This window comes from Salmo salar, chromosome 07 (assembly GCF_965601325.2).
Source record: "Salmo salar chromosome 07, fSalSal1, whole genome shotgun sequence".
Classification (NCBI taxonomy): Eukaryota; Metazoa; Chordata; class Actinopteri; order Salmoniformes; family Salmonidae; genus Salmo; species Salmo salar.
In genome coordinates, this window is record NC_138297.1 from 6,716,201 (window position 1) to 6,780,246 (window position 64,046).

General features: G+C 43.4%; 3 protein-coding genes across 5 annotated transcripts in view; all 3 read right to left on the reverse strand.

Annotated features, from left to right (window-relative positions):
- The window catches only part of LOC106608448 (transmembrane protein 151A), a 41,492-nt gene extending 29,147 nt beyond the window's left edge, over positions 1 to 12,345 (reverse strand). The window contains exon 1 of the mRNA XM_082977273.1: positions 10,721 to 12,345. Within this exon, the coding sequence (XP_082833399.1) occupies positions 10,721 to 11,068 (348 nt within the window). The 5' untranslated portion in view covers positions 11,069 to 12,345. The remainder of the gene's footprint in view (positions 1 to 10,720) is intronic.
- An 8,093-nt stretch (positions 12,346 to 20,438) lies between these two features.
- Positions 20,439 to 23,052, reverse strand: LOC106608481 (structure-specific endonuclease subunit MUS81). 3 transcript variants are annotated; one of them, XM_045721454.2, is made up of 5 exons: positions 22,802 to 23,052; positions 22,112 to 22,175; positions 21,773 to 21,964; positions 21,175 to 21,362; positions 20,439 to 20,884 (listed from the first exon to the last, which is right to left on the reverse strand). In XM_045721454.2, exons 3-5 carry the CDS (start codon positions 21,791 to 21,793, stop codon positions 20,806 to 20,808), a joined length of 288 nt encoding a protein of 95 aa, XP_045577410.1. In that variant the 5' UTR covers positions 21,794 to 21,964; positions 22,112 to 22,175; positions 22,802 to 23,052; the 3' UTR covers positions 20,439 to 20,805. The 3 variants fall into 3 exon arrangements, with proteins under 3 accessions (XP_045577410.1, XP_082833459.1, XP_082833460.1); XM_082977333.1 differs by having other exon boundaries at positions 21,773 to 22,175; XM_082977334.1 differs by lacking the exon at positions 22,802 to 23,052 and having other exon boundaries at positions 22,112 to 22,762.
- A 2,345-nt stretch (positions 23,053 to 25,397) lies between these two features.
- LOC106608479 (putative transcription factor Ovo-like 1) lies at positions 25,398 to 41,110 on the reverse strand. The gene is made up of 5 exons (XM_014206408.3): positions 40,527 to 41,110; positions 34,875 to 35,152; positions 34,462 to 34,620; positions 32,900 to 33,044; positions 25,398 to 27,803 (listed from the first exon to the last, which is right to left on the reverse strand). The coding sequence occupies exons 1-5, from the start codon at positions 40,624 to 40,626 to the stop codon at positions 27,475 to 27,477; spliced, it is 1,011 nt and encodes a 336-aa protein (XP_014061883.1). The 5' UTR covers positions 40,627 to 41,110; the 3' UTR covers positions 25,398 to 27,474.
- Between the last annotated feature and the right edge of the window lie 22,936 nt (positions 41,111 to 64,046).

Consider the following 64,046-nt stretch of genomic DNA (forward strand, 5'->3'; position numbering starts at 1 on the left):
CTACATGGACAAGTTCTGGCCTGGTTTAGATCTTATCTGTCGGAAAGATATCAGTTTGTCTCTGTGAATGGTTTGTCCTCTGACAAATCAATTGTAAATTTCGGTGTTCCTCAAGGTTCCGTTTTAGGACCACTATTGTTTTCACTATATATTTTACCTCTTGGGGATGTTATTCGAAAACATAATGTTAAATTTCACTGCTATGCGGACGACACACAGCTGTACATTTCAATGAAACATGGTGAAGCCCCAAAATTTCCCTCGCTAGAAGCCTGTGTTTCAGACATAAAGAAGTGGATGGCTGCAAACTTTCTACTTTTAAACTCGGACAAAACAGAGATGCTTGTTCTAGGTCCCAAGAAACAAAGAGATCTTCATTTGAATCTGACAATTAATCTGGATGGTTGTACAGTTGTCTCAAATAAAACTGTGAAGGACCTCGGCGTTACTCTGGACCCTGATCTCTCTTTTGAAGAACATATCAAGACTGTTTCAAGGACAGCTTTTTTCCATCTACGTAACATTGCAAAAATCAGAAATTTTCTGTCCAAAAATGACGCAGAAAAATGAATCCATGCTTTTGTTACTTCTAGGCTGGACTACTGCAATGCTCTACTTTCCGGCTACCCGGATAAAGCACTAAATAAACTTCAGTTAGTGCTAAATACGGCTGCTAGAATCCTGACTAGAACCAAAAAATTTGATCATATTACTCCAGTGCTAGCCTCCCTACACTGGCTTCCTGTTAAGGCAAGGGCTGATTTCAAGGTTTTACTGCTAACCTACAAAGCATTACATGGGCTTGCTCCTACCTATCTTTCCGATTTGGTCCTGCCGTACATACCTACACGTACGCTACGGTCACAAGACGCAGGCCTCCTAATTGTCCCTAGAATTTCTAAGCAAACGGCTGGAGGTAGGGCTTTCTCCTATAGAGCTCCATTTTTATGGAATGGTCTGCCTACCAATGTGAGAGACGCAGACTCAGTCTCAACCTTTAAGTCTTTACTGAAGACTTATCTCTTCAGTAGGTCCTATGATTAAGTATAGTCTGGCCCAGGAGTGTGAAGGTGAACGGAAAGGCTGGAGCAACGAACCGCCCTTGCTGTCTCTGCCTTGCCGGTTCCCCTCTTTCCACTGGGATTCTCTGCCTCTAACCCTTTTACAGGGGCTGAGTCACTGGCCTACTGGTGTTCTTCCATGCCGTCCATGGGAGGGGTGCGTCACTTGAGTGGGTTGAGTCACTGACGTGGTCTTCCTGTCTGGGTTGGCGCCCCCCCCTTGGGTTGTGCCATGGCGGAGATCGTTGTGGGCTATACTCGGCCTTGTCTTAGGACGGTAAGTTGGTGGTTGGAGACATCCCTCTAGTGGTGTGGGGGCTGTGCTTTGGCAAAGTGGGTGGGGTTATATCCTGCCTGTTTGGCCCTGTCCGGGGGTATCATCGGATGGGGCCACAGTGTCTTCTGATCCCTCCTGTCTCAGCCTCCAGTATTTATGCTGCAGTAGTTTATGTGTCGGGGGGCTAGGGTCAGTCTGTTACATCTGGAGTATTTCTCTTGTCTTATCCGGTGTCCTGTGTGTATTTAAACATGCTCTCTCTAATTCTCTCTTTCCCTCTTTCTGTCTTTCTCTCGGAGGACCTGAGCCCTAGGACCATGCCTCAGGACTACCTGGTATGATGACTCCTTGCTGTCCCCAGTCCACCTGGCCGTGCTGCTGCTCCAGTTTCAACTGTTCTGCCTGCGGCTATGGAACCCTGACCTGTTCACCGGACGTGCTTGTTGCACCCTCGACAACTACTATGATTATTATTATTTGACCATGCTGGTCATTTATGAACATTTTAACATTTTAACATCTTGACCATGTTCTGTTATAATATCCACCCTGCACAGCCAGAAGAGGACTGGCCACCCCTCATAGCCTGGTTCCTCTCTAGGTTTCTTCCTAGGTTTTTGGCCTTTCTAGGGAGTTTTTCCTAGGGAGTTTTTCCTAGCCACCGTGCTTCTTTCACATGCTTTGCTTGCTGTTTGGGGTTTTAGGCTGGGTTTCTGTACAGCACTTTGAGAATATCAGCTGATGTACGAAGGGCTATATAAATAAATTTGATTTGATTTTGATTTGTTGAATACAGTATAGTATCCTTCATTGCCTTATCTATCCATCATGAGCTAAGTGCACTAGCACAGACATGCACAAACACACACTCTCTAAGTGCTTGTTATAAAAACCCACTTTCCCACAGCAGAGATGTCATGTGTTCATGCTGCTACGAGCATAGTGAATTATTTAAACACACACACACACACACGCTCTCCCAGACCTATCCCAATCTGACTGACATCTAGCAGTGAGATACACTGTACTGGAATGTACTGTGTTGTGTAATACTGAAGACAATGGGTGGTCTCTCTTACTGCAGAGACGACAGAGAGAGAGACAGACAGACAGACAGACAGACAGACAGACAGACAGACAGACAGACAGACAGACAGACAGACAGACAGACAGACAGACAGACAGACAGACAGACAGACAGACAGAGGGAGAGACAGACAGACAGAGGGAGAGAGACAGACAGAGGGAGAGACAGAGAGAGGGAGAGACAGAGAGAGACAGAGAGGCTTCGACATCGAAGTGTGTTTGTGTTGTCTTGGTTATGTTGTTGTCTGGTTATGTTGTTGTCTCGGTTATGTTGTTGTCTGGTTATGTTGTTGTCTTGGTTATGTTGTTGTCTGGTTATGTTGTTATGTTGTTGTCTGGTTATGTTGTTGTCTCGGTTATGTTGTTGTCTCGGTTATGTTGTTGTCTTGGTTATGTTGTTGTCTGGTTATGTTGTTGTCTGGTTATGTTGTTGTCTTGGTTATGTTGTTGTCTGGTTATGTTGTTGTCTGGTTATGTTGTTGTCTTGGTTATGTTGTTATGTTGTTGTCTCGGTTATGTTGTCGTCTCGGTTATGTTGTTGTCTTGGTTATGGATGGAGGGAGGCAAGGAAACGACAGAACAGATGAAGAAAGAGAGGATGACACTAGTCCCCTTGCCAGATGTCCAGTCAGCACAACTATCCTTGCCTTTCTATCTTGCTCTCTTCTTCTCTCTCTCTCTCCATCCTTCGCTCCAACCCTGCACTATGCAGACCTAGCTGCAACAGCTCTGATAACTTGGCTCTACACACTGTTTAACTGTTTTACTGCTGACTGGCATGAGCTTTCTGTGAGAGGTGCCGAAAATGAAGGGCATACTATACCTCTCTATCCATCTCCCCTCTCTCCCCTCTCTCTCCATCTCCCCTCTCTCTCATCCCCCTCTCTCTCCAATCTCCCCTCTCTCTCATCCCCCTATCTCTCTCATCCCCATCTCCCCTCTCTCTTCATCCCCCTCTCTCCACCCCCTGTACCTCTCTCCAACCCCCTCTCTCTCCATCCCCCCTCTTTCCATATCTCCACTCCACCCCCCTCTCTCTCCTTCCCTCTCTCTCTACCCCCCCTTTCTCTCAATCCCCCCTCTCTCTCTCTACCCCCCCTCTCCATCCCTCTTTCTCCATATCCCCCTCTCTCTCCACCCCCCTTCGCTCTCCATCTCCCCTCTCCACCCCCCCTCTCTCCATCCCTCTCTCTCTACACCCCCCCTCTCTCTCCATCCCCCTCTCTCTCCATCCCCCCTCTCTCATCCCCTTTCTCTCCATCCCCCTCTCTCTCCACCCCCCTCTCTCTCCATCCCCCTTTCTTTCCACCCCCCTCTCTCTCCATCCCCCCTCTCTCATCCCCTTTCTCTCCTTTGATCTCTCTCTCCATCTCCCCCTCCATTTCCATCCCCCTCTCTCTCCATCCCCCTTCTCTCTCCATCTCCCCTCTCTCTCCATCCCCCTTTCTCTCCTTTATTCTCTCTCCATCCCCCTTTCTCTCCACCCCACATCTCTCTCATCCCCCTTTCTCTCCTTTATTCTCTCTCCATCCCCCTTTCTCCCCACCCCCTCTCTCTCCATCTCCCCCTCCATCCCCCTCTCTCTCCATCCCCCCTCTCTCCATCTCCCCTCTCTCTATCTCCCCTCTCCACCCCCTCTCTCTCCATCCCCTCTCTCTCCATCCCCCCTCTCTCTCCATCTCCCTCTCTCTCCATCTCCCCCTCTCTCCATCCCCTCTCTCTCTCCATCCCTCCTCTCTCCATCTCCCCCTCTCGCTCCATTCCCCTCTCTCTCCATCCCCTCTCTCCATCCCCCTCTCCCCATCCCCCTCTCTCTCTCTCCATTCTCTCTGGCTCTCTTTCTATTGATCAGTCTATAAAAGGAACCAGAGTTAACTCAGAAAGCTGAAAGTGACAAGAGAGAAGAGAGAGTAGGATAGTAAAGAGAGAGAGAGAGAGAGACCAGAACAGAGAGTAGGATAGTAGAGAGAGAGACCAGAAGAGAGAGTAGGATAGTAGAGAGACCAGAAGAGAGAGTAGGATAGTAGAGAGAGAGAGAGACCAGAAGAGAGAGTAGGATAGTAGAGAGAGAGAGAGACCAGAAGAGAGAGTAGGATAGTAGAGAGAGAGACTAGAAGAGAGTAGGATAGTAGAGAGAGAGACCAGAAGAGAGAGTAGGATAGTAGAGAGAGAGAGAGAGAGAGAGAGAGAGAGACCAGAAGAGAGAGTAGGATAGTAGAGAGAGAGAGACCAGAAGAGAGAGTAGGATAGTAGCGAGACCAGAAGAGAGAGTAGGATAGTAGAGAGAGAGACCAGAAGAGAGAGTAGGATAGTAGAGAGAGAGACCAGAAGAGAGAGTAGGATAGTAGAGAGAGAGAGAGACCAGAAGAGAGAGTAGGATAGTAGAGAGAGAGACTAGAAGAGAGTAGGATAGTAGAGAGAGAGACCAGAAGAGAGAGTAGGATAGTAGAGAGAGAGACCAGAAGAGTAGGATAGTAGAGAGAGAGACCAGAAGAGAGAGTAGGATAGTAGAGAGAGAAAGACCAGAAGAGAGAGTAGGATAGTAGAGAGAGAGAGACCAGAAGAGGGAGTAGGATAGTAGAGAGAGAGAGAGACCAGAAGAGAGAGTAGGATAGTAGAGAGAGACCAGAAGAGAGAGTAGGATAGTAGAGAGAGAGAGAGAGAGACCAGAAGAGAGAGTAGGATAGAAGAGAGAGTAGGATAGTAGAGAGAGAGAGAGAGACCAGAAGAGAGAGTAGGATAGAAGAGAGAGTAGGATAGTAGAGAGAGAGAGAGACCAGAAGAGAGAGTAGGATAGTAGAGAGAGAGACCAGAAGTGAGAGTAGGATAGTAGAGAGAGAGAGAGAGTAGGATAGTAGAGAGAGAGAGTAGGATAGTAGAGAGAGAGAGAGACGAGAAGAGAGAGTAGGATAGTAGAGAGAGAGACCAGAAGAGAGTAGGATAGTAGAGAGAGAGAGAGACCAGAAGAGAGAGTAGGATAGTAGAGAGAGAGACCAGAAGAGAGAGTAGGATAGTAGAGCGAGAGAGAGAGACCAGAAGAGAGAGTAGCATAGTAGAGAGAAGAGAGAGAGAGACCAGAAGAGAGAGTAGGATAGTAGAGAGAGAGAGAGACCAGAAGTGAGAGTAGGATAGTAGAGAGAGAGAGAGAGAGTAGGATAGTGGAGAGAGAGAGTAGGATAGTAGAGAGAGAGACCAGAAGAGAGAGTAGGATAGTAGAGAGAGAGAGAGAGACCAGAAGTGAGAGTAGAATAGTAGAGAGAGAGAGTAGGATAGTAGAGAGAGAGAGTAGGATAGTAGAGAGAGAGAGAGACCAGAAGTGAGAGTAGGATAGTAGAGAGAGAGAGAATAGGATAGTAGAGAGAGAGACCAGAAGAGAGAGTAGGATAGTAGAGAGAGAGAGAGAGAGAGCAGAAGAGAGAGTAGGATAGTAGAGAGAGACCAGAAGAGAGAGTAGGATAGTAGAGAGAGAGAGAGACCAGAAGAGAGAGTAAGATAGTAGAGAGAGTAAGATAGTAGAGAGAGAGAAAGACCAGAAGAGAGAGTAGGATAGTAGAGAGAGAGACCAGAAGTGAGAGTAGGATAGTAGAGAGAGAGAGACCAGAAGTGAGAGTAGGATAGTAGAGAGAGAGAGTAGGATAGTAGAGAGAGAGAGTAGGATAGTAGAGAAAGAGACCAGAAGAGAGAGTAGGATAGTAGAGAGAGAGAGTAGGATAGTAGAGAGAGAGAGTAGGATAGTAGAGAGAGAGACCAGAAGAGAGAGTAGGATAGTAGAGAGAGAGAGAGACCAGAAGAGAGAGTAGGATTGTAGAGAGAGAGAGACCAGAAGTGAGAGTAGGATAGTAGAGAGAGAGAGTAGGATAGTAGAGAGAGAGACCAGAAGAGAGAGTAGGATAGTAGAGAGAGAGAGAGACCAGAAGAGAGAGTAGGATGGTAGAGAGGAGAGAGACCAGAAGTGAGAGTAGGATAGTAGAGTGAGAGAGAGAGACCAGAAGAGAGAGTAATATAGTAGAGAGAGAGAGTAGGATAGTAGAGAGAGAGAGAGAGAGACCAGAAGTGAGAGTAGGATAGTAGAGAGAGAGAGTAGGATAGTAGAGAGAGAGAGTAGGATAGTAGAGAGAGAGAGAGACCAGAAGTGAGAGTAGGATAGTAGAAAGAGAGAGAGTAGGATAGTAGAGAGAGAGAAACCAGAAGAGTAGGATAGTAGAGAGTGTGACCAGAAGAGAGGGTAGGATAGTAGAGAGACATACAGGATCTTTTTATAGATTACTGGCATACTAGTCCCTTATCTGACCGTACTGTGTGTGTGTCTCTGTGTGTGTGTGTCTCTGTGTGTGTGTGTCTCTGTGTGTGTGTGTCTGTGTGTGTGTGTGTGTGTGTGTGTGTGTGTGTGTGTGTGTGTGTGTGTGTGTGTGTGTGTGTGTGTGTGTGTGTGTGTGTGTGTGTGTGTGTGTGTGTCTGTGTGTGTGTGTCTCTGTGTGTGTGTCTGTGTGTGAGTCTCTGAGTGTGAGTCTCTGAGTGTGAGTCTCTGTGTGTGTGTGTGAGTCTCTGAGTGTGAGTCTCTCTGTGTGTGTGTGTGTGTGTGTGTGTGTGTCTCTGTGTGTGTGTGTGTGTCTCTGTGTGTGTGTGTGTCTCTCTGTGTGTGTGTGTGTGTGTGTGTGTGTGTGTGTGTGTGTGTGTGTGTGTGTGTGTGTGTGTGTGTGTCTCTGTGTGTGTGTTAAACGCTGCACCACATTGATAGGATGTTTACATGAACTGTTTGTCCCAAATGGCACCATATTCCCTATACAGTGTCCTATTCCACCCATAAAGCCCTGGTCAAAAGAAGTATACAGGGACTTATAGGGAATAAGATGGTGGTTAGAACGCCACCTAACTCTCTGTTATCGGGACAAGGCCACTGTACCCAGGGCCCAGTTTTTCAAAAGATATCTGATCTGATTTCTGCAATCGTATAGGATTAAATGCATAGAAATATAATGAATAGAATGGGCGTCCGCCATTCAAGTCAATTATACACCCTTTCTATGAAGTATATTTCTATGTATTTAATCCTATGCGTTTGCAGAAATCTGATCGGATAACTTTTGAAAAACAGGGTGCCACGAATGGATGGATGAACAACAAAAGATGCATTTTTTTTGTCTTTCAGATGATAAGTGTGAAGAGTTGCAAAGAGAGGGGCCCTGGAGACAACGAGACAGAGACTGAGAGGCTGCCAAAAGAGATGACTGTGAAACAACAGATTGTACCTCCCCAGGGAAACATAGTGCCTCCTCCTTTTTCTCCTCTCTCTCCATCCCGCTCTCCCTCTCTTATGATTTGACACTGCACCAAGTAGTCTACTGCATGTTTAATGTGTCATCTCCAAACATTCAAATCTAGGTTACTTGTGATCCACTAGGCTAGATGATGTCACGGTTGTGACCACTGATATGTAGCCTACCACGTGTTTCTAGCCTTTCTAAATGATGGTGAACATGGCTAAATGTTAAACCGAGGTATTTACAAACCACTGTCAGTAAAAACCGAGGTATTTACAAACCACTGTCGGTAAAACCGAGGTATTTACAAACCACTGTCAGTAAAACCGAGGTATTTACAAACCACTGTCAGTAAAAACCGAGGTATTTACAAACCACTGTCAGTAAAACCAAGGTATTTACAAACCACTGTCAGTAAAACCGAGGTATTTACAAACCACTGTCAGTAAGACCAAGGTATTTACAAACCACTGTCAGTAAAAACCGAGGTATTTACAAACCACTGTCAGTAAGACCAAGGTATTTACAAACCACCGTCAGTAAAAACCGAGGTATTTACAAACCACTGTCGGTAAAACCGAGGTATTTACAAACCACTGTCGGTAAAACCGAGGTATTTACAAACCACTGTCAGTAAAAACCGAGGTATTTACAAACCACTGTCAGTAAAACCGAGGTATTTACAAACCACTGTCAGTAAAACCAAGGTATTTACAAACCACTGTCAGTAAGACCGAGGTATTTACAAACCACTGTCAGTAAAAACCGAGGTATTTACAAACCACTGTCAGTAAGACCAAGGTATTTACAAACCACTGTCAGTAAAAACCGAGGTATTTACAAACCACTGTCAGTAAAACCAAGGTATTTACAAACCACTGTCAGTAAAACCAAGGTATTTACAAACCACTGTCAGTAAAAACCGAGGTATTTACAAACCACTGTCAGTAAAACCGATGTATTTACAAACCACTGTCAGTAAAAACCGAGGTATTTACAAACCACTGTCAGTAAAACCGAGGTATTTACAAACCACTGTCAGTAAAATGGAGGTATTTACAAACCACTGTCGGTAAAACCGAGGTATTTACAAACCACTGTCAGTAAAAACCGAGGTATTTACAAACCACTGTCAGTAAAACCGAGGTATTTACAAACCACTGTCAGTAAAACCAAGGTATTTACAAACCACTGTCAGTAAGACCAAGGTATTTACAAACCACTGTCAGTAAAAACCGAGGTATTTACAAACCACTGTCAGTAAAACCAAGGTATTTACAAACCACTGTCAGTAAAATGGAGGTATTTACAAACCACTGTCAGTAAAACCAAGGTATTTACAAACCACTGTCAGTAAAAACCGAGGTATTTACAAACCACTGTCAGTAAAATGGAGGTATTTACAAACCACTGTCGGTAAAACCGAGGTATTTACAAACCACTGTCAGTAAAACCAAGGTATTTACAAACCACTGTCAGTAAAAACCGAGGTATTTACAAACCACTGTCGGTAAAACCGAGGTATTTACAAACCACTGTCGGTAAAAACCGAGGTATTTACAAACCACTGTCGGTAAAACCAAGGTATTTACAAACCACTGTCGGTAAAACCGAGGTATTTACAAACCACTGTCAGTAAAATGGAGGTATTTACAAACCACTGTCAGTAAAAACCGAGGTATTTACAAACCACTGTCAGTAAAACCAAGTTACTGACTGAATAATTGATAGATGTCTTTATCTATTTCCCCCCCCTAATTGGAAAATTTAAATCCTCTGGATTCTGATTGGATTGCTGAGCGCGAAGAGGCGGGAAACAAGAGGCGGGAAAACGCCGATGTCTCGCGCATGTAATTTTGTGGGGAAAAAAAACCCGTTAACGACAAAACTGACAGTTGACAACATCTACGTAATATCTTTCTAAAACGCCCGTTTGCCTCTCTCTTCTCAGTCAGAAATAACTAGTTTACTACTACATATCTAACTTAGGACTCTCTTCAAACGTGACTAGCCCTCCACACCTCTTATAATTGATCATTTCAACTGAAGGGGAGAAGCAGAGACAAGGTCCGGACTTGAGGGATGGAGGAATGACAAGATGCGATTTGGGTGAGAGAAAACGAGATGAGGACAGAGACTGAGAGAGATGGAGGGTGAGAGACGGTAGGCTCTATGGTTAAAGGAATGGATGAGGTGAGAGAGAGAAAGAGAGAGAAAGAGAAAGAGAGAGATATGAGGCAGGGAACAGTCCTCTGCGGTTGGGCAGGGGCTCTCCCTTCAGACTGCAATGCAGACATGGAGGCAAAAACTGCAAGGGAAAGATGGATGGAGAGATTGAACGCGAAGGGATGCAGCTAAGGATCAGGATAGAGATGAGAATAGTAGCCTACCAGCTAATAGTGGCAGGTTTATATATTGTGTTTGTCTTGAGCAACCTAGGGCTAATTCTATATCCTGTCGAATAGGCTAACGGACAGCTGTCTATTCATAACGCGTCTCAGAGGCAGGGTGCAGCCTGAAATATAAGGTGCTTAAAATAGGGCACCTTGCTTTTTTAATGCACTTGTACAATTCCAGCCCCATGGTACAGTAATATCGTATTTGCCTCTTTTGGACGTGACATGTTTTTTTTTTCTTCTTCTCCCTTTGACAAAATACATCTTGTTGGAAGTGTGAAAATGCTATAGATATGTTCTGTGCTAAAGCCCCATAGGCATACCATCCCTATAAGTTGGCCATTAATTTCTAGGTTAAATGTGTTGTGTCCGCCTAGGCATGCATATTTAGTCCCTTTCAACTATGTAGCATCACACATAAATCAACAAGGCCACAAGAAGAAATGGGCTCGGTTTCCTTTGAGTGGCAAGGAAATAAAACAAGAGTGTCAAATCTATATAAAGACGGATAAACAAAAACAAAAAATGAGCATCTGATCGTGCCTATTGGTGGACCTTAAAAACAATAAAGCTAAGCACACGTGTCCCCCATTGCCCCTAACCTATTCACACACAGTCACATTGTTTCCCTTAGCATACCTCCTCTCTCCCATTCCCGTCTGCTATGGTCTCCTCTCTCCCATTCCCGTCTGCTATGGTCTCCTCTCTCCCATTCCCGTCTGCTATGGTCTCCTCTCTCCCTTCTCCGTCTGCTATGGTCTCCTCTCTCCCTTCTCCGTCTGCTACGGTCTCCTCTCTCCTTTCTCCGTCTGCTATGGTCTCCTCTCTCCCTTCTCCGTCTGCTACGGTCTCCTCTCTCCTTTCTCCGTCTGCTATGGTCTCCTCTCTCCCTTCTCCGTCTGCTACGGTCTCCTCTCTCCCATTCCCGTCTGCTATGGTCTCCTCTCCTGTCTCCGGCGGTAGGGCTACTGGCACCTCCGTCTGCATTTTCTCTCTCTTCTTCCCCCTGGCACACGCCCTCCCGTTAGCCCTACGGGCCGGAGGCTGGGAGCGGCGGCCCGGGCCGGAGGCTGGGACCACCTCCTCGGCGCGGCGGGAGTCAACCCATCCGTCGCCGGTCGAGATCCGGTTACACTGTAGCGATGACAGTAGAGCCTGCAGCAAATGCGCATTATCCACGCTGACTGAACGTCGCTTCTGTCGGGATCCAAGGAGTTAAATCACCCGGTGCTTCTCGGTTCTTCTTCACGTCTTCCATGGTTTGATTCATTCACCTCATAGCATAGATTAGACAAAGCCCAGATGTCTTCCGTTAACAATTACATTAACGTCGGTTAGTGTTACTCTGTGCTTCTGTGCGGTGATAACAGCGAGTCCCTTCTAGGCTTCGTCCTATGCGCAGGTGGGGCTCGCGGATATGAAGATCGGATGGATGGGAAGGGTAGGAGGAAGATGGGTTTTTTTTCAAAGCCAGGCAGATCTCGATTAATCCTACTGGTAAAAAGGCGAACGATTCCTTTTCTAATCGGTAAACAGTTTATCCTCGGGATAAAAAAATAAATAACGGTAAAACCATCTTATTCTGTATGCCCACTGACGTCACCCACCACCTGCGCATTTACATACATTCATCAACAAACATACAGGGGATTCGATAAGTATTCAGACCCCTTGACTTTTTCCACATTTTGTTACATTACAGCCTTATTCTAAAATTGAATAAATTGTTTTTTCCCCATATCAATATACATGTCAAAGGATTATATATATTTTTTTTACATGAGTGTAAGTATTCAGACCCTTTACACAGTACTTTGTTGAAGCACCTTAGGCAGCGATTACAACCTCGAGTCTTGGATATGACGTTACAAGCTTGGCACACCTGTATTTGGGGAGTTTCTCCCATTCTTCTCTGCAGATCCTCTCAAGCTCTGTCAGGTTGGATGGGGAGCATTGCTACACAGCTATTTTCAGGTCTCTCCAGAGATGTTAGATCAAGTTCAAGTCCAGGCTCTAGCTGGTCCACTCAAGGACATTCAGAGACTTGTCCCGAAGCCAGTCCTGCATTGTCCTGGCTGTGTGCTTAGGGTCGTTGTCCTGTTGGAAGTTGAACCTTCGCCCCAGTCTGAGGTCCTGAGCGCTCTGGAGCAGGTTTTCATCAAGGATCTCTCTGTACTTTGCTCCGTTCATCTTTCCATCGATCCTGACTAGTCTCCCAGCCGCTACTGCTGAAAAACATCCCCACGGCACGATGCTGCCACCACTATGCTTCACCATAGAGATGGTGCCAGGTTTCCTCCAGATGTGACGCTTGGTATTCAGGCCAAAGAGTTCAATCTTGGTTTCATCAGACCAGAGAATCTTGTTTCTCATGGTCTGAGATTCTTTAGGTGCCTTTTGGCGTTCATTTGCCTTTTACTGAGGAGTGGCTTCCATCTGGCCACTCTACCATAAAGGCCTGATTGGTGGAGTGCTGCAGAGATGGTTGTCCTTCTGTAAGGTTCTCTCATCTCCACAGAGGAACTATGGAGCTCTGTCAGAGTGACCATCAGGTTCTTGGTCACGTCCCTGACTAAGGCCCCTTTTCCCGATTGCTCAGTTTGGCCGGGCAGCCAGCTCTAGGAAGAGTCTTGGTGGTTCCAAACGTCTTCCATTTAAGAATGATGAAGGCTAAATAAGGTATCCGTTTTTTTATTTTTAATACATTTCTAAAAATGTCTAAAACCCTGTTTTCACTTTGTCATTATGGGGTATTGTGTGTAGATTGATGAGGATTTTTTATTTACTTATTCCATTTTAGAATAAGGCAGTAACGTAACAAAATGTGGAAAAACGGAAGGGGTTCTTTATACTTTCCGAATGCATTGTATGTTAATGGAGAAACCAGCCCTTTTTATTTAAACTTTTTAAACGGGTTTAAAAGAAGACTGTATTTTGGTCACATTAGATGTGGAGAGTCTATATACCAGCATTCCCCATGAGGGGGGGCTGGCAGCACTAGCTCACTATTTGGGAGACAAAGATTCTAATGAATATACACCAACAAACTTAATTCTAGAGCTGAATATGTTTTGACGTGTAACTATTTTAGGTTTAATGATGAATACTACCTCAAAACGAATGGAACATCGATGGGCTCCACATTCGCGCCGAGCTATGCTAACCTTTATGTGGGTCTATTTGAAGAACGTTTTGTTAATAATGAAAACGAAAATCCATTTTTGAATAAAGTCCTGAAGTGGTATCGATATATTGACAAAAACATTTTGGCATATGGGAAGGAACTAAAAAAGAGCTGTCAGATTTTATGGCACTACTCAATGACATTGACCCTAATCTCAAATTCACTATTGAATGTGACACTCAACGTGTTCATCACCTCGATATGTAGATTGAGAAATCAAATGGAACCCTGTTTACAACTCTGTATAGAAAATAAACTGACAGAAATACTCTATTTCAGGGGGACAGCTTCCATCCTGAGCCATTAAAAAGAGGACTTCCTAGAAGACAATTTTTCAGACTGCGCCGTATTTGCCAGTCCAAGAGGATTATCTAGAAAAAGCAGCGGAGATGCGCATTAGGTTTCTAAGAAGAGGCTATTCGCCACAATGTGTGGATGAAGCTCTTAATTTGGCATTGGGGAAAAACACGAGATGAACTGCAACAAAAAAGACCCGCTAAAGCTAAAGAACACTCCGTAATGTTTACAGCCACATATACTTTGAATTGGCGAAAGTGGGAGATGCGGTCAAGAAACACTGGCATATTTTATCATCGGACGCAGCTTTGCCGGCTGAATTTAAAAATCCACCACTTATTGTGTATAGGAGAGGTCGCAATTTACGCGATAAATCGGTTCATGCCAACTGCCAGCCACAAAAGAAAATCAGCCAGGCTCTTTTACGACCTCTACCAAATGGTAGCTATAATTGCAGAGGATGCGCACAGTGCAACAATATGATGAAGTGTGAATATTTCTGCCACCCACACACACAGGAAAACGGTTCCAAATAAATGACATTATTACGTGTTCCACCACCCATGTTATTTACATTATTAAATGTCCATGTGGGCTCTGCTATGTCGGTAAAACCTCTCGTCCTCTCAAACAGAGAATTAGTGAACATAAAAATTAAATCAGGAGAAACGACAGGGATTATCCAGTCGCAGTACATTTTAATGACCTAAAGCATGACATTTCTACCTTTTAGATTTTGTGGTATAGAGAAAGTTAAGATATCAGACAGGGGAGGTGATATTAATAATACTCTGAGTAATAGAGAATGTTTTGGGATTTTCACCCTCCAGACATTACTTCCTAAAGGACTTAATGATGAAATGCCTATGTATGTTATGTTGTGAATTTGAACATGAATTATGCCCCTATATCAGATTACTCTGATGTTTTTCGTACAATGTACCCAATGATTAATGGAAACTTGCTATGTCCTCAGTGTGGTTTTACAGACGTATTTAATACATCTTATTTACACACTTTATTCTTTCTAATATTTATGAAATGCATATTGTTATATTTAGTAGCACTTATTTGTTTTTCCTTTGCCTCCAACCCCTTTCGATGTGTGGAACGGATGTGGGTGGGGCTAGGTCTACATAAGGGTGCTAATTTAAAAAAAATCACAAAAGCTCTGATGAAGGCCGTGAGGCCGATACGTAAAGCTTATTAAATATCAGTGATACTATCAAGAGCAGTGTGTGGTTTACTTTTTCCTTCATTTAAACTTTTTGAAAAGACAAATGCTAAAAGAAAGCAAAATAGCTTTTATCCATGTAATGTCATTGAATCATTAGCTACATCTCTGAGTCATCATTATGTCACCCTATTCCTTCTATAGGCCCATAGGGTTCTACTACACTATATAGGGAATAGGGTGCCTTTTAACCAGGGCCATAGGGTTCTACTGCACTATGTAGGGAATAGGGTGCCTTTTAACCAGGGCCATAGGGTTCTACTACACTATGTAGGTAATAGGGTGCCTTTTAACCAGGGCCATAGGGTTCTACTGCACTATGTAGGGAATAGGGTGCCTTTTAACCAGGGCCATAGGGTTCTACTGCACTATGTAGGGAATAGGGTGCCTTTTAACCAGGGCCATAGGGTTCTACTACACTATGTAGGGAATAGGGTGCTGTTGGGACGTAGCGTAAAGTTGAGGATGTGAGGAGAATCAAGAGGCAGGGATGAGACATGTCTAATATGTCTGAAAAACATGATTCATTGACTCATTGTTTCCCATGCAGCCATGCATGCAGTTAAAGCTCCACTTTGCAGAAATCTCCTGGTTTATAAAATTATAATAATTTGCCTAATTCCAGTTTATGTGACAAAACAAGCAAGTATAGTGTAGAGAATCAATGTACCCTCTAAACCGCTGTGCAATATCTTTTCCATAACCAATAATATTGTATTGTCAGCTGTTTGAAGCTGGGATACAAAACCCGAAAGTAAAAAAAACAACCAAAACAAAACTTAAGAACGGGAAGCAAAGAAATAGCTCACATATAACAGATCTACCGCTTCTTAGATTTGCTTTCAATGAGAATGACAGATCTACAGCTCACATTTCTATGTGAATTTGGTCGAGTCGACCGAAAAGTTACATATTGCAGCTTCAAGAGTCACAGGGTTTGTCCTAAATGTCACCCTATTCAATGAATCAACTATCTGATCACTCAAATACCATGTCAATCAACTAATCAATCATAGAAAAAGAAAGAGAAGCTAAGGGGGTCAGCTTTTATGTACCGATGAAGTCGGAAGTTTACATACACCTCAGGTTGGAGTCATTAAAACTCATTTTTCATTTCTTGTTAACAAACTATAGTTTTGGCAAGTCAGTTAGGACATCTACTTTGTGCATGACACAAGTAATTTTTCCAACAATTGTTTACAGACAGATTATTTAACTTATAATTCACTGTATCACAATTCCAGTGGGTCAGAAGTTTACATACACTAAGTTGACTGTGCCTTTAAACAGCTTGGAAAATTCCAGAAAATTATGTCATGGTTTTAGAAGCTTCTGATAGGCTAATTGATCATCATTGGAGTCAATTGTAGGTGTACCTGTGGCTGTATTTCAAGGCCTTCCTTCAAACTTAGTGCCTATTTGCTTGACATCATGGGAAAATCAAAAGAAATCAGCAAAGATCTCAGAAAAAAAATGGTAGACCTCCACAATTCTGGTTCATCCTTGGGAGCAATTTCCAAACGCCTGAAGGTACCACGTTCATCTGTACAAACAATAGTACGCCAGTATAAACACCATGGGACCACGCAGCCATCATACCGCTCAGGAAGGAGACGCGTTCTGTCTCCTGGAGATGAACGTACTTTGGTGCAAAAAGTGCAAATCAATCCCAGAACAACAGCAAAGGACCTTGTGAAGATGCTGGAGGAAACAGGTACAAAAGTATCTATATCCACAGTAAAACGAGTCCTATATCGACATAACCTAAAAGGCCGCTCAGCAAGGAAGAAGCCACTGCTCCAAAACCGGCATAAAAAAGCCAGACTACAGTTTGCAACTGCACATGGGGACAAAGATTGTACTTTTCGGAGAAATGTCCTCTGGTCTGTTGAAACAAAAATAGAACTGTTTGGCCATAATGACCATCGTTATGTTTGCAGGAAAAAGGCGGAGGCTTGCATGCCGAAGAACACCATCCCAACCTTGAAGCATAGGGGTGGCAGCATCATGTTGTGGGGTTGCTTTGCTGCAGGAGGGACTGGTGCACTTCACAAAATAGAATGCATCATGAGGAATGGAAAATTATGTGGATATATTGAAGCAACATCTCAAGACATCAGTCAGGAAGTTAAAGCTTGGTCGTAAATGGGTCTTCCAAATGGACAATGACCCCAAATATACTGCCAAAGTTGTGGCAAAATGGCTTAAGGAAAACAAAGTCAAGGCATTGAAGTGGCCATCACAAAGCCCTGACCTCAATCCTATAGAAATTTGTGGGCAGAACTGAAAAATAGATATAGATATGTCTTATATGTGCAGAAAGCTTAAATTCTTTTTAATCTAACTGCAATGTCCAATTTAGGGTAGCTATTACAGTGAAAAATACCATGCTATTGTTTGAGGAGTGCACAACAACAAACTTTGATCACGGCAACTGGTTTGATACATTCACCTCTGAAGGTAAATAATGTACTTACATTCAGTAATCTTGCTCTGATTTGTCATCCTGTGGATCCCAGAGATAAAATTTGGCATAGTTTTGCTTTATAAAATACATTTTTATATTCAAATGTAGGAACTGGGTTCTACAGTTTGAACCCTTGCGTTTTCTGGCCCCACACCCACCCCGCCCATCTAGATATGTAAAAGTTAGTGTCTTTTCTGTAGGGATGCTAATGATCCACCATGTATGACTTTCCTGGGAGTGTGTAAACTAAAAAAATGTATTACCATATCATTTTTGTATGTTCTCTATAGTTATGTACTTGAAAATGTATCAACTGACCACATTTGGGCAGACTTGATTCAAAATGTTGTGCAGTAATGTAATGCTTCACTGCATCAGTCTGAAACATTTACACATTTCTGCCATCTGGTGGCCAAAATCTAAATTGCACCTAAACACCTGTGTGATTTTATGGCCTTCATCTTGCCTTTCAAAGATGGAGAAAAAAAATTGGAAACTGATGTTTTTTTTGTTTGTATTATCTTTTACCAGATCTAATGTGTTATATTCTCCTACATCAATTTCACATTTCCACAAACTTGTGTTTCCTTTCAAATTATATCAAGAATATGCATGTCCTGAGCTACAGGCAGTAAGATTTGGGTATGTCATTTTAGGCGGAAATTGAAAGAAAGGGTCCGATCCTAGCTAAGATTTTTAAAGTATGTTGTTGACATGATCAGTCCAATCAAAGCTATGGTAGGTATAACATGATTTGACGTCATTTTATCTGTGGCCAATGACCTTGAGCCTTCTTGGATGAGCACTTCTAATGTAACTCTATTGGCAGCACCCAAGGTGCTTGAATTTCCGAGCTCTACCTGTAGATTTTGCGGTGACGTAGTGTCCCCATGAGTGACAGAACACTGAGCCAATCACGGCGCAACTAGAGAACATTACCAACCCTTACGTTCCATATTTTCAGCTGGCTGCCCCACCACCACAGAAAGCATTGAGCTAGGCTGAAACAACTGTATTTTGGAGCTGCTTTACTCAAGAAAGCAAAAAGAGACCATGTTTGCAGCGTCCTTTATTAACACTTTAAAAAAACTATACATTGTTTGCAAACTAATATGTGACACGTATTAATGCCAAAATAACATGCCAAACAGTTATTTCTAGTTATTTATTTTAGCTAAACAGGTGGGGCTCAATGACGGGTCACCACTGGTCGTACCTGTGTGTGTGTGTGTGTGTGTGTGTGTGTGTATGTATGTATGTATGTGTACCAGTTGAGTTGCACCGAATCGAACTATGTTCTGTGTGTACCTGTATGTTAACTATAGCCTGCTGTAGGGTGGTCTCAGGTTGTGTTAACTAGAGGTCGACCGATTAATCGGAATGGCCGATTAATTTGGGGCGATTTCAAGCTTTCATAACAATCGGTATTTTTGGACACCGATTGTGGACCTTTTTTTTTTTTTTTACACCTTTATTTAACTAGGCAAGTCAGTTAAGAACACATTCTAATTTTCAATGACGGCCTAGGAACAGTGGGTTAAATGCCTTGTTCAGGGACAGAACGACAGATTTTTACCTTGTCAGCTCGGGGATTCGTTTTTGCAACCTTCCGGTTACTAGTCCAACGCTCTAACCACCTGCCTTACATTGCACTCCACGAGGAGCCTGCGTGGCAGGCTGACTACCTGTTACGCGAGGGCAGCAAGAAGCCAAGGTAAGTTGCTAGCTAGCATTAAACTTATCTTATAAAAAACAATCAATCTTAACATAATCACTAGTTAACTACACATGGTTGATGATATTACTAGTTTATCTAGCGTGTCCTGCGTTGCATATAATCGATGCAGTGCCTGTTAATTTCTCATCGAATCACAGCCTACTTCGCCAAACGGTGATGATTTAACAAGCGCATTCGCGATAAAAGCACTGTCATTGCACCAATGTACCTAACCATAAACATCAAAGCCTTTCTTTAAAATCAATACACAAGTATATATTTTTAAACCTCCATATTTAGTTAATATTGCCTGCTAACATGAATTTCTTATAACTAGGGAAGTTGTGTCACTTCTTTTGCAAGCAGTCAGGGTATATGCAGCAGTTTGGGCCGCCTGGCTTGTTGCGAACTGTGTGAAGTCCATTTATTCCTAACAAAGGCCGTAATTAATTTGCCAGAATTGTACATAATTATGACATAACATTGAAGGTTGTACAATGTAACAGCAATATTTAGACTTAGGGATGGCATCCGTTATATAAATACGGAACGGTTCCGTATTTCACTGAAAGAATAAACATTTGTTTTCGAAATGATAGTTTCCGAATTTGACCATATTAATGACCTAAGGCTCGTATTTCTGTGTGTTATTATGTTATAATTAAGTCTATGATTTGATATTTGATAGAGCAGTCTGACTGAGCGGTGGTAGGCAGCAGCAGGCTCGTAAGCATTCATTCAAACAGCACTTTGTGTATTTGCCAGCAGCTCTTGACTTCAAGCCTATCAACTCCCGAGATTGGCTGGTGTAACCGATGTGAAATGGCTAGCTAGTTAGCGAGGTGCGCGCTAATAGCGTTTCAAACGTCACTCGCTCTGAGACTTGGAGTAGTTGTTCCCCTTGCTCTGCAAGGGCTTTTGTGGAGCGATGGGTAACGATGCTTCGAGGGTGGCTGTTGTCGATGTGTTCCTGGTTCGAGCCCAGGTAGGGGCGAGGAGAGGGACGGAAGCTATACTGTTACACTGGCAATACTAAAGTGCCTATAAGAACATCCAATAGTCAAAGGTATATGAAATACAAATGGTATTGAGAGAAATATTCCTATAATAACCTCAACCTAAAACTTCTTACATGGGAATATTGAAGACTCATGTTAAAAGGAACCACCAGCTTTCATATGTTCTCATGTTCTGAGCAAGGAACTTAAACGTTTGCTTTTTTACATGGCACATATTGCACTTTTACTTTCTTCTCCAACACTTTGTTTTTGTATTATTTCAACCAAACTGAACATGTTTCATTATTTATTTGAGGCTAAATTGATTTGATTGATGTATTATATTAAATTAAAATACAAGTGTTCATTCAGTATTGTTGTAATTGTCATTATTACAAATAATAATAAAATATATATATATATATATATATATATATATAAAAATCGGCATCGTTTTTTTTTTTGGGGGGGGTCCTCCAATAATCGGTATCGGTGTTGAAAAATCATAATCGGTCGACCTCTAGTGTTAACTACAGCCTGCTGCAGCGTGGTCTCAGGTTGTGTTAACTATAACCTGCTAACATATTAAATCCCTCCTTCTCTGTGTCTTATTTACTCTGTTCTCTCCTCTTCATCAGCTCTTAGGTCAACACGCCGGACCCACGTGCCTTCTCCTATCCTACTTTTCTTGATTTTCTTTCCATCTATCCCCCTGTCCTCTTGTCGTTCTGCCAGAGCACGCACGCAGAGAGAGACAGTGTAATGTGTTATAAGACACTGAACCGTAAAGTTGTAGAAAGGTTGTAGCAACGTTTTTGTGAATGTTGTCATGAGAACTTGTCACACAGATTCTGGGCCTCAGCCTGTTGCTCCAGTCTAAACATAAAGCTCTTGACCACCAGGAACCTAGAAAAGACCGGGGGAGAGAAGAGAGGGACTATGGTCAATGTGACGCCTGAGGAAGAGCACCAAACATAAACTGTCATTCTTATCAGAGATTGTACAGATCCTTCTGCTTTTTCCGAGAGGGAGTGAGAGGGGGTGAAAGATCAAGGATGGGGAGAGAGGGACAGGGTCTAAGAGGAGAAAGGGGGAGATATGACCCCAAAAAACAGCGAGAGTAAGAGAAAATAGGATGACATCAGCGAAAAAGAGAAAGAAGGTGAAAGGGTGTGAACAAACATGTAACTAACTACCTGGGGCTTTCTATAGACAGTGTTAGTAGGACAGCATATCCTCCAGACCTCTTCTGGGGGTACATACTCTCTCCTTCCCTCTCTTTCCTAGAGGGCTGTTTGGATTGACACAGGTTGTTGCTGCTACGGCGACTAGGGGGGGCTGCCGCCACACGAGCAGGGAGGGGAGTGGATGGGAGTGTCCGGACCTGGAAGCGGATGGGAGGGAGGAAGAAAGGGAAAGAGAAACTTATGATCAATCATTCCATCTATCGCTTCACATTTCTGTTTCTCTCACGTCCAATACGCACATCCCATCATTTATCCATCTGCCCCCCCCCACACACACACACGTTGCTACAACCTTTCTACAACTTTACAGTTCAGTGTCTTATAACACATTACACTGTCTCTCTCTGATAGATGGATCTGGTTAGTAATGAGTCAGGTGTGTTTTAGTACTGGTTTGGAACAAAAGGCTGCACACCCTGAGGGACCCCAGTAGGAAGAAGCAAGTGTCCTGGGGTATGAAGGCTTTAGTTCCAACCCAGCTTATGTAGCCAGTTACCTTCTGATACACATAGTGTAAGTGATTATAGCCCGAATGTGTGCTAGATACCTTCTGGTAAACGTACGGCATCTTCTGTCCCCTCTCTGCCGCTTTGTCCCGTAGCTCAGTAAGCCACTGGAGGAAGAGGGGGTGGAGGCACGGTGTGCTTTCTACCCAGATGGATCTGTGTAACCTACTTCACATAATCCCACAGAAGAAAGGCACATGGACACCCACACTTCAGGTGGACTCGGTTTTTATCTGCAGTAAAAGATTTCAAACATTGATGGCAGGCCAGTCACACATTCACTGCTCTCAGAATATCTCTCTCAGGCTCAATCCACAAAGTGATCCTATAGTATAAATGCGTTGTGTTTAGAGAATTAACAAAAATACAGAAAATAATACCTGCAGTAAAAGATATCAAACAGTGATGACAGGCATTGACAGGGCGGTCACAGCTACACGTTCACTGGTTAGGTAGGACACAAGATATATTTTAGATAGGAGCAAAAGTAGTGATACATGCCCTCAATGTCAAGTGATATTAATCCACAAATACAGAGCACAAGTACAACTCTTTACATATAAACATTTTAAGGTAGTAAGAAAATAAACATTCACTTAATATTTCAATATTTCAACCTGCTAGCAATAGCTAGCGTGACATTCTAGTGCAGTGACCGACGGTGCTAGTTAGCCCGTCAATAACATGGCTTGCTAAACCAGCATAAAAACGTGGGTTAACTTGCCGAAATAGGCCTTTAATACATTAAGATAAATATATACATAGTCTCATTCGCTATTGACTTTAGGATATGTGAACCCGTTTTCCAAAGACACTATTGTGTTATATAGTTTTAAGTGTTTTTTTTTTATATAAACAAAGAAAGGAGACAAACCTGCTCTCGGAATATCTCTCAGACTGAGGAGAGATGGGAGAGAAGCACTCAACCCACTAGTTGTTCTTTCAAATAAAATAATACAAAAATGGTACGTCCGAAGACCTCTCGTATTGCCAACCTTACCACAATGGCAACAAATATTCGTATTAATTCACACAACACATAATGAAAGGAAACTTTATTTGTATCACACCTTTTCCTGATGTGAATGGTTTCACCCACTACTCTCCGGCGAACTGCGGCGTGCTTTGAGATCTACATTGCGTGCGAGGTTGACGGAAACTCTACATTTTCACTTTGTCACACCTGTTCAGGAGCTGGCATCACTGTGAGATTCGGTCTCTTGTCTAGTCACATAGATAATGGTACTGCAAAACAGAGAAAGAGAAAGCATGCAGAGTGTTGTTGTTGATGATTTGGTCCACCTCCCAGCACACCTTTTCCCGTTTTAGAAACTCTTTGCGCATGTGCAAAAAAAAAACGTGTGAAGAAAACAGCTGCGGCCGAAAAACAAGCATTCAATTAAAGACTATATTTTATCAATTTGTTTAATTCAAATAGCCTACTCAACTGAACTAAAAAGAAAAGTCACGGTACTTTTGAGAACCACAAGAACTTGTTTAACAGCTATTGGATGATGCACACAGTTTTACGGATATTTAAGTCATATCGCGCTTAAGGTCTTATTCAGGATGAGCGGTTTACTGTGCACCTTTGATATCCCACTCATGAATAAACAGAATATTCCCCATTTAAGTTAATATGGGTTAAATGGAATAGTAACTGAAATATAGACGCTGACTGTAGGCCTATAACCTCTCATGTAGCATAATATAAAATCGTGCAGAATTATGTATTTCTTGCAGTAAAATGATACAACAAATGTTAATTTTGTCTTGGGAACAGGAGTTGAGAATTTTTTTGTTTAGAAAAAGCGAATCTCTTGTGTAATGTGTTATTTTTGACACTGTTATGCAAGCAGACAGGACCAACCTATCCACTGTTTTGGAGTTATTGCGTGTTCTTCCCGGTCACTAAATGAAACACACAACTTTACTGGTGTTCTGGGGCAACAAGTTATACAAGAATATCTGCATGTATCTAAACTATAGTTGTCGGAAATTATAAGACTATGGCCTACTGAATGTCAGAAATTATAAGCAGAAAGTTTTTATGGAATTATGGTGGACTATACTGTACAGGTAGCTCAGTTTTTGACGTGATTTGTTTGTCAATCAGATGAAAACATCACAACACTCATGATATGCGAAACAGACTCCGTGAAAAACAACAGTAAACGGGATAAAATGTTTACATGCCACAGCACACCATGTCTAAAATCTGCATATCCCAAGCATCTTATCTGGGTTTTTCGCGATATTATGTTTATATGCGGTCAACTCAAAAACATAATACTTGATTATCCCGATAAATAACGGGATATTGGTGTACATGTAAACGTGGTCATTGACACTAAGTACCTTAAACGCCTATTGATTATTGCTAGTATCTTCTGGCGGTGGTAGTTTTAGGAGCCCGGACGCTTACTAAACGTTAACACGCATCGCTTGCGGTACGGGTTTGGAAATATAAGGAACATATCTTTCATATAAGCTTGAAATAATTGTAAAAAAACAAAAAGGTTCAATTACACTCACACCTTTATATGGTTCGCATAAGGCATGTTACAGGGCTTGTTTATGGAAAACAGACGGAAGACCGGCAACAACATGTGCTGATAGTCGGTGTAAACGGAAGACAGATGCCACAAATTATGTTTGTTGCTACTGTTAAACCCGGTTTAATCAGTGTACAGTAAGTGTACATCTTGCATTTGTGAAATGTTACATGAATGGAGGAAAGCTTGATACAATCCGATTGCGCCATCTGTCGACGAGAATGCAAACGTAAAAGTGACAAATATATATATTGTATCAAGTAAAGACAACATGCTACAATGTAGCTTCATGCACAAAATAATTATATCATAAACCCTTGAGCAAAGCACTTAACTCTCCCAAGCGGTGCAGCGGTCTAAGGCACTGCATCTCAGTGCTAGAGGCGTCACTACAGACCCTGGTTCAATTCCGGGCTGTATCACAACCGGCCGTGATTGGGAGTCCCATAGGGCGGCGCACAATTGGCCCAGGTTTGTAGTGGGTTTGGCCAGGGTAGGCCGTCATTCTAAATAAGAATCGTTCTTAACTGACTAGTTAAATAAGTAAAATAAAATAATTTCTCCTGTAAGTCGCTCTGGATAAGAGCTTCTGCTAAATGACGAAAATGTAAATAAACTCGAGGTTGGAAGCCTACATGCAAACCAATTGTTAAGCTTTTGTATAAATATTCACAATAACTGAAACACCGTTGGTTTACTTTCTCACTTTCAATTCATTATAATGAAATATTACGTCAGTAAACACGCGACTTTCAAAATGGGTATTATTGTTTGTTATCTATTAGCCTACAAATGCGTAGCCTAATGACACCAGATAAATAGACCGTTATGCAACGGTTTTGCCTTATGCAAAGCAGGCTCCCATGTGCCGTTAACGTTCAAAATCGTCCCTCGGGAACCAGAACGCACAAGAAGAGATTCCGTTGGATTCCACCAACAAGACCCAACAACGACCAACAGGAATCCACTGCCTCACAGACGTCTACACCCACCTACTCTCTATATTTCTCTCTCTCCCTCATCCACTCTTGCTCCCCTCTCTCTCTCTTTCTCTCTCCCCCTCTGTCTATCACCTCTCCCACACACACACACACAGTAGGCAGAAAACTGATACTTTCCAGGAAACAGATTTAATATTGAGCAACAACCAACCTCGCCATGATTGTCAAAGTAAGAGTCACTGAACATACAGCAGCATCCACAATCCACCACACCCATCAAACACACCAGGAAAACAATCTTGCAAAACGAGACCTTCAACAAGTTGGCAACATGGGAAGAAACTCTTTGAAATGCCGCATTCAAGACAACTTGGAAAATCATAACCTCAGAGTTCAAATTTGCATACGCATTTTTTTTACGTAGAGCTTCCAATTGGTTGATTATGATACTTTCCTAGTGGAACCAAAAATTGGACCTCATTTTTCTACGAGTTTCCAAGTTGGAAATTTCAGAGTTTCCGAGTTCTGATACATATAATAAAATACAATTTGATACAAGTCACATTAGAATGATCGTAAAAAAAAAAATAATATTCACAGAAAACAAAAACCCATTAATATAGTAGTCATTCAAACACCTGTTCATAAATAGAAAAACCTCTTTATATATTTTCAGTGTATATACTATATTGTACAGTTATAGAAAATATAATATAATTCTGTACCATGCATAGATAGCCTTCTGGTTGTCTTTCCCTTATGAGTAGTCAGGCACTTATACAGTATACACACATACACTGGCCAAGAATCGAGTGCCGAATCACACGCAAAAACAACAAAGCCACTTATAAAAATAAAAAATATGAAAACACCAGAACAAATTCTAAACACATTGATATGAAAGGATAATAGCGTTTCTATACATTAACCCACAACAAAGACCACTTATAGAAAACATATCAAAACCAACAGCGTTATATAGTGGAGTGTATTCTAACCTGAGAATCAGTATGTAAATCCTATACAATCTTAGCCTGGTACCAGATCTGTGTATTGTCTTGCCAATTGTATGGATATAGTCTTGTCAAACACCATGGTTGTACAGCACAAACACATCTGGGACCAGGCTATAGCGGAGTGGAGATGGCTATACAGCACAAACAGATCTGGGACCAGGCTATAGCGGAGTGGAGATGGCTATACAGCACAAACAGATCTGGGACCAGGCTATAGCGGAGTGGAGATGGCTATACAGCACAAACCGATCTGGGACCAGGCTATAGCGGAGTGGAGATGGCTACACAGCACAAACAGATCTGGGACCAGGCTATAGCGGAGTGGAGATGGCTATACAGCACAAACAGATCTGGGACCAGGCTATAGCGGCGTGGAGATGACTATACAGCACAAACAGATCTGGAACCAGGCTATAGAGGAGTGGAGATGGTTACACAGCACAAACAGATCTGGGACCAGGCTATAGCGGAGAGGAGATGGCTACACAGCACAAACAGATCTGGGACCAGGCTATAGCGGAGTGGAGATGGCTATACAGCACAAACAGATCTGGGACCAGGCTAGAATAATCTCACTGTGCTTTTCCAGTATGCAAGTAGTAATCTCTTCTGCAGAAGTTGGATCCCTTCCAAGTCCTATTGGATATGAATGTAAACATGACTGGCACTTTGTTTCACAATCTCTGTCTTTCAACAGTCGCTACAGTTGTATAAGACAGGGTTGGGATCAATTCCATTTCATTTCAGAATGTAAAACTAATTCCAATCAAAAGCATTGAAGAGAATTGGAATTTCAGTGTATTCCTGAATTGACTGGAATTGAAAAGGAATTGGGCCCAACCTTGGTATTGCAGTAGATACAACAATCATATAGAGTATAGTGTACAGTAGTTGTGCAAAAGATTTCCTATAGCCCACCATTTGGAACTTTCAGTAGTGTAAACCCAAAACAAACATTGGTTATTTTCATCAATCAAATGCATAATAGCATTAAAACACACAGTATAAATTCATAGCAAAGTACATATTTAAATATATTAATCCCTTTACTGAATATATAGTGTTGTGTTTTTTCTTTTTACAGATAATCTACATCGGGAGGAGAGTTCCATGTAAAACCCTGAATAATCTCAAACTGGGCATAATCTCAATCCTAATCTCACACGTTGTTTCATATTTATAATGGACGTATCCCGTATCCCTTATCCCTCTCTCCTTCAGTCCCTTCTTTCTACTGCACCCCCGACCCTGTAGTATCATCACTATCCTGATCATTCGAAAGCGGCGACCCAGGCATCGACTCCCCCCCTGCCCCTTTCCCCCCTTTCAGCCCCTTCCCCCTCAGGAAGGCGGAGTTGGGGTGAAGGGCGTGGTAGTGTTTGAGCAGTGTATCCTGGGAAGGGGCGGTGTGGCCACACTCCTCACAGACATAGAGCTTGTTGCGTCTCTCCTTATAGGCGTACTGCAGGGTCACACCGTGGATCTTCTTCATGTGAGACTCTAGAGAGCAGCGCTGGGTGAAGGCCTTGTCACAGAGAGAACACTTGTAGGGACGCACTCCTAGAGAGAGATGGGTTAGAGATGGAGGGAGAGATGGGTTAGAGATGGAGAGAGAGATGGGTTAGAGATGGAGGGAGAGATGGGTTAGAGATGGAGAGAGAGAAGGGTTAGAGATGGAGAGAGAGAAGGGTTAGAGATGGAGAGAGAGAAGGGTTAGAGATGGAGAGAGAGATGGGTTAGAGATGGAGAGAGAGATGGGTTAGAGATGGAGAGAGAGATGGGTTAGAGATGGAGAGAGAGATGGGTTAGAGATGGAGAGAGAGATGGGTTAGAGATGGAGAGAGAGATGGGTTAGAGATGGAGAGAGAGAAGGGTTAGAGATGGAGAGAGAGAAGGGTTAGAGATGGAGAGAGAGAAGGGTTAGAGATGGAGAGAGAGAAGGGTTAGAGATGGAGAGAGAGAAGGGTTAGAGATGGAGAGAGAGATGGGTTAGAGATGGAGAGAGAGATGGGTTAGAGATGGAGAGAGAGAGAAGGGTTAGAGATGGAGAGAGAGAGAAGGGTTAGAGATGGAGAGAGAGAGAAGGGTTAGAGATGGAGAGAGAGAGAAGGGTTAGAGATGGAGAGAGAGAAGGGTTAGAGATGGAGAGAGAGAAGGGTTAGAGATGGAGAGAGAGATGGGTTAGAGATGGAGAGAGAGATGGGTTAGAGATGGAGGGAGTGATGGGTTAGAGATGGAGAGAGAGATGGGTTAGAGATGGAGAGAGAGATGGGTTAGAGATGGAGAGAGAGATGGGTTAGAGATGGAGAGAGAGAAGGGTTAGAGATGGAGAGAGAGAAGGGTTAGAGATGGAGAGAGAGAAGGGTTAGAGATGGAGAGAGAGATGGGTTAGAGATGGAGAGAGAGATGGGTTAGAGATGGAGAGAGAGATGGGTTAGAGATGGAGAGAGAGATGGGTTCGAGATGGAGAGAGAGATGGGTTAGAGATGGAGAGACAGATGGGTTAGAGATGGAGAGAGAGAAGGGTTAGAGATGGAGAGAGAGATGGGTTCGAGATGGAGAGAGAGATGGGTTCGAGATGGAGAGAGATGGGTTCGAGATGGAGAGAGATGGGTTAGAGATGCAGAGAGAGATGGGTTAGAGATGGATGGAGTGATGGGGTAGAGATGGAGGGAGAGATGGGTTAGAGATGGAGGGAGTGATGGGGTAGAGATGGATTGAGAGATGGGTTAGAGATGGAGAGAGAGATGGGTTAGAGATGGAGGGAGTGATGGGTTAGTGGGAGAGAGAGAAGGGTTAGAGATGGAGGGAGAGATGGGTTAGAGATGGAGAGAGAGATGGGTTAGAGATGGAGAGAGAGATGGGTTAGAGATGGAGAGAGAGATGGGTTAGAGATGGAGAGAGAGATGGGGTAGAGATGGAGAGAGAGATGGGTTAGAGATGGAGAGAGAGATGGGTTAGAGATGGAGAGAGTGATGGGTTAGAGATGGGTTAGAGATGGAGGGAGAGATGGGTTAGAGATGGAGAGAGAGATGGGTTACAGATGGAGGGAGAGATGGGTTAGAGATGGAGGGAGAGATGGGTTAGAGATGGAGGGAGTGATGGGGTAGAGATGGGTTAGAGATGGAGGGAGTGATGGGTTAGAGATGGAGAGAGAGAAGGGTTAGAGATGGAGAGAGAGAAGGGTTAGAGATGGAGAGAGAGATGGGGTAGAGATGGAGAGAGAGATGGGTTCGAGATGGAGAGAGAGATGGGTTAGAGATGGAGAGAGAGAAGGGTTAGAGATGGAGAGAGAGAAGGGTTCGAGATGGAGAGAGAGATGGGTTCGAGATGGAGAGAGAGATGGGTTAGAGATGGAGAGAGAGATGGGTTAGAGATGGAGAGAGAGAAGGGTTAGAGATGGAGAGAGAGAAGGGTTAGAGATGGAGAGAGAAGGGTTAGAGATGGAGAGAGAGAAGGGTTAGAGATGGAGAGAGAGAAGGGTAGAGATGGAGAGAGAGATGGGTTAGAGATGGAGAGAGAGATGGGTTAGAGATGGAGGGAGAGATGGGTTAGAGATGGAGGGAGTGATGGGGTAGAGATGGAGAGAGAGATGGGTTAGAGATGGAGAGAGAGATGGGTTAGAGATGGAGAGAGAGAAGGGTTAGAGATGGAGAGAGAGATGGGTTAGAGATGGAGAGAGAGAAGGGTTAGAGATGGAGAGAGAGATGGGTTCGAGATGGAGAGAGAGATGGGTTAGAGATGGAGAGAGAGAAGGGTTAGAGATGGAGAGAGAGAAGGGTGAGAGATGGAGAGAGATGGGTTAGAGATGGAGAGAGAGATGGGTTAGAGATGGAGAGAGAGAGATGGGGTAGAGATGGAGAGAGAGATGGGTTAGAGATGGAGAGAGAGATGGGTTAGAGATGGAGAGAGAAGGGTTAGAGATGGAGAGAGAGAAGGGTTAGAGATGGAGAGAGAGAAGGGTTAGAGATGGAGAGAGAGATGGGTTAGAGATGGAGAGAGAGATGGGTTAGAGATGGAGAGAGAGATGGGTTAGAGATGGAGAGAGAGAAGGGTTAGAGATGGAGAGAGAGAAGGGTTAGAGATGGAGAGAGAGATGGGTTAGAGATGGAGAGAGAGAAGGGTTCGAGATGGAGAGAGAGAAGGGTTCGAGATGGAGAGAGAGATGGGTTCGAGATGGAGAGAGAGATGGGTTCGAGATGGAGAGAGAGATGGGTTCGAGATGGAGAGAGAGAAGGGTTAGAGATGGAGAGAGAGAAGGGTTAGAGATGGAGAGAGATGGGTTAGAGATGGAGAGAGATGGGTTAGAGATGGAGAGAGAGATGGGTTAGAGATGGAGAGAGAGAAGGGTTAGAGATGGAGAGAGAGATGGGTTAGAGATGGAGAGAGAGAAGGGTTAGAGATGGAGAGAGAGAGATGGGGTAGAGATGGAGAGAGAGAGATGGGTTCGAGATGGAGAGAGAGATGGGTTCGAGATGGAGAGAGATGGGTTAGAGATGGAGAGAGAGATGGGTTAGAGATGGAGAGAGAGAAGGGTTAGAGATGGAGAGAGAGAAGGGTTAGAGATGGAGAGAGAGATGGGTTAGAGATGGAGAGAGAGATGGGTTAGAGATGGAGAGAGAGATGGGTTAGAGATGGAGAGAGAAGGGTTAGAGATGGAGAGAGAGATGGGTTAGAGATGGAGAGAGAGAAGGGTTAGAGATGGAGAGAGAGATGGGTTAGAGATGGAGAGAGAGAAGGGTTAGAGATGGAGAGAGAGAAGGGTTAGAGATGGAGAGAGAGATGGGTTAGAGATGGAGAGAGAGATGAGATGGAGGGAGAGATGGGTTAGAGATGGAGGGAGTGATGGGGTAGAGATGGAGAGAGAGATTGGTTAGAGATGGAGGGAGTGATGGGGTAGAGATGGGTTAGAGATGGAGAGAGAGATGGGTTAGATATGGAGAGAGAGATGGGTTAGAGATGGAGAGAGAGAAGGGTTAGAGATGGAGGGAGAGATGGGTTAGAGATGGAGAGAGAGATGGAGAGAGAGATGGGTTAGAGATGGAGAGAGAGATGGGTTAGAGATGGAGAGAGAGATGGGTTAGAGATGGAGAGAGAGATGGGTTAGAGATGGAGAGAGAGATGGGTTAGAGATGGAGAGAGAGATGGGTTAGAGATGGAGAGAGAGAAGGGTTAGAGATGGAGAGAGAGAAGGTTTAGAGATGGAGAGAGAGAAGGGTTAGAGATGGAGAGAGAGAAGGGTTAGAGATGGAGAGAGAGATGGGTTAGAGATGGAGAGAGAGATGGGGTAGAGATGGAGAGAGAGATGGGTTAGAGATGGAGAGAGTGATGGGTTAGAGATGGGTTAGAGATGGAGGGAGAGATGGGTTAGAGATGGAGAGAGAGATGGGTTACAGATGGAGGGAGAGATGGGTTAGAGATGGAGGGAGAGATGGGTTAGAGATGGAGGGAGTGATGGGGTAGAGATGGAGAGAGAGATGGGTTAGAGATGAGGGAGTGATGGGGTAGACATGGGTTAGAGATGGAGGGAGTGATGTGTTAGAGATGGAGAGAGAGAAGGGTTAGAGATGGAGGGAGAGATGGGTTAGAGATGGAGAGAGAGATGGGTTAGAGATGGAGAGAGAGATGGGTTAGAGATGGAGAGAGAGATGGGTTAGAGATGGAGAGAGAGATGGGGTAGAGATGGAGAGAGAGATGGGTTAGAGATGGAGAGAGAGATGGGTTAGAGATGGAGAGAGAGATGGGTTACAGATGGAGGGAGAGATGGGTTAGAGATGGAGGGAGAGATGGGTTAGAGATGGAGGGAGTGATGGGGTAGAGATGGAGAGAGAGATGGGTTAGAGATGGAGGGAGTGATGGGGTAGACATGGGTTAGAGATGGAGGGAGTGATGTGTTAGAGATGGAGAGAGAGAAGGGTTAGAGATGGAGGGAGAGATGGGTTAGAGATGGAGAGAGAGATGGGTTAGAGATGGAGAGAGAGATGGGTTAGAGATGGAGAGAGAGATGGGTTAGAGATGGAGAGAGAGATGGGGTAGAGATGGAGAGAGAGATGGGTTAGAGATGGAGAGAGAGATGGGGTAGAGATTGAGAGAGAGATGGGTTAGAGATGGAGAGAGAGATGGGTTAGAGATGGAGAGAGAGATGGGTTAGAGATGGAGAGAGTGATGGGTTAGAGATGGGTTAGAGATGGAGGGAGAGAAGTGGGACGAGAGGAGATGGAGTAGCACTAGGTGGAGAAACGGGGTGTGGGGTGGGTGGATTGGTTAGTGGTTGGTGTGGTGTACTGGTGAGTCTGTTCGCCTTTCTGTCCGTGCTCCTGTATGTGTGTCCTACCTGTGTGTGTGTGTGTGTGTCCTACCTGTGTGTGACCTACCTGAGTGTGTGTGTGTCCTACCTGTGTGTGACCTACCTGAGTGTGTGTCCTACCTGTGTGTGACCTACCTGAGTGTTTGTCCTACCTGTGTGTGTTAACTACCTGAGTGTGTGTGTGTCTTACCTGTGTGTGTGTGTGTTCTACCTGTGTGTGTGTGACCCCTACCTGTGTGTGTGTGTGTCCTACCTGTGTGTGTATGTCCTACCTGTGTGTGTCGCGTGTGTGTGTTTCCTACCTGTGTGTTTGTGTGTGTGTGTGTGTGTGTGTGCGTGTGTGTCCTACCTGTGTGTGTTCTGACGTGTCTCTTCAGGTCGAAGGTGTCGTTAAATCCTTTACCACAGTGGTTACATAGGTGTCTCTTAGTATCACTGTGACACTTCAGGTGCCGGTTCAACATCCTCTGGTACTGGAACACCTTCTGGCACATCTGATGGGTTACACAGAAACAGGAGAGAGAGATGGGTTAGGGAGGAAGTGGAGAGGGGGATGGGTTAGGGAGGAACAGAAGAGAGAGATGGGTTAGGGAGGAACAGGAGAGAGAGATGGGTTAGGGAGGAACAGGAGAGAGAGATGGGTTAGGGAGGAAGAGGAGAGAGAGATGGGTTAGGGAGGAAGAGGAGAGAGATGGGTTAGGGAGGAAGAGGAGAGAGATGGGTTAGGGAGGAAGAGGAGAGAGAGATGGGTTAGGGAGGATGACATGGAGAGAGAGATGGGTTAGAGAGGATGACATGGAGAGAGAGATGGGTTAGAGAGGAAGAGGAGAGAGAGAGATGGGTTAGAGAGGAAGAGGAGAGAGAGATGGGTTAGGGAGGAAGAGGAGAGAGAGATGGGTTAGGGAGGAAGAGGAGAGAGAGATGGGTTAGGGAGGAAGGCATGGAGAGAGAGATGGGTTAGAGAGGAAGACATGGAGAGAGAGTTGGGTTAGGGAGGAAGACATGGAGAGAGAAAGGGGTTAGAGAGGAAGAGGAGAGAGAGATGGGTTAGGGAGGAAGAGGAGAGAGAGATGGGTTAGGGAGGAAGACGAGAGAGAGATGGGTTAGGGAGGAAGACGAGAGAGAGATGGGTTAGGGAGGAAGAGGAGAGAGATGGGTTAGGGAGGAAGAGGAGAGAGAGATGGGTTAGGGAGGAAGACGAGAGAGAGATGGGTTAGGGAGGAAGACGAGAGAGAGATGGGTTAGGGAGGAAGACGAGAGAGAGATGGGTTAGGGAGGAAGACATGGAGAGAGAGATGGGTTAGGGAGGAAGGCATGGAGAGAGAGATGGGTTAGAGAGGAAGACATGGAGAGAGAGTTGGGTTAGGGAGGAAGACATGGAGAGAGAAAGGGGTTACAGAGGAAGAGGAGAGAGAGATGGGTTAGGGAGGAAGAGGAGAGAGAGATGGGTTAGGGAGGAAGACATGGAGAGAGAAAGGGGTTACAGAGGAAGAGGAGAGAGAGATGGGTTAGGGAGGAAGACATGGAGAGAGAAAGGGGTTACGGAGGAATAGAGTGATTGATTAGAGATGGAGGAAGATGAGAAAGGGGGATGGAGAGATGGTTACAGAGGAAGAGAAAGATGGATGATTAGAGATGGAGGGAGTAGAGAGAGGGTGAAAGCTCTTCTGGCATAGCTGACAGAAAGATGGAGAGAATGGGTTAAAAGGGAGAGGGGGATTGAGACAGGGATGGAGAGAATGGGTTAAAAGGGAGAGGGGGATTGAGACAGGGATGGAGAGAATGGGTTAGAAGGGAGAGGGGGATTGAGACAGGGATGGAGAGAATGGGTTAGAAGGGAGAGGGGGATTGAGACAGGGATGGAGAGAATGGGTTAGAAGGGAGAGGAAGGGTGAGAGGATCGTGACATACCTTGCACACGAACGGCGCTTGAGCACCTGTCCCTGACTTCGTTACTGTGGAGACCAGGGCAGTAGGGGACGTCGTCAAGGAAACAGGTGTGGTGGTGATTTTGGGGACGGAAGGCTGGGGAGGTATTGGAATCTCACTGGGTAGCTCACCTGTAGTCACCTACAGAAGAGACAGAGATAAAGAGAGAGAGAGAGAGAGATGGAGAAAATGGGATAAAGAGAGAGAGAGATGGAGAGAATGGGATAGAAGAGGGATTGAGACGGATGGGGGAGAGAGAGAATTAAAAAAAAGTTGGTCACAGGCGATAATTGGGGGTCTTATATTCTCAGAAAACCAAACACGACTACATAAATAAAAATACATTTAAAAAAAGCCCCCCCCCCCATCATTCTCATAATGCCTCAGTCACTCACCTTGATTTTGGAGCGGACATAGGTGCTGCTCTGTGCTCTCCTCTTCACCTCTAACCCTGTGACCTGTAACCCTGTGATCTCTAACTCCCGACCAGGGCTCTGGGGTTGACCCAGCACCGTGCACGAGGGCATCTCCGCTATAGGGGTCATCACGCTGCGCACTGAATGTGACTGTGTGTATTTGGTGTATTCGTAGTGCGTCGTTGTGGCGAGACAGGGGCCGGTCTCTGCTAGACTGGCTTCAGTTTCCTCCAATAAGGGCACGGGGAAGACAGACACTGAAACGGACAGAGAGAAAGGATACGATATAAGAATATATATATATATAAGATATAACCTAAGAATTGGATACATTATGGCACAGTCACTCACACTAGAAGGACAGAGAGAAAAAGTTCAAGATAAGAGCGTGGGTGGTGTCTAATTGTCTGTTTAAAGTATGCCAGAGAAGGCCCATGTCACACACAGTCTAGTTACCGTTGGACCAGTCTGACCAGCCAGTCCAGAGACACAGGTTGGTACTATACGCTCCTTAAACACACACACACACACACACACACACACACACACACACACACACACACACACACACACACACACACACACACACACACACACACACGCCTCCGCAGCCATATACAGTATTTGTGTCTCACTGCTCTGTGTGCACTTGTGTTTGCGTGTTCGTAGCAAAGGTTACCTATCCTATTCAACCTGTTACATACATCCCTATTAGAATCACAGAGACATTGTAACGATTCACTGATTCCCATCAGTCCCCGATTCAAATGCTTTAGATACAAGTTTATCGGTCGTCAGACCCCCAAACTGATCCAAATAGCATGTGTCGGGCAGAAAAATCGATTCAAACTCCCATCCCGAAAATACCTCTCATCTTTTGTGACAACTGATTTAACTACATGTAACTGCGTTGACAGACATCGATCTGTAAGTCATTTTATATGCTGAACAACCCCAGGCAATTTCAATAGCCTAGTCAAAGTGAGCACTGAGCTCAGCTTCGCATGCTGACCAATGAGAGGTGGACGGCCTGTTCCTGATCTTGGCACCGTCAGCATTCAAAATGCTAAAATGGCAACGCATTATATTAGGCTTTATTAGTTGAGTGACAACCTATGTCATTTGCTAGGTAATTGTTATCTATGGGATGTTAAAAAAAAATGGTGTTTTACCAAGCTAGCAGAGATAAACTCATTTGTCTATAGCTCCTAAAACCTTAACAGAGGTTACAATAGATTTTATTTTGATTGTTCACCATCAGCAATAGTTTTGGTTGTTTTGCTTTTAACAAATCAGTTTTTATGGTTATTTTTAGATATGAAACAATCAACTTTATCCTGTATAACGAGGAGGTGTACTGGTATGGCCGAAACCAGAGGACAAAATCTCTCAGTAAAAACGTCCAAAACGTTCACAACCATTTGAATTGTAAGATGAGGGTGAAATCCAAAATTGTGCTATCTATTAATTGGCTATGTCATAGCCAATTTGTAAACAATAAATATTTATACATTACTAGCTCAAACTCTTAATCTGCAAAAATTACTAGTCTAGTTAATTGGTGGGTGATGGTGATTTCAGAACCAAAGTGTGGAGACAAACACTGGCTATACCCCCCCCCCCCCCCCCCCCCCCCCCCAATCTGATAGTGGTAGATGGCTAATCCTCCTTTATGGCTCTAATCTGATAGTGGTAGATGGCTAATTCTCCCTTATGGCGCTAATCTGATAGTGGTAGATGGCTAATTCTCCCTTATGGCCCTAATCTGATAGTGGTAGATGGCTAATTCTCCCTTATGGCCCTAATCTGATAGTGGTAGATGGCTAATTCTCCCTTATGGCGCTAATCTGATAGTGGTAGATGGCTAATTCTCCCTTATGGCTCTAATCTGATAGTGGTAGATGGCTAATTCTCCCTTATGGCCCTAATCTGATAGTGGTAGATGGCTAATTCTCCCTTATGGCTCTAATCTGATAGTGGTAGATGCCTAGTTCTGCCTTATGTCTGCTCAGGTGCCTACATAGTAAATACACACACACACACACACACACACACACACACACACACACACACACACACACACACACACACACACACACACACACACACACACACACACACACACACACACACACACACACACACACACACACACACCTACAGCAGATTTGAATTTAGAATGGAAAATGAATGTGCATCAAATCATATCACATCCAACCGAATCGAATTGATTTGTTCTCTAATCAAACCGAATCGGTTCAAACTGTTACGTTCCCCAGCTAGAAAACCAAATAATGTCGCTCAAACAGAAGGGAGAACTAACAAAGAGCCACTGACAACAACCAAAATGAAACAGGTGGAGTTTTAGGGCTGGGTTCTGAAAGACACTGAAAGTTGCCTAGCAACAACACCTGGAACCTAAAAGCCACCCACCAACGCCCACTAAATTTACCCTGAAGAGGAAAACAAGAAGAAAACAAAAACACACCAAACTTAAAGACAGGAAACAAACCAAAAAGTGGAACAAAACAAAAAACAGGGAAGATCAGATAAAGGATTGTTTGTCTAGAAATTAAGATAGGGAGAGCTATCTAAATGTGTTAACCCTCCACATCTCTCAAGACAACTGGAGCACTGGGACAGCCTCTCTTAAATAGCACAGGTGAAACAGAGCCAACTAAATGCTTTAACCAGTGGTTGAAAAAGTATCCAATTGTCATACTTGACTAAAAGATAGAAAATGTCTCAAGTAAAAGTCATCCAGTAAAATACTACTTGAGTAATCTAACTAAAATGTATCGATGCGTATGGAATGGTCTTGAAAGGTAATGATGCACATCTTTAGCTACTATTAATGATATTTGATCAGGGACGTTCCCATTTCACTACATTACAAACACCCAGAGCCAGTAATTGTTGAAGTGTGTGTGTGTGTGTTCTGTAAAAATCTGTAGATTTTTATTTTTTACACCCAAAAATATTTAACTAGGCAAGTCAGTTAAGAGGAAAAATCCTATTTACAAAGACGGCCTAACCCTAACGACGCTGGGCCAATTGTGCGCTACCCTATGGGACTCCAAATCACAGCCGGATGTTATACAGCCTGGATTCGAACCAGGGACTGTGGTGACACCTCTTGCACTAAGATGCAATGCCTTAGACGGCTGCGCCACTCCAGAGCCCAATCAATAGTAAAGCACACAATGAATCTGTTGATTCTATAACAGGTCAGGAGACAATCGGATAACTGGCAAATCAGCATGCAAATATATGAGAGCGAGAGCCATTGTTTTGTGTGGGTCATAACGGTATCCTTCCCGGTCGTCATATAGGAATAGGATGAAGTTGCGTTTAAAGTACCCGTTTCTTAATGGCTCAACTGAAGCCATATTTCACTTTAAATGATAACACACACACTGACCCGATTAGACATGTCGGTGAGTTAATGTCGAGCTGTTTGCTCACCCCTCCCTTGTACACCAGCACCGCGCGTCTCCAGCCGAACAATAACTGTCCAGAAAAAAACAGATATTATACTAATGATATTCGAAAACTTGGTTCAATCTCGTCTTTGAAAAACAAATTTATGCTATCTAACAGTCTGAAACGAACTGTTTAACGAGAAGTACACCGTTCAGGCCTACTGTAGACCTAATATAATTATATAAACTAAAGAGTTTGGAACCTCGCCTGCAGAGAGACAGAGAGAGAGAGAGAGTCAACAATAGGTCTGAGCGTAATGCTGTAGTGTGTTGTGTTTGCTAAGGGTGTATGACCGTGTGTAGGGAGACGAAGGTAGTAGCCTAGCTGTAGTCCGTTACTTCACCCAACATCTACTAGCCTAAACATTAACCAGAACGCGGGGACGCGCACACACACCCTTCCCGCGCACTCAAGGAATAATTATTCTACCCAAGTTTGCCCAGGCACTGTTATGCACCGGTTTTTTTTTTCTCAACTTGGAAAAAATATATTTCCTGTTCTCTTTATTCATTGAAGCTACAAAGCTAAAATAATACAATGGCTACTAAGCAAAGACGTTTCATAGTTTGTCTACTCTATACTTATATAATTATCTTGCTCAGAATTATGGAGAGAAATGTGTAACCTAACCTACGCTAAACGCGCAATGGTGATAAACACCATGGAAGCATTGTGTGAACAGTGATCAGAGCTGTAGTTGGAGTGACAAGTCGGGGCGGTGGGGCAGACAACTTCACATAGCTGGGTAATAACTAGGCTACTGGCGTTGTCACCTGGACGACTGCTGGTGTTTTGGCGCTTCACGCAATAACCTAACGTTCAAAATCTTTGGAGGTAAATAGCCTTGGTTTTTAAAATGGTTTCATAAAAACGTATTATACTAATCAAATAATGCACATCAGCAAAAAAACTACTTACTGAGAGGTTTGGTTTGTTTGTTATTCAAACCGTTGTTAATGTTTTAAAAAATATATTAGTTCAGGAAGTGAATTCTATCTCCTGTTCGGGTGGCTAATCTAACGGTCAGTTTCAGTACCATAGACTTTTAAAGGATGTAAAAGGTAATGATTAAAAGGTAACGGTTGTGGGGGAAGGGGGTCTCTCTCTCTCACACACACACACACACGCACACAGGGGGAGAGGGGGAGGTGGTGGCAGGGAGTGGCGGAGTAACCCGTTAGGTTCGGTTATCTGATACCACAGCCCCTAACAATAAAACACCCCAGAGGCACAATGGCGATTGTTCTCAAGATCGCGAAAGAGAGACATACAATTAAAAGTACGTTGAATTTGCATGGAGGAGATGCAATAGATGTGGCTTGTTTGTCACAAAACAGCATCAAAGGCTGAATTGGAGGTTAAACCTTCCTCAAAAACATTGGCAAGTATTCGGCTACTGTGCAGACGATAACTAAATAAATATAATTAATTTTAGACTGCATGGCAAACAGTTACATGCCTATCTGTTCTAGCCTACACAGTAGGACTACATCTGTAATCTATTATTGCAAATCAAGATCCACTTGTTTTATGAAGGGGTATAGGCTGCCTACATGCCAACCAAGGCACAGTCAAGATATGACAGGCCGTATATATGGGTGAAGTAGATTGGGGCAGTGTTGCAACCGTTTTCACACCCCCGCCTACAAGGAAACAACTCGGGTCTGAAGGTCGGACAGAAGGAGGTGTAACGGTGTCGTGGTTATCGTTGTGGCTCAAATGGGAACGATGACAAGCTATAGTTGGGCCTTGCCCACTGCAAGGCAATGTGTCAACACTGAAACACATTAGCCTACCTTAGACAGAAAAAAAGTGAAATAAAATCACAAAGAAAGTTGTTAAAAGTTCTCTTAGTCTATGATTTATCCTGGAATGACATTGTAAAAAAAAAAAGTTTCCAAAACTTCCCAAGCCGATAGACTACTGTTACAGAATGTAGCCAACTATTTTGGATAAATAATTGTAACAGTTTAAGGTTGTGAGTAAAAAAAAAAAAAAAACGTTTCAATGTATCATGAATTATAGCCTAACAATGATTTAATAATGTCATGGAACGCTGATTTCCCGTTATTTTATTCTGTGCTGCTGCCCGTGCTCCACCGAAACAAAATGGTTCATTAACGGAACACCATCCTCGAGCTCTCTCACCTGGTATATACACGTCCCCGCGCTCGTCGTCTGGCAGCTCGCTCCAGTTCCGCTTATAGGGCGAGTATCTCGCCTTCTTTACCAGGAAGGCTCGCGGCATGGTCGGGTTGGTTTTACGGTTAAACTGTCCTCTTCGGTCAACTTTCTGTAGAATCAATACGCTCCAGGTAAACTGGTGAAAAAAACGACTTCAAAAATATACCTTCCCCTCGTGAAAGAAAAAAATAATAAACCGGGGAAGGATCGTTCCCTTCTCTTTCGTCGCGCAGTCCTCCCTCCTTTCTGTTCTCCACCTCTACAACAAACTTTGTAGCTCCGCAGTTTGTCTTCTATCCGTTTTTCTTCTCTTCTCTCTTCTCCGTTCTTTTTCTCCCCAAGCCCACACACTCCACAAAAACAGCAATGACGTCGCTACAGGTGAGGTCGCTTGTTCAGGTGTTCCCGTACTTGAAGGTTACGTTCTATCCTCGACTTAAAGTAACGGGAGTTTGTCAGGTAGACCGCTGATATTCCGATTCAGCGCCACGCAACACGGTGAATTCAGAGGTTGGTCCATGCACGACACAGGTAGGCTAGTCCTTTCCTTTATTCAGGAAGCACAGGTAGCAGCGCGCATGCGCCACAGAAATAACGGTGACAAACCAAACCTGGGTTAGGCTACTACCTGTTGGACCGGTTTTTTCTTTTTTTTTTACTCCCTCCCTCTTTCTCCATTCAGTTTCGCGGTGGGAAGGAGAAGAAGGGGTAGAAAATATATTGGAAATGGAGGGGGTAGCTAGGTTAGAGAAGGATAGAGAATGACATGAGAGAAATAGTTGGTTAGGTGGAAGAGATTTTGGCGTAGTGATGCACAGGTAACACCTATAGTGGGAGGCAATAGGCTATTGTGTGTGTGTGTGTGTGTGTGTGTGTGTGTGTGTGTTATATATCTCAAGCACAGAAGGCCACAGCCAATAGAGGCTGCACGTTGACATGCTCTTACCAACATAAATAGTGTGCATTGAAACTACAATGGAAACTTCCATATCATTTGATTATTATAACACATGTGTCCTACACCTTACCCTCAGGAGGACAAGATTATAGGCCTGCATGTTTGAAAGATCTCTGTAATCTCTGTCAGGTATATAGTAAAGACCATTAATCGCCCTCAAATGTGTGTGTTGTCCTGCCCTCCCTCCTACTGTGTGTTTACAGACCCCCACTGTTAACCATTATCCCTTTGTCTCTCTGATTTGTTCCCCCCCCAGGCCACCCTCTACCCCCACCCCCGACCACTCAAGCCCCTACAAGACACCTCTAGCCCTTCACCCCTCTGAAACACCTTAAACCAAAACACACAGAGAGAGAGAGAGAGAGAGAGAGAGAGAGAGAGAGAGAGCAAAATAGAACATGAAAGGGGTGATTTAAAGAACGAAAATAATGTTTGTTTGTAATTTCTTCATTGATAATTAAACGATAGCTATAGTTTCAGTATGGGGGAGGCAGAGTGAGGGAGGAATAGAGAGCGGATAACAGAGGGAGGGATAGAGAGAGAAGGAGAGAGAGTGAGAGAAGGAAGAGAAACAGGGTGTGTGGAGATATAGAATGAACGGTATGCTGCCTGGGCTGTTGGAGTGGTTTCTGCCTCACTCACCCCCCCCCCCCCCCCCTCTCTCTCTCTCTCTCTCTCTCTCTCTCTCTCTTGCTTCTCTCCTCCTTCCTTCTCTCCCTCCATTTGTACATGTTACTCTCCTCTTCCTCTCTCTCCCTCTATCCGTACCTGTTACTCTCCTCTCTCTCTCCCTCTATTCGTACCTGTTACTCTCCTCTTCCTCTCTCTCCCTCTATTCTTACCTGTTACTCTCCTCTTCCTCTCTCTCCCTCTATCCGTACCTGTTACTCTCCTCCTCCTCCTCTCTCTCCCTCTATCCGTACCTGTTACTCTCCTCTTCCTCTCTCTCCGTCCATCCGTACCTGTTACTCTCCTCCTCCTCTCTCTCCCTCTATTCTTACCTGTTACTCTCCTCTTCCTCTCTCTCCCTCTATCCGTACCTGTTACTCTCCTCCTCCTCCTCTCTCTCCCTCTATCCGTACCTGTTACTCTCCTCCTCCTCTCTCTCCCTCTATCCGTACCTGTTACTCTCCTCCTTCTCTCTCTCCCCCTCTATCCGTACCTGTTACTCTCCTCCTTCTCTCTCTCCCTCTATTCGTACCTGTTACTCTCCTCCTTTTTTCTCTCCGTCCATCCGAACCTGTTACTCTCCTCCTTCTCTCTCTCCGTCCATCCGAACCTGTTACTCTCCTCCTCCTCCTCTCTCTCCCTCTATCCGTACCTGTTACTCTCCTCTTCCTCTCTCTCCGTCCATCCGTACCTGTTACTCTCCTCCTTCTCTCTCTCCCTCTATTCGTACCTGTTACTCTCCTTCTCCTCTCTCTCCCTCTATTCGTACCTGTTACTCTCCTCTTCCTCTCTCTCCGTCCATCCGTACCTGTTACTCTCCTCCTCCTCTCTCTCCCTCTATTCGTACCTGTTACTCTCCTCCTTCTCTCACTCCGTCCATCCGTACCTTTTCTCTCTCCGTCCATCCGAACCTGTTACTCTCCTCCTCCTCTCTCTCCGTCCATCCGTACCTTCTCTCTCTCCGTCCATCCGAACCTGTTACTCTCCTCCTTCTCTCTCTCCGTCCATCCGTACCTTCTCTCTCTCCGTCCATCCGAACCTGTTACTCTCCTCCTTCTCTCTCTCCGTCCATCCGAACCTGTTACTCTCCTCCTCCTCTCCCTCCCTCTATCCGTACCTGTTACTCTCCTCTTCCTCTCTCTCCCTCTATCCGTACCTGTTACTCTCCTCTTCCTCTCTCTCCCTCTATCCGTACCTGTTACTCTCCTCTTCCTCTCTCTCCCTCTATCCGTACCTGTTACTCTCCTCCTCCTCTCTCTCCCTCTATTCGTACCTGTTACTCTCCTTCTTCTCTCTCTCCGTCCATCTGTACCTTTTCTCTCTCCGTCCATCCGAACCTGTTACTCTCCTCCTTCTCTCTCTCCGTCCATCCGTACCTTCTCTCTCTCCGTCCATCCGAACCTGTTACTCTCCTCCTTCCTGTTTGTTTTCTGAAGCTCTGCCAAGGCTTTTTTTTTTACAATGTAAAGATTGACAGTTTATCATATCTTAATCTTAACTCTTTATACACTACCGTTCAAAAGTTTGGGTTCACTTAGAAATGTCCTTGTTTTTGAAAGAAAAACAAACATTTTTGCCCATTTAAATAACATCAAATTGATCAGAAATACAGTGTAGACATTGTTAATGTTGGAAATGGCAGATTTTTTTATGGAATATCTACATAGGCGTACAGAGGCCCATTATCAGAAACCATCACTCCTGTGTTCCAATGGTACGTTGTGTTAGCTAATCCAAGTTTATCATTTTAAAAGGCTAATTGATCATTAGAAAACCCTTTTGCAATTATGTTAGCACAGCTGAAAATTGTTGTTCTGATTAAAGAAGCAATACAACTGTCCTTCTTTAGACTAGTTGAGTATCTGGAGCATCAGCATTTGTGTGTTCGATTACAGGCTCAAAATGTCCAGAAACAAATAAATTTCTTCTGAAACTCATCAGTCTATTCTTGTTCTGAGAAATGAAGGCTATTCCATGCGAGAAATTACCAAGAAACTGAAGATCTCGTACAATGCTGTGTACTACTCCCTTCACAGAACAGCGCAAACTGGCTCTAACTAGAACGTCATCTGTCATCATGGTGGAGGCAATGTGATGGTCTGGGGGTGGCTTTGGTGGTGGTCAAATGGGAGATTTGTAAAGGATTAAAGGGATCTTGAAGAAGGAAGGCTATCACTCCATTTTGCAACGCCATGCCATACCCTGTGGACGGCGCTTAATTGGAGCCAATTTCCTCCAACAAAGGGACAATGACCCAAAGCACAGCTCCAAACTATGCAATAACTATTTAGAGAAGAAGCAGTCAGCTGGTTTTCTGTCTGTAATGGAGTGGCCCGCACAGTCACCGGATCTCAATAGGGTTTTTGGCTATTGAGCTGTTGTGGGTGCAGCTTGACCGTATGGTACGTAAGAAGTGCCCATCAAGCCAATCCAATTTGTGGTAGGTGCTTCAGGAAGCGTGGGGTGATATCTCTTCAGGTTACCTCAACAAATTGACAACTAGAATGCCAAAGGTCTGCAAGGCTGTAATTGCTGCAAATGAAGGGTTCTTTGATGAAAGCAAAGTTTGAAGGACACAATTATTATTTCAATTAAAAATCATTATTTATAACCTTGTCAACGTCTTGACCCTGTTTTCTTTTCATTTAGAAACTCATTTCATGTATGTTTTCATGGAAAACAAGGAGATTTCTAAGTGACCCCAAACTTTTGAACAGTACTGTATATTTTAATTTACAGGAATAATGTTCACTGTATTCTTTTCAGGTGCAGGCAGTAAAACAAGTCATTTTTTAAAACATTTACCGTGGTACATGTCTGTGACAACCTATCGCTATAGGAGACGATGGCGCACAAATAGTTCCTCCAATACCGCGCCACGACCTACCTTTTTAGTACCTGCAACTGTATACTGTATGTGTATAAATTAGTCAGTCACCTTTATTAGCCAAATACTTTTACAGTGTACTTTTTTCCTTATCAATCTACACACAATGCCCCACAATGACATCACAATACCCCATAATGACATCACAATACCACATTATGACAAATCGAAAACATGTTTTTAGACATTTTCTAAAATGTCTTAAAACAAAAAACTGAAATACCTTATTTACATAAGTATTCAGACCCTTTGCTATGAGACTCGAAATTGAGCTCAGTTGCATCCTGTTTCCATTGATCATCCTTGAGATGTGTAACGAGGCTCGTATAAAGGGGACCAAGGCGCAGCGTGTTGAGTGCTCATAATTGTAATTTAATGAAAACGAACACTTTGACAAAAAGAAACAAAACGACAGCCAACAGTTCCGTCAGGTAACTAACAAAACGGAAAACAACTACCCACCAAAACCCAGGAGGAAAAACCCCTACTTAAATATGAACTCCAATCAGAGGCAACGAGGACCAGCTGCCTCCAATTGGAGATCAACCCAAAAAACAACAACATAGAAATAGAAAAACTAGAACAGAAACATAGAAATAGAAAACATAGAAAAACACAAAACACCCCCTGTCACACCCTGACCTACTCTACTATTGAAAATGACATCTTACTAGGGTCAGGACGTGACAACGTGTTTCTACAACTTTATTGGAGTCCACCTGTGGTAAATTCAATTGCTTGGACATGATTTGGAAAGGCACACACCTGTCTATATCAAGTCCCACAGTTGACAGTGCATGTCAGAGCAAAAACCAAGCCATGAGGTCGATGAAATTATCCGGAGAGCTACGACACAGGATTGTGTCGAGGCACAGGTCTGGGGAAGGGTACCAAAAAATGTCTGCAGCATTGAAGGTCCATCATTCTTGAATGGAAGAAGTTTGGAACCACCAAGACTCTTCCTAGAGCTGGCCACCCGGCCAAACTGAGCATTCGGGGGAGAAGGGTCGTGGTCAGGGAGGTGAACAAGAACCTGATGGTCACTCTGACAGAGCTCTAGAGTTCCTCTGTGGAGATGGGAGAACCTTCCAGAAGGACAACCATCTCTGCAGCACTCCACCTATCAGGCCTTTATGTTAGAGTGACCAGACGGAAGCCACACCTAGGTAAAAGGCACATGACAGCCAGCTTAGAGTTTGCCAAAAGGCACTTAAAGGACTCAGACCATGAGAAACAAGATTCTCTGGTCTGATGATATCAAGATTGAACTCTTTGGCCTGAATGCCAAGCGTCACGTCTGGAGCCTGGACTTGAACCCGATCGAACATCTCTGGAGAGACCTGAAAATAGCTGTGTAGCGACACTCCCCATCCAACCTGATAGAGCTTGAGAGGATCTGCAGAGAAGAATGGGTCTGAATACTTTTGTGATATTATGAATTAGCAAAAATGTTAATAAAAAAAAAACGTTTTTGCTTTGTCATTATGGGTTATTGTGATGACATTATGGGGTATTGTGATGTCATTATGGGGTATTGTGATGTCATTATGGGGTATTGTGATGTCATTATGGGGTATTGTGATGTCATTATGGGGTATTCTGTGTAGATAGATGGAAAAAAACGATTTAATACATTTTAGAATAAGGCTGTAACGTAACAAAATTTGGAAAAAGTCAAGGGGTCTGAATACTTTCCGAATGCGCCGTACATGTACAGGAATTGTATTTGGTAGTCTTTATATACTGTGTCTCAATCTGTATAGGTCCCATGTGCCAGGATAGTCACTATAGTGGCAGAGACCTCAGAGTGACAAAAGAGAAGGGTGAGGGGGAGCAACGTACACTCTACAAGCTCAACCTGATTAACAACATCCCTTCTTCATTTAAATCTCTCTCTCACACTTGTTTTCCTCTTTCTCTTTCTCTCTCTCTTTTCTCCCTCTCTCTCTCTTTCTCTTTCTCTCTCTCCCTCCCTCTCTCTTTCTCTCATTCTCTCTCTCTCTCTCTCTCTCTCTCTCTCTCTCTCCCCTTCTCTTATTTTTGAGCATTTTCTCTTTTCTTCACATCTTTGTCTCCCGCCTTGTGTAATTCCTCCCTACCTTTATTGTAAACCCCTCTCTCTCTCTCCACTCATCTCTTTGCAATGAGGTTAAACCACATTGCATACCAATCTATTTGCCTGGCCTTTTAGCAAGCTACCTGTGAGGGGTGGAGCAGTACACCTGTCACCTAGCTTACCTGTTCGTGTCACTGCATGCATCCCATATAGAACCATATTCCCTATTTAGTGCATTACTTTTGTCCACTACCCTATGGGCCCAGGTTAAAAGTAGTGCACTATAAAGGGAATAGTGTACCATTTGGAATGTATTCATGGTCAGTCTGCGTGATATGTCAACCACACTTACTGTACAGTGTGTGTTATTTCCCAGCATTGTTCTCGCCATTCAAGTCTAACTGTTCTACATACCGGGCCCCAAAATGATATTATAACTGCTGAGAGAGAGGAGATGCAATCAGGAAATTACCTAGAAAATCACCTATTGTCTAGAGAGCGAGAGAGAGAGAGAGAGAGAGAGAGAGAGAGAGAGAGATTAGGGCTTGTTTTCATACAACATCTCAGAGTAGAAGTGCTGATCTAGGATCAGACCACCCCCCTTTTATTTATTATAATTTAAAAGTTAAATATATGCTAGATCAGTACTCTGAGAGGCTTTATCAATATGGGCCTTTATGAATATGGGCTTTTAATATGGGTCTGTAATATGGGGGATGAAATGGGTCTATAATATGGATCTTTAACCTTTTCATGTGTGAGTTCCCAATATTACTAACGGTCACCCCAGCATGAGTTTTTGTGTGTGTGTGTGTGTGCGCGTGATGTCAGAATGCGCTCACTGTTCCAAAATGTGATTGTTACACAACAGGACAGTTAGCCTATAGATAATTAGCAGGCAGTGCGGGTTATGTTTCAACTTGTCAATTTCAAATTATTTTCTAACAAGTTTTATTTTCTAACAGTTTGAATTGAGGTGTGTTTTGCCTCCTAATTTATTCATGTAGAAGAAAGCCCATTTCACTGTTGTGCACAATTTATGTTTGAGGCTTTACTGAGCCGGACAAACTTCTCTCTTCGAGGAGAGCCCAAGCACTTCCCCAGTCTTTCCCCAGATCAAGTATGCCTACATTTACGCAGTTTTACACAAACTTTTCCCCCTGGCATATTTTCTGGCTGGCGCTCACATTGCCTTCATTGTTATTTTCCTTACAAATAATAACTCTGGACCTCTGTGCATTCCTATCAAAGTAAGTGCATTATTTTCTTTATGTCATGTTGTTGTTTCTACTGTAGCATACAGTATGCATGCATGGAGTATAATGTACAGTATTTACAGTTTTATTCACATGTTTTCAAGTATTGGTGACAAATCATACAATCTATGCAATAATTGGAATGCAATGGACACCTATGATGTGTGTAAAATACTTTTTTGAAGGTTGTACTGATTATAATGAGCTAATGCTAAGCTATTTGCCGGGTATGTGTGGCGCCATATTTGTTGATGTTTTACAATGCATTCTGGGTGTCACGTAAACGTCTGTCAGACCAAAGATGTTATAACAAAATGAGGTGAAGGAATGGTTCACTCATCTTTTGAGTAAACTTCCGGAAGTGAATGATCATAGACAACATACCTCCTTCAACATGCATACTGCAAACAGACCAAACTCATCTGGTTTCCTCTTATCTTTGGTTGACTCAAAAACAAACATGAGAGTGTGCACAAACTACCTCGGATTGCTATTGTGGTTTCTGTCAGCTGAGAGTTAGCTAAATATGACCGCTTGTGTTACATCAATCTTTCCTCAGTTAGCGCTAGGACTAATGCAGCCTACATTTTCCGGTTTGGATGATTGTGTTATGCTGTCGCTACTTCTGTGAATGTCTGAACATTGCATCTAAAAAAATAAACTGGTCACATTCAGGTCAACTTTTCAAGGACTGTGTTTGTGCAACAAAAAAAATTATGTGAAAAAAAAACAGTGTGGCCCGCTCAAACGCTAACTATTGCATCAATCGAAACTGGACATTCTAAATAACCATTCTAATCACACCGGTTTGAGCGTTACGCTGCAGGGACCACAGTAACATGATCGCACCCGTTTGTTGGTACGTGTCAAAGGGTTAACATGGGTCTTTACTATGGGTCTGTTACGCTCATCGTTAGAAATGGACCAAGGCGCAGCGTGCGTAGAGTTCCACATGATTTAATAAATGAAACTCACCAAAACAAATACAGACGCAAACAAAAACGTAAAGTAATGGTGTGCTCACAGGCATTTCACAAAAACTAGATCCCACAATCACAGGTGGGAAAAAGGGCTGCTTAAGTATGATCCCCAATCAGAGACAACGATAAACAGCTGCCTCTGATTGGGAACCATACTAGGCCAACAAAGAAATAGAAACAAAGATATGCCCACCCAAGTCACACACTGACCTAACAAAATAGAGAATAAAAAAGGCTCTCCAAGGTCAGGGTGTGACAGGGTCTTTAATATGAGTCTATAATATGGATCTATAATATGGGTCTTTAATATGGGTCTTTAATATGGGTCTTTTAATATGGGTCTATAATATGGGTCTTTTAATATGGGTCTATAATATGGGTCTTTTAATATGGGTCTATAATATGGGTCTTTAATATGGGTCTTTAATATGGATCTATAATATGGGTCTTTTAATATGGGTCTTTTAATATGGGTCTATAATATGGGTCTATAATATGGGGTATGAATCAATGTGGAAAAAAGATAGAAGTGACAGTTTATTTGTTTATTCTTGTCACACAGAAACATTCCTCACACACTCAGTGTGTATGTGTGTGGTTGGTTGCCAGTGTTATTTTAAGATTAGTATGTCCCCACCTTAGCCTTGGAATCTTTGTGGTTCAGTCAGTTATCCATTGATACCTGTTGGTCTCGTTCCATGGCAGCGAGGTGTCAAAGGGAGATTCTCATTTTGGTAAAAGACCACAATCTCTCGTCCGTCCTCTCCTCCGTCCTCTCTACTCTGTGACCCGGGAAACCGATAAGTGGTTGAGTGTGTCAATTCGTTAGTAGGCGAACAGGAGAGTCCTCCCCTCCTCGATAGCCTCCTTTCCTCGAGGATAGTCATATGTATCCTACTTGAGTGCCACACCCCCTTTGAGTCAGCTGCTGTTTTGTCAGAGGAGAAAAACATGCAGACATTAAAAAAACAATATGCTACTTGTCGTTTTATCTAGAAAATGTCTGCCACAACTAGCTACATTTCTTTTTATCACGTTCCACATTTATTTTGGGATCCACCCCTGTAAACATAATTTGCCTGATGACGTGCGAGTGGAGGAAAAAGTCAAGGGTTCTGAATACTTTCTGAATGCATTGTACATGTACAGGAATTGTATTTGGTAATCTTTACATACTGTGTCTCGTTTCAATCAAGAGCATTTCTCTCCACGTTCACTCTCCTTGATTAACTTTGACCTTTTTAAAAAGGAGGTGAGAGAGGACGCAGGAGAGAGGACGCAGGAGTGAGGACGCAGGAGCGAGGACGCAGGAGCGAGGACGCAGGACGCAGGAGAGAGGAGAGGACGCAGGACAGAGGACGCAGGAGAGAAGAGAGGACGCAGGAGCGAGGACGCAGGAGCGAGGACGCAGGAGAGAGGGGAGAGGATGCAGGTAGTGAGCAAATCGAATTGATAAAAGGCCAAAGTGACAGTATGTGTCAAATGAAATTGTATTTGTGTAGACTAACAGTGAAATGTTTACTTACAGGCCCTTCCCAACAATGCAGAGAGAAAAATATAGAACAATTTATAACACAAGGAATAAATACACCATGAGTAATGATAACTTGGCTAATGATAATGATAACAAGTAATGATAACAAGGTACCAGTCGATGTGCAGGGGTACAAGGTCAATTAGGTAGATATGTACATATTGGTAGGGGTAAAGTGACTATGCAACAGGATAGATAGTAAACAGTAGCAGCAGCGTATGTGATGAGTCACAAGAGTTAATGCAAAAAGGGTCAATGCAGATAGTTCGGGTAGCTATTTGCTTAACTATTTAATAGTCTTATGACTTGGGGGTAGAAACTGTTCAGGGGCCTGTTGATTCCAGACAGGTTCATCGGTACCGCTTGCCGTGTGGTAGCAGAGAGAACAGTCCATGACTTGGGTGGCTAGGGCCTTCCTCTGACACCGCCTAGTATAGAGTTCCTGGATGACAGGAAGCTCAGCCCGAGTTATCTACTGGGCCATATGCACTACCCTCTGTAGCGCCTTGCGGTTGGATGCCGAGAAGTTGCTAGACCAAGCGGTGATGCAGCCAATCAAGATGCTCTCAATGGTGCAGCTGTGCAACTTTTTGAGGATCTGAGGGCCCATGCCAAATCTTTTCAGCCTCCTGAGGGGGAAGAGGCATTGTCGTGCCCTCTTCACGACTGTGTTGGTGTGTGTGGACCAGGATAGATCCTTAGTGATGTGGACACTGAGGAACTCGAAGCTCAAACAGTAATGCAACCAAGAGGCTCTTGATGGTGCAGCTGTAGAACTGTAGATCTGAGGGCCCATGCCAAATCTTTTCAGCCTCCTGAGGGGGAAGAGGCATTATCGTGCCCTCTTCAATACTGTGTTGGTGTGTGTGGACCATGTTCATGTCTTAGTGATGTGGACACCGAGGAACTTGAAGCTCTTGACCCACTCCACTACAGCCCCATTGATGTGCTCGGCCCTACGTTTCCTGTAGTCCACGATCAGCTCCTTTGTCTTGCTGACGTTGAGGGAGAGGTTGTTTCCCTGGCACCACACTGGCAGGTCACTGATTTCCTTTCTATAGGCGGTCTCATCGTCATTGGTGATCAGGCCTACCAACGTCATGTCGTCAGTTAACTTAATGATAATGTTAGAGTTGTGCGCAACCACACAGTCGTGGGTGAACAGGGAGTACAGGAGGGGACTAAACACGCACCCTTGAAGGACCACTGTCTTGAGGATCAGCGTGGCGGATGTGTTGTTGCCTCGCCACCTGGGGGTGGCCCGTCAGGAATTCCAGGTTCCAGTTGCAGACGGAGGGGTTCAGTCCCAGTGTCCTTAGCTTAGTGACGAGCTTGGAGGGCACTATGTTGTTGTACGCTGAGCTGTTGTCAATTAACAGTATTCTCACATAGCTGTTCCTTTTGTCCATGTGGCAAAGAGCAGTGTGGAGTACAATAGAGATTGCGTCATCTGTGTATCTGTTGGGGCGGTATGCGAATTGGAGTGGGTCCAGGGTGTCTGGGATGATGGTGTTGATATGAGCCATGACCAACCTTTCAAAGCAATTCATAGCTACAGATGTGAGTGCCAAGGGGATAGTCATTTGATCTTATCTTTTATTGACACTTTGCCTGTTTAATGGCTCGTCAGAAGTTGTAGTGGAATTTTTTATAAGCATCCGGATTAGTATTCCGCTCCTTGAAAGTGGCAGCTCTAGCCTTTAACCTGTTAGGGCTAGGGGGCAGTATTGACACGGCTGGATAAAAAACGTACCCGATTTAATCTGGTTACCACTCCTACCCAGTAACTAGAATATGCATATACTTATTACATATGGATAGAAAACACCCTAAAGTTTCTAAAACTGTTTGAATGGTGTCTGTGAGTATAACAGAACTCAAATGGCAGGTCAAAACCTGAGAGATTCCTTTACAGGAAGTGGCCTGTCTGACCATTTCTGGAACTTCTTTGCCATCTCTATCTTTTACTAAGGATCTCTGCTCTAACGTGACACTTCCTACGTCGTCCATAGGCGCTCAGAGCCCGGGAAAAACCTGAATGTCGTCATCCCAGCCCCAGGCTGAAACACATTATCGCCTTTCTCAAGTGGCCGATCAAGGGACTCTGGGCTTAGGCGCGTGACCTGACCGCCCCCGTCTTTGTGATTTTTTCCTCTGTTTGCCGAAAAGGAGATTCCCGGTCGGAATATTATCGCTTTTCTACGAGAAAAATGGCATAAAAATTGATTTTAAACAGCGGTTGACATGCTTCGAAGTACGGTAATGGAATATTTCGAATTTTTTTGTCACGAATTGCGCCATGCGCGCGACCCTTCTTTACCATTTCGGATAGTGTCTGGAACGCACGAACAAAACGCCGCTATTCGGATATAACGATGGATTATTTTGGACCAAACCAACATTTGTTATTGAAGTAGCAGTCCTGGGAGTGCATTCTGACGAAGACAACAAAAGGTAATCAAACTTTTGTAATAGTAAATATGATTATGGTGAGTGCTAAACTTGCCGGGTGTCTAAATAGCTAGCCCGTGATGCCTGGGCTATGTACTTAGAATATTGCAAAATGTGCTTTCACCAAAAAGCTATTTTAAAATCGGACATATCGAGTGCATAGAGGAGGTCTGTATCTATAATTCTTAAAATAATTGTTATGCTTTTTGTTAACGTTTATCGTGAGTAATTTAGTAAAATGTTAGCGAATTCCCCGGAAGTTTGCGGGGGGTATGCTAGTTCTGAACGTCACATGCTAATGTAAAAAGCAGTTTTTTGATATAAATATGAACTTGATTGAACAAAACATGCATGTATTGTATAACATAATGTCCTAGGGTTGTCATCTGATGAAGATCATCAAAGATTAGTGTTGCATTTAGCTGTCTCCTGGGTTTTTGTGACATTATATGCTAGCTTGAAAAATGGGTGTCTGATTATTTCTGGCTTGGTACTCTGCTGACATAATCTAATGTTTTGCTTTCATTGTAAAGCCTTTTTGAAATCGGACAGTGTGGTTAGATTAATGAGAGTCTTGTCTTTAAATAGCTGTAAAATAGTCATATGTTTGAGAAATTGAAGTAATAAGATTTTTAAGGTTTTGAAAATCGCGCCACAGGCTTCAAGTGGCTGTTACGTAGGTGGGACGAATTCGTCCCGCCTAGCCCATAGAGGTTAACCTGTTAGGGACAGACGTTCCGCTAGATTGGCGCGAATTACAAATACCTCAAAAATGCAAAAACTTCAATTTTTCAAACATATGACTATTTTACACCATTTTAAAGACAAGACTCTCCTTTATCTAACCACATAGTCCGATTTCAAAAAGGCTTTACAACGAAAGCAAAACATTAGATTATGTCAGGAGAGTACCCTCCCAAAAAGAATCACACAGCCATTTTCAAAGCAAGCATATATGTCACAAAAACCAAAACCACAGCTAAATGCAGCACTAACCTTTGATGATCTTCATCAGATGACACTCCTAGGACATTATGTTATACAATACATGCATGTTTTGTTCAATCAAGTTCATATTTCTATCAAAAACCAGCTTTTTACATTAGCATGTTTTGTTCAGAACTAGCATACCCACCGAAAACGTCCGGTGAATTTACTAAATTACTCACGATAAACGTTGACAAAAACATAACAATTATTTTAAGAATTATAGATACAGAACTCCTTTATGCAATCGCGGTGTCTGATTTTAAAATAGCTTTTCGGTGAAAGCACATTTTGCAATATTCTGAGTAGATAGCCCGTCCATCATGCCTAGCTATTTTGGCACTCACCAAACTCAGATTTACTATAAGAAAAATGGGATTACCTTTGCTGTTCTTCATCAGAATGCACTCCCAGGACTTCTACTTCAACAACCAATGTTGTTTTGGTTCCAAATAATCCATAGTTATATCCAAATAGCTCCGTTTTATTCGTACGTTCAAGTCACTATCGGAAGGGTGACGCGCCGGCGCGTTTCGTGACAAAATATTTCAAAATATTCCATTACCGTACTTCGAAGCATGTCAAACGCCGTTTAAAATCAATTTGTATGCGATTTTTCTCGTAAAATAGCGATAATATTCCAACCGGGAGACGTTGTATCCGTTCAAACACTGAAAGTAAAACATGGAGTTGTCACATGCACGCGCGCACCAGTGCCATTGTTCTCAGAAGGACCACTCTCCAAAACCCCTGCTGTTTTTCGCCCAGAGACTGCAGAGCTATTATTCAACGTTCTGGCGCCTTCTGAGAGCCAATGAAAGGCTTAGAAAATGTCACGTTACAGCAGAGATCCTGTATTTTTGATAAAGAGGCTATAGAAGGACAAGAAATGGTCAGACAGGGCACTTCCCATATAGAATCTTCTCAGGTTTTGGCCTGTCATATGAGTTCTGTTATACTCACAGACACCATTCAAACAGTTTTAGAAACTTTAGGGTGTTTTCTATCCAAATCTACTAATTATATGCATATTCTAGTTTCTGGGCAGGAGTAATAACCAGATTAAATCGGGTACGTTTTTATCCAGCCGTGAAAATACTGCCCCCTATCCCTAACAGGTTCGTTGCGGATGTTGCCTTTAATCCATGGCTTCAGGTTGGGATATGTACGGTCACTGTGGGGAAGACGTAGTCGATGCACTTATTAATGAAGCCGGTGACTGATGTGGTAAACTCGTCAATGTTATCGGATGAATCCCAGAACATATTCCAGTCTGTGCTGTTTGTGTGTGTGTGTGTGTGTGTGTGTGTGTGTGTGTGTGTGTGTGTGTGTGTGTGTGTGTGTGTGTGTGTGTGTGTGTGTGTGTGTGTGTGTGTGTGTGCGTGTGTGTGTGTGTGTGTGTGTGTGTTTGTCACAAACTGATTTATAACTGTCAGGCCCTGCTGTCACCAGAGAGGACAAACCGGTTGTCACCCCATCAGACTTAAAAAAAAACTAAAGTCAACCCACGCCACAAGATACAAAGTTATCCTTGTGCTTGTAGCGAAGTTGAATGAATATGAGAAAAAGTCCCACAACTTTAAATGTGTCTGTTGTTGTTTTCAAAGTCTTAATACATTTCTGACTAAATTACAAACAAAGACACAAAGCGAGCGAGCGACTAACAAAACTTGGCATTATCTAAGATAAACATTGATGACCAAATGATACGATTGAGTCAATATCAATCAATATCAGTAAATGACTATTAGGGCTGCATCTCAGTTATCCGAAGTTGCTTTCTCTCCTCGCCATGGACTGGTTCACTCATTAGTTTAAATCTGGAGTCATCATCCACTTCGTTTGAGCAAGACAACTGATTGAAATATTTTATTAATCAAGTGTTTTTGTGCGTTTAAAAATGTGAAAAAAAAATGCCTATCACATTACACATTTAGAAATTACAAATGCATTTTAAACTTCAAGCACAGTAAAATGTTTGACTTAATACAATTATGTTATGATAGGAGTTTGATAAAAGGTACTTGTGCGTTGATAAGCACACCAAAGTAATAAAATAAAGACGGCACTTCTAAAAGTCTATTTCACACCATTGCCTTCTGAATTTGCAAGATAACTTATTTATTCATTTTGATTTCAGAACAAATGAAAATGTGGCACTGACTTGGATTGATGTTTCATACACGCACAGCTACAAGCCTGTTTAGAGTTAGTGGCAGGCAATATCCACCGTCGTAGTACAGATGGAGCCTGGAATGAGCAGCTAACTGAAGCTGGCTAGCTTTAGAAAACTCGACATTTGCCTCTTCTGAGCCTGTTGGGGAGTTCCAGCGATGAGACGAGATGAAAAAGGGGGTAAAATACAAACTTTTTTTTTTAAGATACCAGTGGCGCTGTTTCACCTTATCCGGATCTCAGCTTTAAGTAAGCCTTGCTCATTCCAGGCTCCCTGCTCTAGCGGCTAGGTTGCAGTACTGCATCTATCTGTCTGATAGCTTTACGGCTCCCTCTCACACACCCTCTCTGTCCCTCCCTGCTTTGACTGTTATTCAGAACGAGTCCAGACATGCTGAGGGGATCAGACAGTAATACCGTTAGAAATCACCCCAGGGAGGGACAAAGAGACAGAGAGAGTTCGGGGAGACAGTGAAAGAAAGACAGAGTTTGGGAGGAGAGAGAGAGAGCAGTCAAAGCATAGAAAGAACATTTGAATTCAGTCATTACTATTCATTTTAGAACCAGTTAGAGAACAGTTAAAGTATCAGTCATTACTATTCAGATGTAAATTGAGAGTAAGAGAGAGTAAGAGATTGTGTGTTATTGAGTGAAAGTCATTACTACTATTTACTGAGAGAGAGAGAGAGAGAGAGAGAGAGGTGTGAACTGGTTTGAGTCTGTCAAGAACTGCAAAGCTGCTGGGTTTTTCACGCTCAACAGTTTCCCGTGTGTGTCAAGAATCCACGTCAGGTAACTGATGCAGGCAGTAGAATCAGATTTTTTTTTAAACCTTAAAAATACACCTTATGGAACAGTGGGGACTGAAACAACGCAGACATAAACATAGACGCATGCATACACATAATAACATACTTACTATACACACACGTACAGGTGGATTTTGTGTTGTAGATATGTGGTAATGGAGTATGGGCCCGATGGCACACACATGTGTTGTGAATTCTGTAATGAATGTATTGTAATGTTTTTAAAATGGTATAACTGCCTTAATTTTGCCAGACCACAGAAAGAGTACTGGGGATCCATAATAAATAAAAATCTACACTGATTTGAAGTGGATTTAACAAGTGACATCAATAAGGGATCATAGCTTTCACCTGGTTTCACCTGGTCAGTCTGTCATGGAAAGAGCAGCTGTTCATAATGTTTTGTACACTCCCCAGAGGGAATTGTTGATATGCTGTACATTTTTTATTCTTGATTAAAAAAAATTGGGGGAAAACTGCACCAAAAATGCATTGGTCTTTAGTATTTTACAAGTAGAAAGATAAAAAAAAGTATTCATTCACAATCAGCTCTGCACGAGTCCGGTCCTGGAGTGTCTTAATAAAACGACACAAAAATATTTAGGCTGACTTTATCCATTGTCCAGAAAAATTGATTTCGGTGATATGCAAATATGTGCATATTTAATGAGATATCACTTAATTTTCATATTTGTAGAACATACTTCATGTATATTTTTATACATTTGTGTTTACTTTCAACTGGTAAATGTTTATTGTGATAAGATAAAGGGCAAGAAAATCTGCTCTCTGGTGGATAAATGTTTGAACTACAGTCTTTGAAGGACAATAGTGTAGCAGCCCTACAGAATACTTTATGTTCAACTGTACTTTCAAACTGCAAGTTCTGATTAATACCACATTCATGCAAAATCACCCTGCATATGTCGTTTTTTAGTATATCTATTTTTTTTAATTATATACACATTGACTTTAGAAAGTATTCAGAACCCTTGACTTTTTCCACATTTTTGTTACATTACAGCCTTATTCTAAAATGGATTAAATAAATAAAAGATCCTCAGCAATCTACAGACAATACTCCATAATTACAAAGTGAAAGCAGTTTCTGTTAATTTTTGCAAATTTATAAAAACTAAAAAACAGAAATACCTTATTTACATAAGTATTCAGACCCTTTGCTATGCGACTCGAAATTGAGCTCAGGTGTATCCTGTTTCCATTGATCATCCTTGAGATGTTTCTACAACTTGATTAGAGTCCACCTGTCGTAAATGCAATTGATTGGACATGATTTGGAAAGGCACACACCTGTCTATATAAAGTCCCACAGTTGACAGTGCATGTCAGAGCAAAAACCAACCCATGAGGTCGAAGGAATTGTCCGTAGAGCTCAGAGACAGGATTGTGTCGAGGCACAGATCTGGAGAAGGGTACCAAAAATGTCTGCAGCATTGAAGGTCCCCAAGAACAGTGGCCTCCATCGTTCTTAAATGGAAGAAGTTTGGAACCACCAAGACTCTCCTAGAGCTGGCCACCAGGCCAAACTGAGCAATCGGGGGAGAAGGGCCATGGTCAGGGAGGTGACCAAGAACCCGATGGTCACTTTGATAGAGCTCTAGAGTTCCTCTGTGGAGATGGGAGAACCTTCCAGAAGGACAACCATCTCTGCAGCACTCCACTAATCAGGTCTTTATGGTAGAGTGGCCAGACGGAAGCCACTCCTCAGTAAAAGGAACATGACAGCCCGCTTGGATTTTGCCAAAAGGCACCTAAAGACTCTCAGACCATGAGAAAGAAGATTCTCTGGTCTGATGAAACCAAGATTGAACTCTTTGGCCTGAATGCCAAGCGTCACATCTGGAGGAAACCTGGCACCATCCCTACAGTGAAGCATGGTGGTGGCAGCATCATGCTGTGGGAATGTTTTTCAGCGGCAGGGACTGGGAGACTAGTCAGGATCAAGGCAAAGATGAACGGAGGAAAGTAAAGAGAGATCCTTGATGAAAATCTGCTGCAGAGTGCTCAGGACCTCAGACTGGGGCGAAGGTTCACCTTCCAACAGGACAACGACCATAAGCACACAGCCAAGACAATGCAGGAGTGGCTTCGGGACAAATCTCTGAATGTCCTTGAGGGGCCCAGCTAGAGCCCGGACTTGTACCCGATGGAACATCTCTGGAGAGACCTGAAAATAGCTGTGCAGCAACACTCCCGATCCAACCTGACAGAGCTTGAGAGGATCTGCAGAGAAGAATGGAAGAAACTCCCCAAATACAGGTGTGCCAAGCTTGTAGCGTCGTACCCAAGAAGACTTGACGCTGTAATCGTTGCCAATGGTGCTTCAACAAAGTACTGAGTAAAGGGTCTGAATACTTATGTAAATGTGATATTTCATTTTTTTTTAAATACAGTTTTTCTTTGTCATTATGGGGTAGTGTGTGTGTGTGTGTGTGTGTGTGTGTGTGTGTGTGTGTGTGTGTGTAGATTGATGAGAAAAAAAAACAAAATTAATTAAAGTCAAATGTTCTGAATACTTTCCGAAGGCACTGTGTGTATACACTACCGTTCAAAAGTTTGGTGTCACTTAGAAATGTCCTTGTTTTTTAGAGAAAAGCAAAAAATGTGTCCATTTAAAACAACATCAAATTGATCAGAAATACATTGTAGACATCTTGTAAATGACTATTGTAGCTGGAAATGGCTGATTTTTAATGGAATATCTGTCACGTCCTGACCAGCAGAGGGAGTAGTTGTTTATTAGTTGGTCAGGACGTGGCAGAAGTTGTGTGTTGTATGTAGTTTCTAGTTGTTCTGTTTCTGTGTTAGTCTTGTGACTCCCGATCAGGAACAGCTGGATATCGTTGTTCCTGATTGGGAGTCATATATTAGGTGTGTGTTTTTCTCTTGGGGTTGTGGGTTGTTTTATTTCGCACTGCTGTAAGTATTTGTATAGCCTGTGAAACTGTCACTCTTTCATTTCGTGTTTATTGTTTTCCGTGTACATCATAGTTAATAAAAATGATGTTGAGCACGCAATCCGCTGCGTATTGGTCCACCTTTTCTGACAGTGATTTTGAGATATCTTCAGACGAAGGAGAATATCGTGACAGAACAACCCACCGTAAATGGACCAAGCAGCGGAGGAAATCTGGTGAGGACCGGGGAACACGGATGGTAAGGGAGCCCGAGAGGCAGCCCCAATAAAAAAAATTGGGGGGGGGGGGCACAAGGGTAGTTTGGCTGGGCGAGGATGGAGCCCCAGGCCAGCTCCCCGTACCCTTTTTGGGCAGAGACATACTGGACAGGTCCCGTGCTTTGGGGTGATGGGTGCTGTGGCGAGGCCGGGTATTTTCTAAACTAAACACTAATGAGACACAGGTGAAACCAATAAAGACAAAACCAACAGAAAAGGAAAAAGGGATCGGTGGCAGCTAGTAGGCCGGTGACGACGACCGCCGAGCGCCACCCGAACAGGGAGAGGAGTCACCCTCGGCAGGAGTTGTGACACAGTCATTGAACTCTATAGCTGTTTTAAAATATACAATGGCCTCATGGTGAAATCCCGAAGCAATTATTAAAGATATATTCAATGTCTGATTTGTTATTGTCATTGCCCTTCTTTATGAGACTTCCGAAAAGCTCCCTGATCTTTGCAGTTGAATCTGTGCTTTAAATTCCATACTTGACTGAGGGACCTTACAGATGTTGTATATATGGGAAGGGGTAGTGATTAAAAGAATCTGGGTGTCTTTTGGGTTGTGGACCATTCTTGATACACATGGGAAACTGTTGAGTGTGGAAAAACCCAGCAGCGTTGCAGATCTTGACACACTCATACCCTGTTCAAAGGCACTTAAATCTTTTGTCTTGCCCATTCACCATCTGAATGGCACACATACACAATCCATGTGTCAATTGTCTCAAGGCTTAAAAATCATTATTTAACCTGTCTCCTCCACTCTACTCAAGCTGGATCACTCAGAGTTCCAATTTGCCAATTGTTTGTTTGCCGGAGTTCGTTCGCCAGGGGAGTGATCTCCTGGCTCTCCTCCCCCATCTGATAGTGGAGTCAAAGGAGCACAGCAAGAGGAGCGTGGCAATCAACGATGGTTGCATGTCACGAGCCGTGGAATCCGAAGACAGTGGCCGGCTGCAAAGCAGCCTACACTCCCAATGAGAGGACCGGAGTGGATACAAACAACAAATAGTTTTGCTGCCCTGGAGCCTGATCTTCATCGCTGGGGGTCCCTCGTGTCCTGTGTCTGCAGCTGCTGTGCCGACTCCTACTCCTTCCCGTACGATTTCAAAGTTGACGTCGGCAACCTTCCGTCCCTGCTCTGGATCGAGCGGGGCTTCTCCATCTGTCGGGGGACCTGTACCATCCTGTGAAGCGTGGGAGTGGGCGGATTTCCTCGTCCTTCTCGCCAGCTGTGATTTTGGGCAGCTCCAGGGTAAGTTTGAGTTTATTGAGTTTATTTTATTTTTACAGGGACAGTGCACATTAATCAACGTTTCAGTAAAAGTGCCGGTTTTAGCCAGCCGGCTAATTTTCAACCGCAGTCCCTGGGCAGGTTATTAAAAACAATTACAATATAGACAATCATTGAACAGTGAGCACACGCAGAGTAACATAGGACAAGCAAGACATAGCATACAGACAGAGCAACATAGAACAAAAAGCAACAAGACAAAATCCATAAAAACAACAAAGTGTTTCCACACCTCACAAGCTACAGACAACAGACAACATGGAAAGCGGCAATACACAGCTAGGGATTATGTTCACAAGTCTGATTGACCTTTAGCCATGTCTTCATGTATTTTGTGAAAGTGTGATATGTGGTGCAGTTATGTGTGTCTGATGGCAGTGTATTCCAGACATGGGACGCTCTCACAGAGAAAGCAGATTTACTAAAGGTGCTTTTCCTTAAGGGAACTATACAGTCACCTCTCATGGCAGACCTTGTGGATCTGTTGCCATATGTTTGGGTTTTCTGTTTTACAAAAATACTGAGTGGAGGGGGAGCCAGGCCATTTAGGATCTTGAATACAAGACATGCGTCGGTGTATTGCACAAGATTTTCCCAACTCAGGAGCTCATGCTTTCTGAGGATGTAACAGTGATGATGGCTATTGGGCTTTCTATCGAGCACTTTGAGAGCCTGTTTGTAGACAGACTGAATAGGTTTTAATGTTGTATAGCAAGCTTGGGTCCAACTAGTCAAGCAGTATGTTAAGTGGGGGAGTATCATCGATTTGAAATACAGTTTTGCTACCTCTGTGGTCAAACAATTTCGTATAAATCGGAAATTAGCTAGGTTGAATTTGGTTATTTGAATTACCTTTTTCACATGCTTTTTAAAAGAGAGGTTGGAATCAAGTATGATTCCAAGGTACTTAAAATCAGATACCACCTGGAGCTTCTCCCCTGACACATAGACATCTGGCTCAGTAGCATCTGTTGCCCTCTTTGTGAAGAACATGCAAACTGTTTTTTTCACATTGAGATGCAAACACGAGTCACTGAGCCACTTTGTAACCTGGACCATTACAGTAGTGAGTTCTTGTGCAGCTTGTTGTTTGCTCTTTGCATGCACATATATCACTGTATCATCTGCATACATTTGAACTTCAGACCCAGTGCAGACGGAAGGCAGATCATTAATGTACAAGCTGAACAGGAGGGGCCCCAGTATTGACCCTTGGGGCACGCCCACATCATAGCTAAGAGTGGGCGACAGCTCATTGCTCACTCTGACACACTGAGTTCTGCCTTCAAGGTATGATTTCATCCATCTCAAGGCATCGGGGGAAAAGTTGAACTTGGACAATTTTGTGATGAGAATCTCATGGTTAACAGTATCGAAAGCCTTCCTTAGGTCCAGAAACACAGCCCCAACAACGCCCCCTTTGTCCATCTTGGACTTCACATTTTCCAGAAGAAAGCAGTTGGCCGTTTCTGTGGAGTGTTTCGCTCTGAAGCCAAACTGCATGGAGTGTAGGATCAGTAATGTGACTCTTCCTGGTGCGAAAAACAATGTCCTATCCCGGAGCTCGAGTAAATGACATTACTAAGCTGCTCCTGAATGTACTATGTCAGGACGTGGAAATAGATTCTATCGTAGTCCATGTGGGTTTTAATGACATTATGAACGGCAGCTCTGAACAGTTGAAACTGGATTTTAAAGAGCTGATTGACTCTCTGCTAGATACTAATAAAAGACCCATCATATCTGGCCCTGTGTCCTCTCTGAATCGTGGCATTGAACACTTTTGCAGGATTCTTTCTCTTCACAAATAGCTACGTGATTACTGCAGCTCAATGGGTGTAACTTTTGTTGACAATTTCGATTCCTTTTGGAAACAAAACACATTTTATAAGGAGTATGTGATCCACCCAAATCATTTGGGTTCCTGGATCCTTTCACAGCATTATAAGGCTGCGTTGAGACAATGGCTTATCAATGACCCAAGCCCAGCTCAGTTAATCCCTACCATTGTGTCGCTGAGTCATCGTAATGCTTTATCCCAGGGGCGTTGGTAGACACAATGTAAGTAACCTAATTTATGTTCCTCTAACTGCTCTGAATGCCTCTGCTGATCCTACAGCTATTGTATGCCGCAATCATGTGTCTATGAACCAGATTTATGCTGTTAGCACTGAGGCGGTGTACACAAGTAGGAAGTCCACTGTGTGCAGCTCACCCTGCAGTAACATA

Bases quoted from the DNA above. Each gene is read 5' to 3' on its own strand.
- LOC106608481 (XM_045721454.2), bottom strand. From the start codon at position 21,793: ATGCCGTACGTTTACCAGAAG. The intron at 21,363-21,772 runs GTATCTAGCACA...ATCCGCTTCCAG, and splicing joins TGCCGTACGTTTACCAGAAG to GTCCGGACACTCCCATCCAC. The intron at 20,885-21,174 runs GTAGTTAGTTAC...GGTCTTTTCTAG, and splicing joins CTGTCTATAGAAAGCCCCAG to GTTCCTGGTGGTCAAGAGCT.
- LOC106608479 (XM_014206408.3), bottom strand. From the start codon at position 40,626: ATGCCGCGAGCCTTCCTGGTAAAGAAGGCGAGATACTCGCCCTATAAG. The intron at 35,153-40,526 runs GTGAGAGAGCTC...TGTCCGTTTCAG, and splicing joins CGGGGACGTGTATATACCAG to TGTCTGTCTTCCCCGTGCCC. The intron at 27,804-32,899 runs GTAGGACACACA...ATCTCTCTCTAG, and splicing joins ACACGTCAGAACACACACAG to GAGTGCGTCCCTACAAGTGT.